The 72089-nt window shown below is 37.5% G+C and overlaps 1 protein-coding gene across 1 annotated transcript; it reads left to right on the top strand.

The window, feature by feature from the left end:
- The first annotated feature begins 29636 nt into the window (after positions 1-29636).
- Slc30a4 (solute carrier family 30 member 4) lies at positions 29637-60150 on the top strand. Its single transcript, XM_026392118.2, has 7 exons — positions 29637-30275; positions 37338-37484; positions 51240-51393; positions 52507-52705; positions 53964-54069; positions 55001-55135; positions 55788-60150. Exons 1-7 carry the CDS (start codon positions 29885-29887, stop codon positions 55940-55942), a joined length of 1287 nt encoding a protein of 428 aa, XP_026247903.1. The 5' UTR covers positions 29637-29884; the 3' UTR covers positions 55943-60150.
- The last annotated feature ends 11939 nt before the right edge of the window (positions 60151-72089 follow it).

The raw sequence follows: 72089 nt of genomic DNA, 5'->3' as shown, positions 1-72089 counted from the left end.
AAACAACTCAGAATTGTCACAGCCGATAATTACTCCAAGTAAACCGGTCTCTCACCTGTTTAGAGTTATCTGTCCTTCCCAAAATCCTCTAGAGTGGCCATTTTCCCTTCTATTTATGGGAGGAAAAGGCCATAAATGGGAAGATGTACCCACACAAGAACATAAGGAAAAACAGGTGTCCTTCTTGCTTATACCATATTCTCTGTATTAACCAAATTTTAGAGCTAGATTTATTAGTGGGACTAGGAGATCTTAAATGTCTCTTTAATAATTTATTCTCTCTCTCTATCCCTCCCTCTACCTCTGCTCTGCTATAAATAAACTGGTAGCCCTCACTGTTACAAAAGTTAAACATTTCCTAAAAGGAGGCATACTTCAAAACTAGAAACAACTCAAATATCCACTAAGAGGAGAACAAATAAACAAACTGAAGTCTAATGCTATAAAACATAAAGAGAATCAATTACTAGTATACAGAACATGGAAAATTTTTCAAATTCATTATGCTGAAACAAGAAAAGATAGGCAAAAGAGTACATTCTGTATGATTCTACTTACAAGAGCTCTAGACCTAGAAAAACTAATCTGTAGTGATAGAAAGCAAATCATTGCTCTCCTGGGCTTGGAGGGAGAGGATTGACTAGTCAGAGGTGCTAGGAAACTTAATTTATCATTACCCATGTTTTTTGACTATCTGCAGTCCTGTGAGACACCTTATGAATTTTAGGGTGAATTTTTCTAATTCTGAGAAAAATATTGTGGGATTTTGATGGAGATAATATGGGATCTGTAAATCACTTTGGTTAGTGTTAACATCTCTTTACATTTTTTTTTAAAAAAACAGTGTTGACATCTAGGGCTGGGGATGTGCCTCAGTGGTAGAGCACTTGCCTAGCACATGTGAGGCACTGGATTCCATCCTATGCACCACATAAAAAATCAATAAATAAAATAAAGTTGTTATGTTCATCTACAACAAAAAGTATATTATTTAAAAGCATTAATATCTTGCTGGGCACAGTGGCACATGCCTGTAATCCCAGTGGTCCAGGAGGCTGAGGCAGGAGGATCGTGAGTTCAAAGCCAGTCACAACATCTTAAGGAGGCCTTAGGCAACTCAGTGAGACCTTGTCTCTAAATAAAATACAAAAAGGGGTGGGGATGTGACTCAGTGGTTGAGTGCCCCCCAATTTCAATCCCTGGTACAAAGAAAAAAGAACATTAATATCCTTCGTAAAATTTTTATGACAGAAAAGTTCTATATCTTGTGCTTATAGTTTACATGATTGCATGTAGCTCTCAGAATTCATAGGATAGTATACTTGAAATAAGTATATTATATTGCATGCTAATTATACCTCAATAAATTGATTAAAATTTTTAAAAGATATCCTAGATTTTGTGCTGGAGAAGGCTGTGCCAATTAGGCTCAAATCAAATAATAGTAACAAAAGAATATATATAAGAAAAGCCTCTTTTCTCTAGCCAAAGGGCTTAAAAATATAACCTAAAAAGACAGAATGCTGAACACTAAGTCAAAAGCTATTAGGCCTCTCTTTGTGGAACCAACATAATTTATAATATCCTCCTACAATTTTTGGATATTGTGTCCTCTGATCTTCTTCCACCTTTTTGATGCTTTTTCTAAGTTCTGTCCAAAGTCTTATTCTCTTCTAAGGATAAGTAGTCTTCAGCCTCATTTAAATGTATCTGATAACCTGGTGCCTCAAATGTAACTGTATGACCATCTATATCTTACATCTAAACCCACAAGCAGGCTCTTAATTATTCCTTCATCTTCAAGACTCCTTGAATTTGCTCATCTAGTTCAATTCACCCATTCTTTTCCATCCATCAAAATCCTTCTTAGCCTTCAAGTCCAACTAAATCCTTCTTAGCCTTCAAGGGCTCTGTTAGCTTTCCCATATCCCCCAAGCAGAACACACTATCTCTCTGTGTATGTTTCATTCTGTCCCCTGCATTAGGAGCCAAGATATTTTTTTTTTTAATTTTTGGACTGGAGATTGAACTCAGGAGCATTTTACCACTGAGCTATATCTCCATCCCTTTTTTATTGTTTATTTTGAGAAGGGTCTCACTAAGTTGCTGAGGGTCTAATTTAGTTTCTGAGACTAGCCCCAAATTTGTGACCCTCCAGCCACAGCGTCCTAAGTGGCTGGCATTATAGGCACACACCACCATACCTGATAGAAGCCAAGATCTTTAGGAACTGAATCTGTTTATTTTTTATGTACCACCTGCCAATACCCAAGATGAATATTTGATAGATGAATAAATTAAAAACTTGACCTTTATTAAAAAACCTTATATGAGACAGATTAAACGTGTTCATAAATATATGCAGCAGGCTGAAGAAGATGAGGAAAGCCCAAAGGCAAATACATTAGGCATAGATCTCAAGGTGTGTTCATGGAAGGAAACCTGGGGTGCTGTGGGAAGGAGTTGGAGAGATATGTTGGTGGGGTAGTAGAGGAATATGTGGAGCTAAAATAAAAAACTAGGAATAATTGATATCCCAGGAGATCAAAAGGTCAGTGAGAAGGAACATCTATGACAGTGAGCAATGCTAGCCTTTTGAATAGGCAGTAGGTTTCAATCTCAACACCTAAGCTGCCTCAACTTACACATACCTTAGTTTATGTCATTATTACTTCACAGTTTAGTCTTAATTTTTTTTAATGGTGCTGGGGATTGAACCATGGGCCTTGTGCATGTGAGGCAAGCACTCTACCAACTGAGCTATATCCCCAGCCCTTAAAATTTTCTTCAGAAAATGAAAATACCCCTGGGAAGCATTCAGATCCCATCAGTTTTATGTCTTAGTTACCAATTAAACCAGTATGTCAAAGCAAAATCCTCTAGGAAATAGAGGGTGATGGTCAGTTTTACTATGTTAATTTGGCTAGACTACAGCTCCCATTTATTCAATCAAACACTAATTTGGGTGTTAGAGTAAAGGATTTTTGTAAATGTGAATTAAATCCATAATCAAATGTGAATTAAATACATTGATTTTAAGTAAGAAAGATTGTCCTGGATAATCTGGGGGGGACCTGACCCAGCCTGTTGAAATGAGTTAGAGCAGAACTGAGGCATCCCTGCAGAGGAAGTTCCTCTGAAGATGATAGCTTCAGCTAATGTCTAAGAATTCTAGCTTCCTCCTCCAGTGAGCCTTGCCAGTCACCAAAACAACATAAGCTGATTCCATGCAACATGCCTCCTAAACAGTATTGCCTACTCCTTCTGTTTCTCTGATTGAACTCTGAGAGTGGGTGGTTGGGTGGTTGAACCTGTTAAGTCTGTCACAAAGAAGAAATAAAGAGACTCAGGCAGCAAAGGAAGTGCTGGAAGGGGTATTGATTTGACAGTTTTGCCTAAGGCAGGCCTTATCTGAATGAAAAAAAAAAAAAGGACAGAAAAGACAGACGCAAAAAAAAAAAAAAAAACTGAGAGCACAGAATAACTGCAGAAAAGGTAGAGAGATGGGCATACCACAAACTTCACTCTTAGCAGCTTTAGTTATTGGCAGTAGGGATGAGGAGAAGGTTGATTTTCAAATGGTATTTGCAGATTGCATGAAAATTATTCTTTAGAATAGCACAAGTTCACTTTGACTTCTTAGCGCATTTCTATTCTTTCTCGTAGCCAGAGAAACAAATGCATATCTTGCAACCAATGCTTCCAGATTAATCTGCAAACTCAAATGCAGCAAATAAATAACAGAAGGAATGGTGTTCCTTTTGTATCTATAATGTTTCCCAAAATACTATGAATAATTTGGGCAGATTCTCCAGAAACTAATAGGTATTCTAACTGTGTATTTTAATTCTAAAACAGCAAGAATAAAATTTTAAAATGGAATAAATAGGGTGTTTGTATAAATATATACTCAAGCCAACTACTAAAAAGATGGCAATGTATATAAGCTTAGAAAGAAAGAAGACAGAGCTCCAGTGTTGCCATCAGTTAGCATGTATACTTACAAAAAAGGAAGAAAATGGTCTTTGATGCTGGTAAGTCTTCAAGGGTCTACAAGAAGAAACTTCAGGGGCATAATAAAAATCAGGAATAAGTAGTTTAAGATCCAAAACTGGACAGATCTAAAACCTTACAAAAATTAATCAGTCACTGGATGAGAAATGTAAACAATAGACTAGAATTTTCCACATAGTAATTACATGAAAAATAAGTTAGTTGAAATAAGTTAAAAGCATTCTGGTAAAAATTTCTTCTGAATGGAGATAAATAAACTAGAATGATATACTATAGTTGATACACTATGCACAGGCAAATTGCAAAAACATTATGTCAAGTTAAAGAAAAAATATATACACAAAAAGTGAATCTATGTGATTTCTTTTATATAAGGTTCTAGGGCAGGTAAAAATAATCTATACTGGAAAACCAATGAAACATGGGTAGTTTATGGGTAGGGAGGGAATGACTGGAATACCAAGAAGGAACCTTCCAAAACAATCATTAGTCACCAGGAAAAGAGAAATTAAAACCATGATGAATTGTTGCAGTAAAAACTATGCACAAGGATAGCTATGTAGATCAATAGGGTTTGAGAATCTAAAAATAAATGTATTCATTTGTGGTCAACTGATTTTCTACAGAAGGGCCATAACAATCCAATGAGGAAAGAATAATCTTTTCAACAAATAGTGCTCAGACCTCTGGATATCAACATGCAAAAGAATTGGCTTGGACCATTACCTCACTTCATACACAACAATTAATTAAAAGGTGATCATAGCCCTAAAGGTAAGAGCTGTAAAAACCCTCAGAAGAATATATTGGTATAAATCTTTATGACTTGGACTAGGCAATGATTTTAAGACATAATACCAAAAAACATAAGCAATAGAAGAAAAAATAGATAAACTGGACTTCATCAAAATTAAATGAAAAAAAATCTGACCATACATGCTATGGTTTGGTTATAGCTTGAGGGTGTCCCCCAAAGATTCGTGTGCGGAAACTTGATCTCCAGTAAGGCAGTGTTGAGGTGGTGAACTTGTTAAGAGATGGAACCCAGTGGAAGGTAATTAGGACACCAAAGTAGCTGCCCTTGGAAGGAATTAATTTAGCTTTCATGGGATCCCAGAGAGAGGGGGTTGTTGTAAAAAAGAGCAAGCCTAGTCCTTCGATCTCTCTGGCTTCCTGTCTTGCCATGAGATCTCTTCTGTATGTACTCCCACCATTATGATGCTGAAAGCCATGAGGCCCTCACCAGAAACCAAATAGAAAAGAGTCTCCCCTTCTTACACTTTCAGTTTCCAGAACTGTGAGTAAATCTTTTCTCTTTTTAATGAGTATATTATACATAGTAGTTGGGTTCATTTAGACAAAAAATCATCTTTTCTGTTTAAAGTACCCAACCTCCAGTATTTTGTTAAAGCAACAGAAAACAGACTAAAATAATACTAAATGTTGATGAGATGAGAAGTGATCTCTCATACTTTCCTAATGGAAATGTAAAAATGGTAAAAGCACTTGGAAAACTGGCAATTTTTGACAAATTAAATACATATCTGTTCTATAACCTGGCAATTTCACTCCTATGTATTTACTGAAGAGGAATGTTGAATACCTATGGATATTCTCATAAACTTCTTGTTTCAAAGAATATTGTTGACTGCTTTAGTCAGCTTTTTTTTGCGACTGTGACCAAAAGTCCTGATAAGAACAATTTTAGAAAAAGAAATACTTATTTGGGGCTCACAGTTTCAGAGGTCTCTGTCCTTAGACAGCCAATTCCACTGCTCTGGGCCTGAGGTAAAGCAGAACATCATGGCAGAAGAGTGTGGAGGAGGAAAGCAGCTCAGAACATGGAGATCAGGAAGCAGAAAGAGTGAGGTCTGCTCACCAGGGACCAAATAATATAAACCCTGAAGTCATATCTTCAGGGACCAACCTCCTCCAGCCACACTCCCTGCCTTTGGTTACTATCCAGTTAATTCCTATCAGGGAATTGATCCTTGGTTGGGTTCCAACTCTCACTATCTAATCATTTCACCTCTGAACCTTCTTCCATTGTCTCATATATGAGCTTTTGGGGGACACCTCATATCTAAACCATAACATTAATTCAGTAGCCCTGATACAAGGAATTTCCTCAGGCAAGATGACTGCATAGAAACTTTGGCGCTTCCTATTTGGGGAAAGAATTAAAGCTTAGATTCTGCCTTTGGAAATTTTTATCTTTAACCCAGCTACCAAGAATGAGAAGTAAAATATTTTTTAAAGGAAACATATTTATTGATTCTTAGTATAGGACAGGCAGTGTATTACATGGTTAATTTCATTTAGAACATACTAGAACCCTAGAAGTGAGTATAAAATAACATTATCCTCATTTTAAAGATGGAGACTAAAATTCACAGAGGGTAGTAGTTCTGTCATGGTCAGCCAATAATACATGACTGCAAATTTCATGGTTCAAAGAAGTAAATCAGCCTCATTTATCTTTTGGTTTTCAATGTCTAGCATATGTGGAATGCATATATGAGTGAATAAAGTAATTAATTGTAGAAATACTTGAACATCCAGTCTCAGAGGTCATACAAGTATCAATATCTATACTAACTTTAACTATTATTCCTATTTCTAAGATACAAATTTATAAGTCAAGGTTTGTTTGTTTTTTGGGGTTTTTTTTAGACCCCATAAAGCTTTAGCTTTAAAAGCTAGTGAATTCTTTAAAATTTTTTTAAATGCTTGCAGGATTCCTAAAGTTAATTTACTGAAAACAGAAACTAACAAAAATGTAGTAATCACTAGGGGTGCCAGTAGTAATTACTGCCCTACTCTTTCATCTGGGTAAATGCCCATGATGGTGGCAGAGGCATTCAAGATAATCTGTATTAGTTATGGTAAATAACAGATGCTGGAGGAACAGATGTACTATACAGTTTACCAAATAAATGCTTATTTATCTTTCACCATACTTTCCCACGGAGATCAGCAAGTTTTGGGAACTTTGCTCCACATTAAGTAACCTAGAATCCTTCTATTTTATCAGTGTGCCTTCCTCCATTTTTTCAGAGTGCTGGGCTGGAAAGAAAGGGAAGATTTATTTTATTTTATTTTATTTATTTATTTATTTATTTTTTGGTGTTTCTGGGGATTGAACTCTGGGCCTTATGCATGCGAGTCAAGCACTTTACCAACTGAGCTATAACCTCAGCCCTATTTGTACTTTTTAATGGAGCAGGCCTCATTCTAAAAAAAAAAAAAAAAAAAAAAAAAAAAAGGTGCACACATCATATTGATTATGTTTTGTTGGCAGAACTCAGCTAAAAGACCTTATCTAAGTGCAGGAAGAAGGCCCCAAGGAAGAAGAAAACATGGATATTGACAAGAATGAGCAGGGAGAGGAAATGTTAAAGCCCAAAGAAAGAAGTCTACTATGACATCTAGAATACAATATAGCTGTTTTTAAAAGTCTGGATAATTATTGGTATAATGAAAATTAAATTACAATGGAGAAGAAAATAATAGGTGTAAATGAACTAAAATTAGGTTAAAAAAGTGAGTACGTAATTAAAAGAACCAGAATTGTTTTCATATTTAAAGTTTAGTATAAAAAAAAGAAGATAAATTGATCCATAATTGTGCTAAATCTTCCCAAAAGTTGAGCTGAAATGGTGGTAGCAGGAGTCCCTGTTCTGGTTACCAATTGCTGTGCAACTACCCCAAAACAAATCTGTGGGGCATGTATTTAAGCAGGACTTGGCTTTATAATTCTGTTCCATGAGGCATTAGTAAAGGATACTTTGCATTTATCTGGCAGGTAAGGTGATACTGGGGGTACAAAACAGTTTCCCTCTTATTTCTGTTACCTTGGCTAGAAGAATAGGCTAAACAGGGATTGTTGGTCAGAGCATCTACATGAGGCCTCTCTCTAGCACAAAAACTCAGGATATCTTGTCTTCTCTATAGCAATAGGACTCCATGAGCAAATATCCTAGGGAACAGGCCGAGGCTACATGGTTTTCTGTGACTACCCTCAAAATTCACATAGCAACACTTTTGCCACACTGTGTTGGTCAAAGCAATCAAGAATGCACCCCACGAACTCTAGATAGAGCAAAGGGGAGTACACGTATGAAGACATGAATGGTGTAACTCTGCTTTGTGTACAACCAGAGATATGAAAATTGTGCTCTATATGTGTATTATGAATTGTAATGCATTCTGCTGTCATACATAACAAATTAGAATTAAAAAATTTTTAAAAAGGAGATGAATTTTCTTAAAAAGGACAACAGAATTTTGAAATGTTTAAAATATTTGTAAAATGTATATGTAATAAAGGACTGGTATTTAAAATTAAAAAAGAAAGAAAGAATGTACCCCAGATTAAAAGGGAAGAAATATAGACACCACTCTCATGAGAAGAATGTCAAGGAATTTTCAATAACCTTTTTAAATCTCTATAGTCCTATTGGAAGATCCTTTAATAAACACTATATGGTCAGTGGTTCCTAGCTCTAGTTGGAACCATACATAAAAGGAAGAAAGGGTACAAATGATCTGATGCTGCTGGGGATAAATCTGGGCTGGAAGTAGAAAAAGGAAATATTTTTGCTACAAGTTCCCAGACTTGCCTGTGAATTCTAGTACATCGCTCTGAAAACACAACAATCAAAATTGTCCTGCCAAGGAATTTTTTTTTTTTTTTTGAAGAGGGGTGGTAATGGTTTGCAAGGGATAGAAAGAGGAAGTAAGATTTTTTAACCTTAACACTAACCCTTTGTAGTCAGGAATAAGGCAGAGAGTCTCCATTTTCTAATCCTAATCAACCCTTTGTAGTCGGTGGGAATTACGTATATTTTTGTTACTGGGGCTGATAAAATAGCAATCTATATTTATTTATATAGTGCTTATAATTTCAAAAAGCTTTCATGTAAATTATCTCATTTGATCTTGATAATAACCCCATGGGAAAATTATGAGCATCCCCACCATACAAGTGAAGATATCCAGCCTCACAGTCAATAACTTAATTGCCAAGTTACAAAAGATATTCTAAAAAGTATCAGGGTTAATAAGATCCTAAATCTGCACACCTGTAATCCCAGCAACTCAAGAGGCTGAGGCTGGAGGATCACAAGTTCAAAGCAACTTAGCAAGGTCCTAAGCAACTTGGTGAGACACTGTCTTAAAATTAAAAAATTAGAAAAGCTGGGGGTATAGCTCAGTGGTAAAGTGCCCCTGATTTCAATCCCCAGTACAAAAACAAAACAAAACAACAATAACAACAACAACAAAAAAGTCCTGAACTCCAAAGTTGGAACAGATATTATTACAGTCATCGAATACTGGATTTTTGTATTTAAATCCCCTCCCCTTTTGGTATGTGAGCACATATGCTCAAACCAAGCAGAGAAAGAATATATAACAATTAAAAAAAAGAAACATGAATCACTTTTGGTCAGCTCTGTGGTCACATTAAGTCAGGAGAGCAGAGTGATTCCATTTACAAACTTCCTTTTTGCAACAATACCATGGAGCAGAGAATTAGGGAATTTCCTTACTAAAGTTGGTGTAAGATCCTGACTCATAATAAGACAATGCAGTCTCTTTCATGGCTAAAAACAAAAGGAAACAGAATCATTTTAACTTTGAACACACAGAACATTCCATATTTATACATTCAATGCATGCCTCTTTTAAAAATCAAGAAATATACAGATATGTACAAAGTAAATAAAGTCTTTCTCTCCTCCCCAGCCCTCATCTCTACACTTTGGTATATATCCTTCCAGTCTGGTGTACAAGCATACCTATCTATACACACACACACACTTGAAATAAATATTATTATCCCAACAATATCATTCCACAATTTTATGTTCTTAAAATTTGAACAATTGCATAGTATTACATATGAGTAGGCAATCATTCATTTATGAGACACTTATTTCATGAGATTTCTTTTTTCTATATTTAATTTTTAGAAGTAATACTAGCACGTTTTAAAAATTAAGACTATATAAGGATATCTAAATGAAAAACAAAAATCTCTTATCACTCATCTCCACCACCTTTACCACTTCCACATTTTTTTACCCAGATGTTTGTTATGTTGTTTTATTTTAGATTGTACCCAGGGCCTTGCTGATGCTAGGCAAATAGTCTACCACTGAGATATATCCCTAGACCTATCCAGGTTTTATTTATTTACTTATTTGTACCAAGGATTGAACCCAGTGACACTTAACCACTGAGCCACATCCCCAGCCCGGTTTTATTTTTTATTTTGAGACAGGATCTTACGAAGTTGCTGAAGGCCTCACTAAGTTGCTGAGGCTGGCTTTGAATTGTGATCCTCCTGCCTCAACTTTCTGAGCTGCTGGGATTACAGGCATGCACCACTGCACCCAGCCTACCCAAGTTTTATTAACAGTTTCTGTCTTCAAGTTCTACTGTTGATTACCATTCAATCTGTATATATATTTATAACTTTCTCTTGCTTTTTCCTGCTATTAATCATGAGTCATTTGTTGTGATAACACAATGTGGTTGCTAAAAATAATATTTTAATCATACAAATATAGTTCTTTAGTGATAACTTGAATTTAGTTGCAGATGGACTCCTCCAGGAGATGGAATACCTCAATTCACTTTGTGGCCCTGCTACCAAGTAACCATGACTCTGAACACCACTTAAGCTCTCTGTGCCCTGGCTTCTTATCTCTTCAAATAGAAATAACTCACAGATCTGAAAGTGGATCAAATTAAATCATGCCTCTGAAAACAATTTGCAAACCACAGAGGTGGTTTTAATTCAACCATCTGTCATCCAGGAGGCTGATAGTGGTTGAACAGGGTAAAGAGATTAGGACCCCAGCTCAGAAATCTTTGCAGGGCTCTGCTGTTTCTCAGATTTCAGCCCCTAAGAGATCTGTTGGAATGGAGGGGCCACAGGAGCAGAAGCTGAACCAGCAGTAGGGTTCACAGGCCCTCTCATGAATCCCATGAATGAGAGTCCCTAAAGTAAAAGTGGAAGTTGGAAGCAGGAAAAATGGATGCCTGATGCCATTGGTGGCATCGATAGAAGCACCACTCACTTGGCCTGCAGCAGGATGTAATTGCCTGATGTGGACCAGAGAATTTGATGGGAGAAGCCTATGTGTGGGGGCATCAGATACTTAAGTCTTGTGTGGCAATCCCTAGAATGAGATCCTGGGACAGAAGATGAACAGAAGGGGAGAGAGTAGTCCTTCTGGCTGCAGCTGGGAATCTCATGCCCCAGGATGGCTACCAAAGTCCAGAGTGCAGGAGTCCCGTGGGAGAGCTCAGACTCAACAAGCCTCTGTGTTGAGAGCATCTGTGGGCTGTGTGTGGACTGTGCTGCTCATTGTAGACGAATGAGGGGATAAGTCTGGTATTGGGAACTTCCTGTGGCACCCTCCACAATGATAGATCACCTGATGCAGGTGAACTTCCCCCTCAAGCTCTGCCAAGATGCCAATCAACTTGCTGACTGCAAGACATCAGGAAGCAAGGCTCCGCCCTTGAAACCTTATCCCTGCCTTTGATGTATCCCCTTAAATAAACCACTGGACCTATCTTTCCTTTGTCTAGTTCCATCACCCATGTGTACTAGATCTATCAGGGGCTCTGATTTTTGTAAATATATTTCTGACTCTGTGTTTTGTTCTTCACTAATTATCTTAGACTAAGTTTTCAAGTGGCTTACACCTGCCTTGGCAGGAAGAAGAACCCCCCACCCCAACAAGATGCTGGCCATTGCCCTGTTACCTCTCTTGCACTAATTCATTCCTAGACACACAAGGAAAGTTTGCTCCCTAACTAATCTAAACATTTCCATAAGAACACAGTTGCTAGAGGGCTCTTGTTGAGGGCAGCCTTTCACAGTTCTGGAGCAATCACTTGCTGCCAGTCAGTCTGTCAGACTGCAGGCTTGTTGTTGGTGGTCTTGGGCTGATTTGGTTTCAGATGTGCTCTATGCTGGACAATGTATAGTGCTATCTGACACATGGTTGGGGTAGGGAGGGAACAAATGTAAGGTACCCCTCAAGATTTGAAGATGAGAGAATAAGCCACTTTTCAGAGTTATTCTATGAAGAGTTAAATGCAAAAGAGGGAATCAGTTGTTTGTTGTTCCTAGTACACTAGGAAGCTATAGATGGAAAATTGAGGAATTGGGAGAGCACTTAAAGATGCTCTGGGAGTAGTCTTGGAGAGGGAGAACTGTTGTTTACTAAATTACAACAGTAAGATAGATCAAATTAATTATTTTGGGTGAACAATGAAATATGATGAAATGGTGAAAGATGAAAATTTGAGGGGAAATGAATGGTTAAGTCATTTTGTATGGTCAGTAGGTGCTATGTTTTGAATATGTCCTCTCCAAAATCCAGGTGTTACTGATGGGATGGGATTAAGAGGTGAGGCCTTTAATAGGAGACTAGACCATAAGGTCTCCTCCTTCATGCATGGAAATAAAATAAACCTGTTTATAAAAGAGGTTCAGGCAGTGTGAAGTTAGTAGAGCCCACATGGAATTAATCCCCTTATAGAAGAGATCCCAGAGATCTCCCTGGCCTTCTTCTACCATGTGAATATGGTAGATAGCAAGAAGATGGCCATGTATGAAAGAGGATGTGGATCCTCATCAGTCACAGAATAGACTAAACCTTGATCTTAGACTTCCTAGGGTCCAGAAGGGTCAGAAATAAATTTCTGTTGCTTGTAAGCCACCAAATCTATGGTATTTTGAAGTAGCAACCCACACAGACCAAGACATTCAAATTACCTCTGGTATGGGTCTCTAAAACATGGATTCTTCCTTAAATACCATTCTGCTTCGTATTTATTAGATTTTGTAAACCAGGGTAGTGGGGGATGAACGCATTCTCAGGGTATCAACAAAACTCATGTATCTGACTCTATACTCAATAAATTCGCCAAGGTAAAAGCCACTTTGTGAGGACTCTTCTAGTCACCAGGATTCCTCTATTTGAACATGTTTAAATGATTAAGCAACAATAATCCAGGTTCCCATTTTCCTCACATATAGAAGTCTGCAAATACTGTGTGCACATGCACACACACCAACACATGAACATTCAAAACTAAGGGAGAAATGAAGTAAGTGTATTCTGAACAGCAAAACAGTCCATTTATTTAAAAAATATAGCTTGAATCTGCCATAGCAATCCTGGTAGATAAGTGGGGATGGTAAACAGAAAACACAAGTAACAACTATTCTGGAAATTTTCTAAAATTGACCTTGAAAAAAGTAAATGAGAACAATAGAGAACCAGAAAAGTACCAGTTGTTAGAAAGGGAATTAAAAGTCACAGTGTAACAAAAAGAGAGATAGTATTTCATGCCAGGGGAAAATTCTGACCTTTCACCTATTTCACACATCTTAGTGTATAAGAATCTCTGTAACCTTTCCCCATCATACACAGGAGCCCAGGGGCAATGTCTTCACAGGAAGGCTTCACCCTTCACTCCCTTTGTCTTCATTTTCCCTATCCTAATCCTCCCCACCACACACACACACACACACACACACACACACAACTAACTCCCAAATGTCTTATTTTCAAAAACAAGGGATATATTTCTTTGGCCTCAAGCATGTTCCACACATAGCATAATGTTTGAATACAGACTCTTAAGGAATACAGGATGGATGGATGGATGGATGGATGGATAGATTGAATGAATGACAACTGATTTAAATATGAGGATAATAACTGAGGGGTTTTATTGTTGTTGTTGTTTCTGGTTTTGGTTTTTTTTTTTTTTTTTAGTCCAAGGAGATATTGAGAGACCATTGGCAAAGTGAGTAACCAGTAATAACAACTGACTGCTCATCCAGATTAGGAAAGAAAATATGACATGCATATTCTCCCCCCACCACCAAGCCTCAGAAATGAGGAAAATGTCAAATTGGAAAGATAACTTGCAAATCTTGATGCAGATATTTTCTAATTGCATGACTTGGAACAAATTATTTTTAAAATTTTATTTGTCCCATATACAAAATTTCAATAGTGTCTACTCTGCAGGATTTTTATAAGGTTTAAATTAAATAATGTATGCAAGGTTCTTAGCACAGTGAGTTCAAAATAATATTATGTGATAATTTTTATTATTTTTTAAATTAGCTAAAGGGAATCTGGGAAGTTATAGTTCACTTATGAAGTAGGTTAACCAATTAAATAAAATTAATTTCAGAGAAAGATGATACCTTTAATTCAAATTAATTTAATTTTTAAGACACAAGTAGTATGTAGATAAAGATGTACTTAACATTATTCTCCTAGAGACCCTAAAAAAGCCTTTGACAGGTTTCTAAAGGAGAGGCTGACAATAAAATGTTGCATGAGATTGGAATGCTTTGTGAAGCAATAAGGAACTAGCTCAGAAGCAAAAACAATGGGAGATGCCTACTGATTACAAGTAGTGTCACAGAGTTCTAGAGGACAAAAGTGACTGCTCCTAAGAAGGCAGCAGACTAAGAAGGCATGGTAGTCACATTTTTATTTCTGCATTTCTGAGTGAAAACAGGGCAATTCTCATCAGGAAGGTGGAGTCCTGTGCACTGGGGAATCTGAGCAAGTTTTACTTAGTTATCAAGCAACCATGACTTTAGCATCCATGAGAGGAAGTGGGAGGAAGGGGACTAACGTCAGTCTAGCAGGGTCTGGGCCAAGGCATGTACCAGGCATGTTACCTCATTTAAATAACCATGACCTAATGACATTGGTCATTATCTCCATTTTACATAGAAGGAAACTGAGACTTGAAGAGATCTTCTAATTCACCCAAGTTCATTGTGCTAGTAAAGGGAGAGACTGTCATGAGCAACAGTGCCCCAGCCAATAGGCTGAGGCCTGCTGGGTGCTTGTGAGCACCTGCCATGTGCCATGCACAATGCCAGATGAAGGAGCTAGAGTGGCAAGCAAACAGTTCTCTAACCCCATGGAGCTTAGAAATCAACCAGGGAGATGGAGGTAGCCATTAGTCAAACAATGCCACTTAAGAAGATAAAATTACAAAGTGAGACATGAGTGCATGTAACCAAGGGGATCATCGAGACTTGGGGTGTGATGAGTGCCGTGGGGGAAGAGCGGCTCTAGAGGGTACCTATAATTAAACAGATAATGGGAAGAGGAGCATTCCAAATAAATAAATTGCACATGAAGGCAGCAACAGTCAGGGCCCCAAGTTCAGTGTAGCTATAGCTCACAGGGCAGAGGCTGATGCCTGAAGAGGAGTGGAGGGTAGGGGAGAGGGAGACACAACCTACCCCATTCTGAAAATTCCAAGGTACTTTAACAGGAGGCACTCAGAGCTCAGGCAGCCAGAAGCTGAGCATTCTGGTGGGTTTGGGGGCCCAGCTACAATACCACCCAAGTGAAGACCTTGGTAGTCTAAGCACTGCTGACTTCATAGTATTTTGGGAAGTCTGGATTAATAGAACCAAATAAAAAGCCTGAATCTTCAGACATTTATGATAGGAAGGGGCTCAATGATACAGGTGTAAATGATCTTGAGGAGAGAGTAGCAGTAAGATCTCTACTGACACTTTTAAACAGTGATAAGTCTAGATCAGAGTCAGCAAACTTCACTGGAGCCAAATCCAGCCTCTGCCTGCTTTTTCTTTTTCTTTTCTTTCTTTCTTTTTTTTTAATTTTTTTTATATTTTTTTGTTACCAGGGATTTAACTCAGGGGCACTCAACCACTGAGCCACATCCCCAGCCCTATTTTATATTTTATTTAGAGACAGGGTTTCACTGAGTTGCTTAGCACCTCACCATTGCTGAGGCTGGCTTTGAACTTGGAATCCTCCTGTCTCAGTCTCCCGAGTAGCTGGGATTACAGGCATGTGCCACCACACCCGACCTCTGCCTGTTTTATACACCCTGAAAACCAAGAATGAATTTTACATTTTTAAATAGTTGGGAAAAATTAGAAAGCAAACTAAGAGTTTACAAGAAAAGTGAAAATTACATGAAATTTATATCCCCATTTCTATGAAAAAGATTTTATTTGAAACACAGGATCACCTACTGGTTTACTATCTCCAATAGCTCCTTTCATATTACAATGGCAGAGAAACTGTTACCAACCGTGGGTACTGCCACAAAACTAAAATTATTCATTATCTGTCGTCATTTTACAGAAAAAAGTTTGCCAATCCTTAGATAATCAGAAGAGCCTAGAGATTTGACTGTGTGATCAGACAACTGACAAATGAGCTTTCATGGGAACAAATGCCAAGTAATGCACTTTGGGACAAAAATATCTGAACTATTTATAAATGGAAGACAGAACTGTGAGCTTTGAGGTCACAATTCAGGACTAAACATGACTGTGGGACTAAAGACCATTAAAGTAGCATTAAGTGAATTTCCTGCCCTAGATCATAACAATTCGAATACAATGGAAGGGGTTGGTTATCTGCAGATGGTCATCTGATGAAGGATTGGAGGTAATTTTCCAGGAAGATTAGACTAAAATTCAACTGAGAATAAAGGATACATTATTTTCTACTTTCACTCTAAAAATTACATTTAAAAAGCCAGGCAATGGCAAGCACCTATAGTCCCAGCTATTGGAGAGCCTGAAGTAGGAAGATACCTTCAGTCCAGGATTTTAAGGGAAGCCTGGAGAACATAGCAAGACCCCATCTAAAAAAAAATACATATAGATAGCAACAGTCTGCATTTATTCTAGGAAAATTTTCATGATAAAGATTTAGAATTTGAGATATCTATGCAGAAACACTAGGGGGTAAAATGTCATCTATGCTTTCTCTTATTTGTTATAGCTTCAATGATAGGTTTAATGATTGACAGATTATTGTGAAAGCTCCATTCATGTCTTTCCAAAATGTCAGATTTGTTTAATACTTACAAATTTACAAGTTACATCCCTTTCATCAGCTTTAGGTCACTTAAATTTTCATAGTTTACTTAGTGTCTCGACCAAGACAATCATGAGTTCCTTTATTCTATTCCAATCTTAGTTACTTATACCTATAATACTCAAGTCACACATCATACATTAAAGAATATATAGAGGTGATAGAATGGTTATGGGTTAACAGTGATCACAAGGTTCCTAGAGGCTTCACTCAGGAGAAAGGCAGAAAGCAGATATAAATGCAAAAGTAGCACTGCAGATGATCAGATGAGATTAAGAACCAGTCTTGAAGAACTTGTTCAGGGCACAGAGCTGTTCAGGGCCAGAACTTGTTCTAAGAAAGTGTCCAGATAGTAGATAGGTTCAAAGTGGACCATGTCAAGCAGAGAGATTGAACTGAGCTGAAGAACAGATTTTGGTGTTTGTTACCTGTTGTCCTCAGATTCACCAGATGGTCTGATAAAAAGACAGGTTCCATCTGTATTGCTGTACCACCGTCTTGGGTGTCTCTCTTTTTACATTTCAGAAGAGGGGGTAGCATGATTTGGTGGTCTAATCTATCTGAAAGTTCACAGCCCCAGTTTCCCTGATGTGTTTTTTTTTTTTTGAGAGAGTGAGAGAGGGGAGAGAGAGAGAGAGAGAGAGAATTTTTAATATTTATTTTTTAGTTCTCGGCGGACACAACATCCTTGTTGGTATGTGGTGCTGAGGATCAAACCCGGGCCGCACGCATGCCAGGCGAGCACACTACCGCTTGAGCCACATCCCCAGCCCTCCCTGATGTGGTTTTGATATTCCCTTGAATCTATGTGCTTTGATTTAAGTTCACAGATGGTCATTTTTTATTAGCACAATTATTTACCAGTTTGTGCCTTATGATTGTTCCTTGGGGCTGTGGGTTATTCTTTTTGATAAACTCTGCCTATCCAATGTCTCTTGGTTATCTACTTGCCCAGACTCTTTATCAATTCATTCTGCCTTAGTACTTGTACTGAAAATGATGAAGCTCTGAGGAAACTGTTGCTTTATAAAATGGAGGAACTCAGGGCTACTCAGGCTTGAAAATTGTTGCTCTATACATCACAAACTGACAGAGCAGGGCACAGCCTGCTCTCCACCTGTATGAGAGGCATTAAAATAATATTTGTTGAAGAAAAGACGGAAGAGGAGAAGGGGGAGAGAGAGAAGGAAGGGAAGAAGAAAGGAGAAGGAAAGACAGAATGAGATAGGGAAGAGAGGACATGAAGACGGGGACTGAGTAGAATCCACAGTTGTTGGGGTTAAGACTTGAAGGCTGAACAGGAATTAGCCAGTTGCAGAAGGTGATGCTGAGTGTTCCTGCAGGGAAAATGGTGCAATCGGAATGCCCTTTAAAACTCCTTGTCACCTTTGTTTTAGCTCTAAGGTAATTTGGCTTCTCATATCACTTGTTCCTTGAAGGCAGCTTTCAGGGAAACAGGAAAATTATATCCCCCAGGACAAATAAGATGTTAGCTATAACAGCAGTTTACTGTTTAGCATGGATTGGTTTTCCCAGCCTGTCCACAAATGCTGATACCATACCTACCAGAATTGACCTGGAACCTTGATGGCTCTAACAGGACCCACTTGCCATGGGCATGCTACCTGAGCAGGCCTGGCCTCTGTCTTAGACACCTTTGACCTCCTCTATTTCAATGTAATGGGAGTCACGTCCAGTGTTCCCTGAGGACACCCAGCCCAGTGTGCTACAGGGCCCAAAAGAAACAAATTATCTTTCCTTGGTAACCTTTCTCCCCACCCAGCAAAAACTCAGCCAATATCAGTGTTCCAGAATTTATTCTCATTGCCAGGTAAATTCATCCCAGTAAACTGAAAATCACAAGTCCCTGGAAACCCTGTCAGCCCCAAGCAAACCCGGTTGGCCACCTGCCAGATAGGTTCCATTGTATAGACAATGGGCCTCTTATCCTACTGTTCCCCAGGCCTCACCTTGGCCTGCTCCAGAGTTTCTGCTGCCTCAAGCCTACTAAGAATATTGAGAGCTGCTTCTTTTGAGTGAAGGGAAGGTACAGCATTGTGTTGGGTGGGTTACTGGGGACAGGATGAAGATCAGAGGAGAGCATTAGACATAAGGAGAAGGTGTTCCCAAGGAACCTCACCTGTTGTATCTTCATTCTAACTTCCATCTTTAATCTAGTGTCTGTATGTGTTTCTTTGCATGCAGCAAGGATTACGCAGTACCTAGTACCAGGAAAATTTTTCAGCATTTCCACTGAATAGAGATAGAGAAACTACTAAAGGAAAAGCTACCTTAAACCCTATTTGTAAGTGAGCAGAATGTAAATTGGTAAAATATAAATAACAGAGGGAAACAAAACTTAATTGGTCACTATAAAATAGCTGTAATAATTACAGGAATTTATAACTAATTACAACCTGGAAAAGTGATTATGAGGCATTATTGTGTATTGTAAATCATACACTAAGATCTTTGTGATTAAGGTAGTAAATTCTGCTCAGTCATGTGTGTACCTATAGTCATCTCAAAACCATTAAAGGTAACTTAGGTTAGGTTTCAACTTAGGTTATTTTTGTTTTTGCTTTAGGAAACACAGGCAGTTAAATAGCTGCTGAACTTGTTACATTTAATTCTTAGAGGGCCAACATAAAGATACTTGTGTGAAAAAAAATTAATGCCACCTTTATTTATAAAGGAATTCTGGGAAAAGCTCAAAGTGTTTGGTGCAGGACAGGCTGAACTAAGTTGTCTGCAGGGCATGCTGAATGAATGTTAGCTGCAGGATAACCCAGGTACTCAAACCTCTGTCTGGTCCTTTATCACCTGTTTGTGTCAAGTGTGAACACTTAACCCCGCTTGTGCCAATAAGGCAACTTGCAAACCCAGAGACCCTGTTAGATTTAGGCAGCACAGTAGAAGGGCTATAAAAACCTTCCCCTGCGCCCCCCCCCCACTTTTTCTCCTCTGTTGTACTGCTTCAATAAAGATCAGGAGGTTATGTGGCCCAGAGTTGCAAAGCTCTTTAGAGAAGTTCCCTGTTCCCTAGATTCAGACTGACTCAGAGGGTAAGAGCCAAATATTGGTTTTCTTGGCCATTTTAATTTAAATTTAATTTTAAGTCTTGATCTTAAACATCTAGCAAACTCATTCTGACATGTAGTAAGATGGGAGGCAGAGCCTTATCTCAGGTAAGGTGGGGCTCTTATAATCTTAGATAAAGTGTTCTAGTATTGAAGCTGATCTTTGTTTTTAAATATCATTATATAAAGTTTACTTTATATAAAGTTTGCTTGATGTCACATGAATACTAGCTAACACAATAGGATATTACATTTAAATTGTACCCAGTGTATAGAACTTCATATTTATCTTATTGATAACAGGTCCAGTTATAGAAAATTAAATGATATAAATAAATCTCCAATATGTTATTTTTATAAGCCTAAAATTACCATGCAACCTTTTGGAGAACACCAGTTTGATATAATTTTTTTTAAGCTTTTATCTTAAAGACCTATATACCTGGAAAATGTGAACACATTTAATATACAAAAAAGAGTAATAGTACCACAATTACATTGATGTTTTTATATTAATCAAATTTAGCTCTTAAAGAAATAACATATTACAATATTGCAAAATAACAGTTGTTGTTTAACCACAGTTGTATAATGCTTAATTCCTTCAAGATTACTTGCTCAAAAAACTTACATATATAACCAACTTACACAGACCTTCTGTATCACTTGCTTAAACCCTCTTATTTACATAATCACATAGACTCTCTTATCCAGAAACACATTTTTCTTCTATTAAATCCATACTTAGAACCTTCTAATTTCTCTTTCCCATCTGTTAACTCCTTTTTTATTCACACTTTGAAACAATCCTTGTAAATTTCTGAATTTTGGCAAATTATTCCATTTTAATAAGAGATATTCTGTTATTTGCAGTACACAATTAATCACATCTGCTTACCATTTCATGAAAACATAAACAATGTTTAAGTATATAGAATTATACTGTTGTAGGGATGGACAAGGCAAGGAACCTAAGATAGCACCGAAGGTAGGGAAACAGTTTTATTTGGTTGCAGCCAGATTCAGAGGGCACGGCTTCTGCTGTAATCAATTAATCCCCTGAACTCCAAGTTTAGGTAGTTTCAGAATTTTGCACCCAGCATGTAAGGGGAGGGGCTCAGAAGTTCACAGTCTGCAGAAGTTTTTTGTTTTTTCTTTTCTCTGTTCTGGGCAAGTTAACCCTTCAAGGACACCTGGGAAGGGGAGAGCTTTTTCTCCCCTTTCTTTTTTCTCCCTGCCAGCTATTACCATGAAGCTTAATAACTTCCTTATCTTGAAAATGTAATCATCACTGTGAAGCCCCAGCTCAAGGCCAGAGGCCTTGTTTACATATTTTTGTGAAAAATAGTAAGGGGGTATCCAGCACCTGGAGTGCTGATTTTTCCCAGCCAGTGGCCAAGTAAAACAGGGCAACACAAAAAGTGGAAGTTTGTCTACATTAAACTTTTCTGTATGGACTCTTTGCTGACAGTCCTAAAATCAGCTAAGGTGAAGATTCTGGAGAAGGTCAGTTAAAACTTTTCTGTGGGATGGATAGGGAGGGGGGAAAACTAGAAGGCAGGACTGAGAGCAGCTCAAGTGTATCTGAGAATGAGGAAGAAGATGTAAAAGAATAATGGGAAAGGGGTTTGGGATTTTCCCTAGCAAGGAAAACTTGAGCAGTAGAACTGGTAGAGCAGAGGGGAAGATGGGAGCAAATACCCCAAAAAGCCTGTAAGGGACTTTAATTCTTAGTAACCTTGTTTTCAGTGATGACAAAGCAACTTTAAAGGCCATTTTCACCAGATCTCGGATAGGGGTCCGAGAGCTCTCCTCAGCTAGTTTGAGCTTTGAGTTAACTGGTAAGAGGATCTGGTGGGACCGGATGTGGGCACTGACAGGAGAAGAGAGGAGTGAATGGGTAGAGGGATACTTGCTACCTCAGCAAGGGGGCAACGGTTTGAGGAAGGGCGGTGGTTTGGGTTTTTGATCTAGTAATTGGAGGGGAGAAAGCAGGTTATTGAGGCAGGGAAGATGGTGGAGGGGCTGGGGCAGAAGGTTGAGGGTGAGGACCTATTCCAGCTGGGTGATAGGATGGAGGTTCATCAGCAGGGTCAAAAGTAGTGGATGAGTTGGAGGAGAAGATTGGGGATCGATGGTTGTGGAGGTTGGTTTGCAAGCTAGAAAAATTTGTAGAGGTTTGCAAGAGGTGCAGAGAGCACAAGCAAGAAGAAAGCTTGGACATAGCAGCTCTTTACCCATTTTTTTGACCGCTCACAGTAATTGTAGAGACCCCTTAGAATGGAGGGATTCAGAGACCCAAAAGGGGGCCATTTGCTTTTGTTGTCTAAGGGATAAGTGGGCCAATCCTAGGTGCTATATTTGATTTTTTGGGTTTGATGTCTGGAGTCAAGGAGAGGGTTTTGAGGTTATCCAAGAGGCATTGTAAGGGAGAGTCAACCAGCAGAGAGGACGCATTACCCATGTTGCAAACATAGTATAAGGGAGAGGGAAGGGAACGCAAATGTATTATAAGGGAAGGGGAGGAAACTGATTTATTGGCAAAAGGGGCATCCCCGCTAGAGCCAAAAATTAAGAGTGCCTAGTGGCAGGTTCGAGCTGCAGAGATTGGTCGTCACCGAGGTTCCCTGCCGCAAACTGCCCGGCCCCGGGCCGGCTGAGTCCCGCTCCTGCTGCCGAGCACTGCCTGCGGCACCCCTGCTGAGCGATTCCCTGCTGAGCTGTCAGTGCACGCGGGCTTGCAATCTTGCAACCCGGTTGGGCACAAAAACACAAGCCAGTCAAACTGAGACAAAGTTTTATTTAGAGAGAGGCCGTGTGCGTCCCCTAACAGGTGGGTCCGCCACGTGTGTGTTCTACCTGAGCCGGGCGGTTTCCCCTTCCCCCGGAACACCCTCCTACCATCCTTTCCCAACCAATGGGAACTCTCCCATTACAAGAGTGACATGAGTAACCTGAGTCCTGAAAATGGGCCCAGCTAGACAGCATGAGTCCAATTACCATATGAATGTGAATTGCTGGCTGGCAGTCATAAAATCCAAAGGTGCCTGTATCAATATTTTTGCTGTGGCTCCTAACAGTTCCCATCCTGGACGGGGCTGGTGCTGTGGAAGACCTTGGCCAAGGCTTTTCGGGACCCCTCCTGGAGAGGCTGGATACTCCCAGGGCCAGAAAGAGGGAGAGAGAGAGAGGAAGGGGAAGAGAGAGGAAGGGGAGAGTAAGCATCTCTCTAGCGGCAGAGTCTTAAAGGTGTGAGGACTAGGACTTTATGAGAGACAGTCATAGTGTAGAAAGAGGTTCCAGGGGATTAGGCTCCACAGGTGTAGATTGGGCTATGCTGTCTTTAAATTTAGATTCTTGCCCAATGCTAAAACTAAATATTCAAGGACATGAATTTAATGGGCTACTGGGCACAAAATCACGAGCCACTCACAGCCTTGTAGATTCAAACAGCAATTCTTTATTCCTTGAACTCTCATAGGCACTCTACACGCATGTTCTGGGAAAATACACTGCCTCCACCGGTCTCTGTGTACCCAGTACCTTCTGAATCCCGCGAGAACTCCACGGGAACTCAAGGAGTGGGCACCTGAGGCAGCAGGATATGCCCTATTCCCAGCAGGATCCACCCTAAACCCAGATCCACCCTAAACCCAGATCCGCCCTAACCCCTGAGCAAGGTCACCTTTCAAATCAAAACTCTCAAACATTCATGCAATGTCATTGCAAATGACCTGGGTCCAAGGCAAGCCCATTTCCACAATGGAGAGTCCTTCCTCTAAGCAACATTGGGTAGGCTGACAAGGAAATTGCCATGCGTCATTCCTACTTGGCTATGGCTCTCAGCAGACACCGAAACTGTGAAAGTCTGGGTGGGGTGTGATGTTTAGTTCTCTGTCATGTGTTCCTGGAGGTTACCCAGTCCTTCGAGGGAGACCTACAAAGCCTATGCTGGTAAACTACCAGCTGGGAAGGGGAAGGGAAATAATTTTTAACCCTAGAGTCGAATCTGCCCAAGGAAGGAGTCCCTGAGGGCCACCGTGGCCTTAAAGGCTGTGGTGGGGTGCTTTCCTCTCTGCAGGTGGGCGAAGAGGTTTGCTGGATGATCAATGGTCAAATTCTCCACCACCATTGGGTTTAGGACTCCAGGAAGGGGAAACTCACCAATCGAAGGCCGGTGGTGGATGGAGTTCTGGTGGTGGAGAAAATGGGTTCAGGTCATCTGGTGAATGGCACTTCTGAAGGAAGAGGGACCCAAAAGTGGGTTTTAACCCTCTTCCCGGGTTTTCGGCACCAATGAAAGGAAAGTGACCCCAACACTCAGAGCGACCAAGAGATCTGGGACCTCTGTTCCATCTAATTTCAGCCAGACTTGGTTAAAGAAAAATAGAGGAATATTTACTTTTAAAACTAAGGGTGTGTGGTGCAAAATATGAAAGCAATGAACTTTATTGAGAGTTTTCGCTTACAGATTGGTTTGCTTGACAAGGTTGATGGGCCCTTGAGCCAGATACTCTCTTATTTATCTCCTATCTTTCTTGGACAGGGGTTTTCTGTCCTTGGGCAATTTTCTTATCTTTTCTAGGTCCCTGCTGGCTCCTCACTTGAAGGATGGTTAAATTGAAACTCCAGCCACTTTGTTAACAGAGTAACCCATAAATACAGTCACCATAGTTATACATCACATCACTAACCCTTGTTCATACATGTCCAGCAGCTTCCATCCCCTCCTAGAAAGGATGGGTAGATATATCCCAAAACATCCTATAGATCCTCCTACAGCCACATACTCTTATTAAAAAAAGCAATTCTCGGGATAGAGAATATGCAGCATTTGAATTTATTAACCAAGGGGCACCATATTTCAATTTAAAAAAATTCTTCTACTTTTTTTTTCACTCATTTCCAAGGAGGATTTCATAGAATGACACTGAGATCTCCAATTGCTGGCAAATTCTTTATATATGAATCAGGGATTGCTCCTAATATGCTTGCTTGCTTCTAGGAGTCTAGATGCTTTTCTGCAGATTATTCCATTTATGTGCAAAAAGAAAGTGAAGGAACTGAACATACACTTCTCAGAAAAAGATACACAATTGATCAACAAATATATAAAAAACTTGTTCAACTTCTCTAGTAATTAGATAAATGCAAATCAAAACTAGTCCAAGATTTCCTCTCACTCCAGTCAGAATGGCAATTATCAAGAATACAAGCAATAAGTGTTGGCAAGTATGTGGAGAAAAGGGTACACTCATACATTTCTGGTGGTACTGCAAATTGGTGCAACCACTATGGAAAGCAGTATGGAGATTCCTTAGAAAACTTGGAATGGAACCACCATTTGACTGAGTTATCCCACTCCTTGGTCTATACCCAAAGAACTTAAAATCAGCATACTATAGTGACACAGCCTCATCAATGTTCATAGCAGCCCAATTAACAATAGCTAAACTGTGGAACCAACCTGGATGCCCTTCAAAAGATGAATGGAAAAAGAAATTGTGCTATATATACACAATGGAATTTTATTCAGCATTAAAAGAGAATAAAATTATGGCATTTGCAGGTAAATGGATGGCATTAGAGAAATATCATGCTAAGTGAAGTAAGACAATCCCAAAAAATCAAAGGCCAAATGTTTTCTCTGATATGTGGATGCTGATCCATCATGATGGGGTGGGGGCATGGGGAGGATGGAGGAACTTTGGGCAACAGGAGAGAGGGAAGGGGAGGGGAGATGAGAGCAGAAAAGATGGTGGGATGAGATGAATGGCATTACCCTAAGTTCATATATTACTGCTAATATGGTGCGACTCTACATAACGTACAACCAGAGAAATTAAAAGTTGTGCTCCATTTATATACAATGAATCGAAATGCATTCTGCTGTCATGATAACAAATTAGAACAAATAAAAATTATATATATATACATATAATTTATATATACATAAATGCCAAAAATAGTGAAGGAAACAGTGTAGAAAATTATTAAGTGTTTGAGCTCTGAAATCAAACTCATTTGGAATTGAGTTCTCACTCTGTCCTCCCTGAAACTATCTTCATCTATGGAACAGTAATAGCTGGCAGTGATTAAACACTTATTATGTGCTAGGAACTATGTGTCCTAACTTACATGCTTTACACATGTTATCTTATTTAGTCTTTTCTACAACACCATAAAGTAGGTACTATTGTCATTCCCATTTGGTATGTAAAAAAACCCTGAAACACAAAGAGATTTATTTACAGAGATCATATGACAGTGAAGGGTGAAGCCAGAATTCAAACACAAGCAGTGTGACTCCAAGACCTTCAAGTGCTTTTAATCACTAACTTCTTCCTAGTGATTTTGTAAGAACTAAATGAGCTCATGTAAGTCAGGTCCCCTGCATGTTGCCTGGTATGTAAATAAGCCTTAAGTAAATATTAGCTGTGGTATTGTGTTTAGCAATGTCTTTTTTTTTCCCCCCAAGAGACATCTGGGCCAGAAAACAGATTTTGACATAGGATATTTTATTTATTCCCAGTTAACTGCCCCAAGGTATACCTTTCAACTGAACTCATAGGCCTCTACTATTACTTACAATCTGAAGATTATGGATCACCTGGTAAAGAGATGTACTAAATGGTTGGCAAATTTTTATATCTTCCATGCAAAAAGTTCTTCAGACTGTGAAGAAGTATGAAGTCTTTTATTTAAAAAAAAATGCATACTGAGCATTAGCTAGCAGAATTGCAGGCAGTACTGAGATTACAAGTGGGTCATGTTTAAGAAATTCATTTGTCTATTGTTACAAACTCTGAATGCATAGAAATAAGGTTGCAAATGGTGATTACCTTCCAAACCTATTCACAGGAGACTGTTTAGCCTTTTTTAAAGCTCAAGGATAAAAATCATGTCATTAGTCTCAGGGTAGGGCTAGAAACAAGAGCCCATGTAATTACATAATAAGAGTATTCTTGCTGTAGAGTAAGATTGATATATAGCATTATTAGTTATCTACTACATAATGACAAACTACTACAAAACTTTTCATTTTAAAACAATAAACATTTTATTTTATTATGTCAGAAAGTTTCTGTGGGTCATCTGAGAATAGCTTAACTGGGTGGTTCTGGCCTAGGATCTCACATGAGGTTTCAGTCAACATTGCCCATGGTGAAGTCTTCTATAAACCTTGCTGGGACTGAAGGGTTCACCTCCAATATGGTTCACTCACATGGCTCTTGGCAGGAGGCCTCAGTTCCCCCTTACATGGGCCTTTCCATGGTGCTGCTTGAGTTTTCCTGAAGACATGGTAGCCAGCTCTTCCAGTACAAATGATTCAAAAATGAGAATAAGGAGGCAGTTGCAATGTCTTTGATGACCTAGTTTCATAAATCACAGTCACTTTTACCATATTCTGTTCTTTATAGGTCATATGCTATCATGAAGTGAACCACACAAACAAGAGGAAGGGAATTAAGCTCCACTTCTTAAGAGATAGAGCTATCATAGAATTTATGGATCTACCTTAACAATCACCAAATAGAGTTTTGTTGTCCTCCCAAAACTCTCTCCAGGATCCAGTGGACAAAATAGTAAAAACACAGTGGGATGCAGAACTGCAGCCCTCCTCGACGAAGCTTACTGTAAATGCACAAAACAACCCATGTTCTTGCCTCATCTTTTCCTGAAATCATCCATCCTCTTTTCTTACATGAAATATCATTTGAAGAAATTATTCTAAAGATAGTATGACACTCCTGAAATCTTCACTTTGTTCATCTCTATCTCTCATTAATAAAACTTCAGACATAAAACAAAGCGAAATTTTAAAAACCCTATTCCCAAAATTGGGTGGATTAAGATATTTGGGGCTAGGAAAGCAATCCCCAAGAAGCTCTCTTCCTTCAGCTGATTAAGACCAGAGGGTCCTGGTTAGTGAAATTTTGGAAAACATTTTTTCTTTCATGATTTTAGAATCATGGAGTCTCTGTTCAGGTTTCATAACTTAATTCCACCACCATAACTCTGCTGGAATGTAGTGAGCATTCAAAAAGTGAGGGATTGCTATGGAGTTCAGAAGCAGTTACTGCTCTTGCTCTCCAGTATACAAGATTCTGAGGTGTCATCTGACTGACCCTTCAGAGGAAAATGTTTCATGTGACTTTATTTTTTCTGACTTGTAACTTGGAAAGATGCATAGACTGTTGTAAAAACATAACATGCATAAACACAGGAGTTTGCCTCACAATTCCACTCCAAGTAGAAGCTAGGGGTTTGACCTATAAATGAATTCTCCTGGCAGTGTTTTTAAACTTGAGTCTTAGCACCATTTGAGAATGGATTAAAGCTAAGGAAAACTGGGCCTGGGTGGCAAATGCCTGTAATCTCAGTGGCTCGGGAGGCTGAGGCAGAAGAATCAGAGTTCAAAGCCAGCCTCTGCAATTTAGCCAGGCCCTAAGCAATTCAAGGAGACCCTGTCTCCAAATAAAATATTAAAAGGGCTGGGGGTGTGGCTCAGTAGTTCAGCGCCCCTGGTTTCAATCCCCAGTACCAAAACCAAAAAAAAAAAAAAAAAAAAAAAAAAAAAAAATCAAAACTCTAAGGAAAATACACTAAAAAATTTTTACATTTAAAGATCTACTGAACCCCCTAGAATCCACACAGAAAATCTAGATTATGAATCTTTGAGACTTTGTGGGGGAAAGAGGAGATCACTCTGCCTTTCCATTTTGCCATTCAAACTTAGGTTTAAATCAGAAACTACTATTCAGAACTTACTATGTTATTTGTCAAACAGAACCAAAGGCCAAACAGCTACTAGACTTTCTGTGCTTGGGATTAGTACATATTGTAATACCTCAACGGCAAAAGGAACGTGGCAGAAATTACACAGGAGGACAACACATATTTGATGGAAAAAAAATCATAATAAACATAGGGCAGGAAACAGAACCGATCATATAGGATTGACCTGTCTGTGCAGCAAATTTTGCCAATTTGCCAGAAAGGTAGCAACTCCGGGAGAGAAAAGCTGCTTGGCTTCCCACCCAGTACAAGAGCACTAAATTTGTTTTCTGCGGAGCATCCACGACCAAGATCGGTCCTGAGATTCTGAGTGGATGACCCCCAGGTAGGTACGCCCAGCTCTGGGCTGGACCATTCGAACCCATCCACTTGGCCCGCGAACCCCAGCTCCGCGCGCACACGCCTCCGGGGTAGGTGGAAGGGCGGCCCAAGCCCCGCCCTCTCCGGGCACAGCCGCGGGGCTCTGGCCGCGCGAAGGACCAGGAGGCCGTCAGCTCCAGCACTGAGACGCCAGGGGCTCGGCGCGCGCGCCCGTCCCGCCCCGCCCCCGCGGGCGCCCAGCGCTGTACGGCGGGCCTGCGTGTCCCCGCGCCGACCCCTCCCTCGCGCGCCTTGCCCGGCGCACGCGCGGCCTCGCGCAGGGCGGAGAGAGGCGGCGCCGGGCCCCGAGCCTGTCGGACCCGGGAGCTGGTCTTGAGCGGCGGGCGCGGCAGGCTCGAGCACGGCCCCGCTCCCCCGAGGCCCCTGGCGGAACAGCGCGAGCCGGCCCCGCCGAGCCGGCCGGGGGCGGGGAGATGAGCAGTGGCCCCGCGGCGGCGCCCCAGGTAGGTGCGCCGCCCCCTGGCAGATCCCCGGCCGCGCCTTGGGGCCGGCCCTGCTCCCCGCAGTCCGCGCCTTCGGAACTTGTGGGCAGTGTTGGGGCGCCTTTAATTGGTAACGTGTTTCGTTTTCCACACGATGGGGAGGGACGCGCGGCACTGCCCTCGGGAACCGGCGCGCCCGTGAAGTAGGGGCCGCCGGCCGGCCGCCTGCACCCAGCGGTTCCGCTGAACCTCTGCCATGGCCGGCTCCGGCGCGTGGAAGCGCCTCAAATCTCTGCTGAGGAAGGACGACGCGCCGCTGTTCTTAAATGACACCAGCGCCTTTGACTTCTCGGACGAGGTGGGCGACCAGGGGCTTTCTCGGTTTAATAAACTTCGAGTCGTGGTGGCCGACGATGACTCTGAAGTCCCAGAAAGGCCTATCAACGGGGCGCACCCGGCCCTCCAGACCGACGATGATTCCTTATTGGACCAGGACTTACCTTTGACCAACAGTCAGCTGAGTTTGAAGGTGGACCCCTGTGACAGCTGCAGCAAACGGAGAGAGTTAGTGAAGCAGAGAAAGGTGAAAACCAGGTTGACCATTGCCGCCGTCCTTTACTTGCTTTTCATGATTGGAGAACTTGTAGGTGAGTTGTGTTGCCAACTCACTTTCTGTTTACTTTGCCTTGAGAGTCTTTGTCAGGCTGTAGTTAGTGACACATGATTTGAGATTTAAGCTTTCTTTTCAGGAAGTTTGTTATGTATCAAGATACTCATCTTAGGAAGTGAAAAAGCCACAGGATTCCAAAGGGCATCAGCCGTAAGTAGTAAGTACAACCGAAACCTCCTGAGATAACTGTGCCTTTATCTTCTAGTTCTTCAAACGCCGTGTCATTTACTGTAAAGTTGATATTATCTTCGTTGTATATCGTGTAACTTCCTCTTTTAAAAAACAATCATGATAAAACAACAGATTAATTTTTGCAATGTTAAAAGTAGCAAATGAGTCTAAAGTAGAACCATAGAATTTTACAGTATTAAGAGATGTTATTGAACACCTGCTGTACCTTTTTAATCACACATAAGAATTCTGAAAGCCTAAATGGGTTGCATAAACTGTGAGGCTACTTTGGTGGCTAATGGAAGAGCCACGTCCACAGTCCCAGACTTCTGATTTTTTTTCTTACTTTTGACTTACTCAGTATCTTTATTACCATTTCCTTTTGAATTTATAGTCAATGGATTTGTAAAAGTCAACACTACCAACTAACTTGAAAGTTTTTCATTGTAAGGATACTCTGAAATGAACCAGAGGGCTCCACCAGTTCTATGAATTTGATTTTCTTTTTCATTTTTTAATTATTGAAAATAATACATTTTCAGTATAAGATAAATTCTTAGAGGTTACTTTCACTGTTAGGGTAGTGCATAGTCACCCTTCTTTATCCAAGGGCGATTGGTTCCAGGACCTCCCTCTCACCTAAATCTGAAGATGCTCAGTGCCTTATATAAAATGATGCAGTTATTTGCATATAACCTACGTACATTTTCCAATAAACTTTAAGTCATCTCACCTAAATCTGAAGATGCTCAGTGCCTTATATAAAATGATGCAGTTATTTGCATATAACCTACGTACATTTTCCAATAAACTTTAAGTCATCTCCAAATTATAGTACTAAATACAATGTAAATGCTATATAAATTGTATTGTTTAGGGAATAATTAACAAAAAAGAAAAAGTCTGTGCATGTTGAGTACAGATGCAGTGTTGGGTTTGCTTTTTTGTTTTTGTTTTGTTTTTTCCAGATGTTTTCCATTCATGAATGGTTGAATCCAAGGATAGAGAACCTGCAGATATGGAGGGCCAAGTATAATTGTCAACTTCTCCTAATAACAGTTTTTACAAAGTGACATTAAAGCAAGGAGCTGATCCTCTCATGTTATCTCTTTGATGAACCATGATGAGAACCAATTGGTAGTCTAGATTTTAAATGCTTGACTGAAAGCTTTACATAGAAAAATTATACCCATTTCCTACCTCATTGCATATCATTCCTCCTAAGTGTTAACTTAAGCCATACTGATCTTTGTCTTCTCAGGATTCACATAGCTTTTCCTTACCCTAATGCCTTCAAACTGGTTGGATTCTCTACATCAGTGATTTTTTTTTCTGACCTCTCAATAGTGAGAAATGCACTTAACATTGTGACTTGTGTAGACATTCATGCGTACATATGTATGTATGTACATGTACACATATGCATGTGTGTAAACACATGTATAATTAAAATAAAAATTAGCTGATGTGTCCTAATATTTGTTCATTTATGCCTTAGAATGCTAATTTCATGGTCTACTAATAGGTCAGGGTTTTATGTGGATTTCCTTTTCCCATATCTTTTCTTGGCTAATTTCTTGTATTCTTTTTTTAATATTTATTTTTTAGTTGGACACAATACCTTTATTTTATTTAGTTATTTTTATGTGGTGCTGAGGATCAAACCCAGGGCCTCGCACATGCTAGGCAAGCACTCTACCCTGAGCCACAAGCCCAGCCCTAATTTCTTGAATTCTTGACTCAGAAAACACCTGAGAGACCTTTTTCTGATAGACTAAAGGAAATTACCCTTTGTCTTCTTTACCATCTCTAACTTTCAAAGCCCTCAGCACCTGAAATTATCTTATTTGTGTATTTATTTGTTTAGTATCTCTTCCTGCACTGAAATATAGGCTGAATTCCCAGAACCTTAAACAGAGATGGGCACAAAGCAGACATTCAATAAATAAATTTTTTATTGAATTAATTTTTCTCTGTTAGACAATTATAAATATTTAAGCTATAAAGAAATTCAAAGATAGGGGCAAACTGTGTCCAGATGGGGCACAATCTCAGCAGATTAAAATTTGGTAATTTGCCCAAATTCATACAACAAGAATATTGAAACATTCAGACTTTGTGATGTTTGAAGTTCAAGTAATTAACCACAATTTTCCCCCTTACTTTAGAGTTTATTTCACCTAAGTGAAAGTCATTAAGATATAATTGGCCTGACTTCCCATTTTGAGAATCTCTAATTTGGTAATTATTATTTAGTGAAAACCATAATAAGTATTTCCTTTTAAACACTGACTTTATTTTCAAATATGAAACTCTTATTAAATAATACAGAGATGATAATACTTAGTATAGACATTAACAATTCAGAATGTTGTTTAGAAGTTTTTATAATAGGGTATTAAAGTATGTTCAAAGGACTTAGAAATAAAGCATCTCATGTAGGAAGTATGTAGTAATGAAACATGAAGTAATTTGAAGATCTGAAAGAGAAGACTTGGTTTTAAATCTTAGCTTTGCTACTAACTTGCTCTAGGACATTGGGCAACATCCATTTTTTCTTCCTTCATTCAGCAAGTATTTTTTAAATATATACTATATGCCACTACATGTTCTAGATATATAATGGACCAAAAAAACCTAGTAGGATTCCTACTATCTGAAGCATTTCATCTAAAGAAAAAGGGTATTAAATGAATAGACATGATTGTTTTAAGTATTATGAAGAAAAAGAACAATGTACTATAAGACATAGAAACCAGTGGGACATAGTTTGTGCATGAGCTAAGTACATTTAAACCAAAAGAGAATAATAGAAGTTATCCAGGCAAAGAGAACAGCATGTACAAAGGTTCTAAAGTCTTCAATTCTTTAAAGGAAACTTAAAAAGAGGGCCAGTATGGCAGGAATGTAGTGAGCATGTGGGAAAGAGGCAGCAGGACCAGATAAGCAGGTCCTGATAGGCCACATTGAGTGAGATTAGTATAGTTCTTCTTCTAAATACAATGGGAAGCCAGTGAAGGGCTTGAGTAGGAGAGCAACATGATGGCATTTGTCTTTTCAAAAGATTACTCTGGCTATTATGTGGAAAATGGATTGGAGGGTACAAGAATGGGTGAAAGTAAACTGTTACAGAGGTCCAGATAAGCAGTTTTGGCTTAGACTATAGAGTAGATGTAGAAAAATGAACTGATTGAGAACAGTCTAGATGGAACATTGATAAAACTGGCTGATGATTTGGATGTGGGGATTAATGAGAAAGAAATGTCAGGAAGTGATTCTGAAGTTTCTTACCTAAGCAGTTCAGTGTGTGGAAAGGCATCATTTATGAAGCAGGAATAGAATGCAGAGCAGGATTTGGGCAAGGGTTCAAGAGTTGTTTTCATATGTATGGAATAGTCAAGTGGAGATGTCTAGTGGGCTATTAAATATGAGTCTGTGGTTCAGAAGAGAGGTCAAAGTAGAGAGAGATGCAGTATGTGATGCCACAGGAATGAGTAAAATTACCTAGAAGGCTTCAGTCTTGAGGAACTCTAACTTAGAAGTCAGACAAGGCAAACAAGTATCCCAAAAATCAAAAAAAAGAGAACACTGGAGTCACCCCTTATCCTCAATTTCACTTTCTGTGGTTTTGCTCTCCTTGGTTTTAGTTAACCACAATCACAGCCCAAAAATATTAAATGGAAAGTTCCAGAAATAAACAATTCATAAGTTTTAAAATGCTCATTGTTCTGGGTATTGTGATGAAATCTCACACCGTCCTGCTTTGTCCTGCCCAGAATGTGAATCATCCCTTTGTCTAGCATATCCACACATAACTTTTGATTATACTACATTGCTATCATTGTTCTATTTTTTTATGGACTCTTGTTAAAATCTCTTCTCAGTTATAAACTTTTATCATAGGTATATGTTTAAAAAAATAGTATATGTCAGATTAGGTACTATCCAAAGTTTCAGGCATCCACTAAGGAATTTAAATGTACCCCTTGAGAGGATAACGGTGGACCACTATAAATCATAGTGAAAATAAATAGATTGAAATTGTCCAATTAGATGAGGACTAAGATATTCCATAGGATTTAGTAAGAGCGTTATCAGTTTGTTTGCTTTTTTTTTAAAGAGAGAGAGAGGAGAGAGAGTGAGAGAGAATTTTTTTTTTTAATATTTACTTTTTAGTTCTCGGAGGACACAACATCTTTGTTGGTATGTGGTGCTGAGGATCCAACCCGGGCTGCACGCATGCCAGGCGAGCGCGCTACCTCTTGAGCCACATCCCCAGCCCCTATTTTTACAACATTTTTATTAGAAACAAAAACACTTGAGTGAACACAAAAGATGGCAAATTGAACTCATTCTTCTAATTTTGCTTCATCCCAAAGCCTCTCTTAAACTGCAATAAAGGGATTTTGGGGCAAAACAGTATAAATCCACACAGAGGGGAAATACTGGAAAGGAGAAAATGGTAATAAAAAATTTGAAAACTGGGAAGGAAACAGATTAAAGAGGTAATTGACTTAAGAGACCCAAGAAATCCAGCAGTGGGGAAGGCTGAGAACCAGCCCAGTTTACTCTAGGGTTAATGGTTTCTCAAATTTTACTACATCAGAATCACACAGAGAACTTGGGACACGAAGTTCTGGGCCCCATCTTCAAAGATTCTAAATTAAATAGACCTGGGAGGGAACTGAGCATTTGATTTCTAATAAATCCCAGGGAGTATGCCTCCTATTATCCAGAGACCATTTTATTTGAGAACTATTACACTAGAGAAACCTAAGTAGGCCCAGAATTGGTTGTACTTAGCTGTCTGGAAATGTGTTTAAAGGTGGGTAAAATAAGGAGAGCCAATTAAAATCTTTTCAAGAACCATTCATTTATAATTGTATAATAAATGTAATTAGTATCCTCAAAGATATCAGAAGCACATGTATCCAAGAAACAAGAACAGCCTGTCTTAAAAAAGAAATTAAGGGTAAAGAAAAGAGCTTTTGAACAATAAAAATATAATAGAACTTTTTAAACTTCACAGAAGAGTTAGCAGATGATTAAGGTACTCTGTCAGAGTAAAATAAAAATGATAGATATTAGGAGAGAAAAGTTAAAAAAATTAAAATGTAGTATAAACTCCAATATAGTAGTCTCCCCTTATCCATGAGGGATATATTTCAGAGTCCCCAGGGACTACGTACCAAACCCTATGATCAGGGTTTTAATTCATTTTCTGTTGCTATAACTGAAACCACAGGCTAATTTATAAAGAATAAAGGTTCACTTGTTGAAGTCTGGGAAATCAATACCAGATGACCACATCTGGTAATGTCCTTCTTTTCAGAGTTCCAGCGCAATGCCAGGCATCACATTGTGAGACATAGGGTCCTCATATTTCTCCTCTTATAAAATCCAGGGTCGCTTTGAAATAGAGACCCACCTCTGAATTCATTTAACTGTAATAACCTTCCAAAGGTCAAATTAAGTTCCCCATCTCTTAATACCTCCCAATGGGAAATAAATTTCAACCTAAGTTTTGGTGGGGATATTCAAACCATAGCATGTGGAAACAATGTTTTTCCTGTACATTGCCATCAATCAGAATATGTTTTCTAAATACTACCTTTTCTTCCTCTGTTTTGAGACATTGCTATTCATATTCAAGGGAATCAGTTCATTTGGCAGGGCTGGAGGATCCTGGGGGTTTAGGAGTACATAACCACTGAACTATACCGTAGCCCTTTCTTTTTTCTTTATTTTATTTTGTTTTTTGATATGTTGATAAGTTATTGAGGAGGCTGATCTCAAACTTGAGATCTTTCTACCACAGCCTCTTAAATTGCTGGGGTTACAAGCATATACCACCATGCCTGGAAGGAATCAATTAATTTTTATCTTTTATGTTGTATATCTTGTGGGTTTCTTCAGTTTCATTTACTGTTCAACCTCTTCAACAAGGGAACAGATTTTCTTCAGCTTTGTTGTAATATTTATACATTACAGTTATTAATTCACTAATAGTAGAATTTGTAGGATGAGCAAAAGCTGCATTGCTAAAATACATTTTTCTTTATATGTTTGGCACAAATTTAGTGGTTCTTAACTTTTTTAAGGTCTTTGACTCATTGGAGAATCTATTAATAGAACTGGACTTTATCAACAACTCTGTATAGTGGGTGCTCCATATCTGTGGGTTCCCTTGGATTCAACCAATTATGGATTAAAAGTATTATTTTGATTGCATCTGTACTTAATGCACTTTTTTTCCTGTCATTGCTTTGTAAATAATACAGTGTAACTATTTTTTTTGTTTTGTCTTTGGTGCTAGGAATTGAACCTAGAGGCACTTTACCCCTGAGCTACATCTGAACTCCCTTTCAATTATTTTTTTTTGAGACAAGGTCTTACTAAGTTGCTCAGGACTTCACTAAATTGCTGAGGCTGGCCTCAAACTTGTGATCCTTGTGAGCCTTGGCCTCCCACATTGCTGGGTTTACAGATTTGGGCCACCATGCCCAGCTACAGTATAATTACTTAGCTTTTATATTGTATTATGTGTCATAAGTAATTTAGAGATGAATTAAAGTATACAGAAGAATATGCATAAGTCATATGCAAAGCTACATCATTTTATATAAGACCTTGAACATGCACAGATTTTTATAAACAAGGGGGTCCTGAAACCAATCCTCTGTGGATACCTAAAAACAACTATATATGTATTTAATGTTTTGTATAAAATTGAGGATACTTTAATTTAATTGTACAGGATAGAGATTTTAGTTCACAGTTTGTGTTGTAGGATGTTAAATAATTCAGGTTTGTCTGCTTACATTTTTTAATTAATTTGTTTCTTCTTCCATCTCTCCCTTATTCTAAGGTGGATACATTGCAAATAGCCTAGCAATTATGACAGATGCACTTCATATGTTAACTGATCTAAGTGCTATCATACTTACTCTGCTTGCTTTGTGGCTGTCTTCAAAGTCACCAACCAGAAGATTCACCTTTGGATTTCATCGCTTAGGTAGGAAATTGAGGTTTCTTTTGGTATAATATTTTATGGTAAAACCACAACTGTAACCCTGTTTAACCAAAATCTTTATAGTGATATCTTGTTTGAACAAAGCAAATGAAAATAGTTAAGTGGTATTTATTCAAAATCTTATCTTCCTGGTGCACGCCAGTGGCTGCAGAGGCTGAGGCAGGAGGATCATGAGTTCAAAACCAGCCTCAGCAAAGCCAAGGCGCTAAGCAACTCGGTGAGACCCTGTCTCTAAATAAAATACAAAGTAGGACTGGGGATGTGGCTCAGTGATCCAGTGCCCCTGAGTTGGATTCCCAGTACCAAAAAAAAAAAAAAAAAAACTTCCAACGTACATTTAGCCCAGTCAGCTACACACATTTAAAATTATATGGTGAGCATTAATCCTCAAATGTTGTTCCTTCTGGGCTGGGGATGTGGCTCAAGCAGTAGCGCGCTCGCCTGGCATGCATGCGACCCGTGTTCGATCCTCAGCACCACATACCAACAAAGATCTTGTGTCTGCCGAGAACTAAAAAATAAATATTAAAAAGAAAATTCTCTCTCTCTCTCCTCTCTCACTCTCTCTTTAAAAAAAAAAAAAAATGTTGTTCCTTCTGTCCTAAAGATGTTGGTAAAAAGTTTACTTTTATTGTATTGAGCCAAGCAAAACCATATGGGTTTAAAAAGAAAATGATGATTTAGTTTTAACTCACTAATGAGCATTAGCTTTTACTTTCACTTTAGAAATTTTAGCCAAAGCTACTAAGCCTAGATTTTGAGCACTATTATAACAGTGCAACATATACTGTGTTCCTGACCTTCATTTCATCCATGTGTCAACATAATTCCAAAAATGCACTCATTTTTATTGCCAATTTGAATAGATATTAATGTTTAAGAGGGGTCAGTATCATACATTGTTATCTGTACAGCTCTGCCTCTTACTTTGCTTTTCTATTTTTTTTACTTATTTTGAAAATATGTATAAAATTATTACCTGAACTATTGTAAAAAGTGCCATATACCCAGATAGTATTTGCATAGAATCCAGAAGTTGCCATTAACTTTATATTCAGCAGAAACTATCTCAAAGAACCAGAGTTAATATCTGGAAGTTTTATTTTGTAGGGACTCTCTACTCTTGGTTATAAATCAATCAGTTCATCATCTTCTTTGTTACTCTTTAGCCTAATCTTAACACAGCATCTAGTTCTTGTTTAGTCATTGTGTTTTCTAGTGCAAAACTGGATATCTAGGTCTTCATGTTGGGAAGTCACCTGGCATCCCTACCCTCAGAACTATCAGATACTGTACAAAATTATCTTATTAACATATTCAGGATGTTTTTAAAAGAAACATAAGAGGGCTGGGATTGTGGCTCAGTGATAGAGCCTTGCCTAGCATGTTGAGGCACTGGGTTCAATTCTCAGCACCACATATAAATAAATAAATAAAATAAAGATCCATTGACAACTAAAAAATATTTTTTAAAAAAGAAACATAAGAGCTATATCTGAAATTAAAAGTATTATTGCTGAAATTTTTAAAAATACTTTTTCAGTAGAAGGACTAAAAAAGAAAGTCTCCCAGAATATAGATATTGTGGAAACAGGAAAAAATGTTTAAAATTATAAGAGAATAATCTGCAAGGTCCACAAGGCCTGCTATTAAGAATCTCATAAATAGAACTTCAAAAATAAAAGGTTACTGTGGTACACACCTGTAATCCCAGCTACTCTGGAGGCTGACAGGAGGATTACAGATTTAAGGCTAGCTCAGGCAATTTAGTGAAACCTTATCCCCAAAAAAAAAGGGCTGGGGGTGTTTTTCAGTGGTAGAGCACTTCTTGCCTAGCATGTGTAAGGCCCTGGGCTCAATCCCCAGGGTTGGAGGGAAGTGGTGCATAAATAAATAAAAGGGAGTAACTATGGAATGGATTTCTTATACGGGTTATGAGCATGTTCTAGAATTAGATAATGGTGATGTTGTTGCACAGCCTCATACAGGTATTAAAAACTATTGAAATGTACATTTTAAAATAGTGAATTTTTATCTCAATTTTTCAAAGTCATCTAAAAATAATTAAAGAATTATTAAAGATACAGATAGGTGAGTATTTTTTAGAGGCAGGAAGGTATTCAAGCTTCACACTAAAAGAGTACTTTGGGGGTCTTCCTTTTGTATTTGTATTACAAAAGCTTATGGGGCTGTATCTACATATAGACCTTATTTCACTTATTCTTTTCTATGAAGTAATAGTGGAAATAATGGAAGAAAATAAGTATGTTGATTTTGGGGAGCTCAGAAGACACAGAGATATACAGAATTTGGTGAAAAGAGCTGTAAACAAAAGCAGTTGGTGTTTTGAGTTTCACAAAATATCATGAATAATCTGAAGCTCTGGGAAGAAGGGTATGCTTCCATTGTACACAGTTAAACAATGCAGCTCTTGTGACCTCTAATTCCATCGCTTTGAGATTCAGGTCCAGAAGAACACTGCAGAAGTACCCCTGAGAAACTTCTGGTGTGTTGTTATTGTGACTAAATTTTGTTTTGTTTTGATAACATGAAGGGTTGGAAAGAGTTTGGGGGTTTTGTTGTTCATTAATTTAGTTAAATATGTAAACCATACAAAGTTTACTGAGGGAAGACTTGACATTATTCTGTTCCCTCCACCTTATCCTCCTGTCCTACTCCATGGTAATAAGCCATTTGGATTAGTTTTTGGGCTATCCTTTCAGCATTTCTTTGGGGAAATATAAATAGATACTTATATGTGTTCATATTCTGTTCTTCAGTGTTCCTTCTTATTAAAATTTTTCTAAAAAAAGCAACATGCTCTATACCCAGTTCTAGACCTGAGGCAGCAAGTATGCACAGTTCTATCTCTTGAAGATCACTTTATACTCAGAAATGCATAGAAACTCTGACTTAAAAGTTCCAAACTTAAAGAATGACCACTTAGCTATTCAGATAAAAATAGTATTCTTTTGCTTCTTTTTGACTAAGAATCAAATACAAGATATTACCTTGGGATTCCACATGGGGAAGCAGAAAATTAAACTAGATTTTTTAGAAATTTCTATTTGTGTTGAAGAACCAAATGCACTCTTGACATTAGTAATTATCAAGCCATAGTTTAATTATAATAGTAATTTTAATTCTGTTATGGGTGTCTTTTCCACTTTAAAAAATCACATTCTCTTATGTCCAGGTACTAGCAGTTAAACCCAGTCACTAACTAAATCCCAGCCCTTTTTATTTTTTATTTTGAGACAGGGTTTCAATAAATTGCAGAGGCTGGCTTCAAATTTACAATCCTCTTGCTTCAGCCTACTGAATTGCTGGGATTACTGGCAAACACCACTGTGCCCAGTTGATTATATCCTTTTGATTAGTGTTTACAAGTACCCATGAAAGGCAACAAAGAATCCACTGGTTTGACTTAAGTCTTGGCTCCCTTGCTTCCTACCAGTGTAACTTTGGGGTTGTTACTTAACATCATTGTGTCTCTATTTCCTGTTTGTAAGAGTATAGTAATAATTGTGCCTATCTCTTAGAGTCATTAAGAATATTTAATGAGGGCTGGGGCAGTAGCTCAGTGGCAGAGTGCTTGCCTAGCATGCATGAGGCACTGGGTTTGATCTGCAGCACCACATACAAATAAACAAATAAAATAAAGGCATTCTGTCCATCTACAACTACAAAAAAAATTAAAAACAAAAAAGAATATTTAATGAGTTGAAGTTTGTAAAGTGCTTAGAACACTGTCTAGCACTTCAAAACAGCCTTCATTTATTCTTTAATTAGCTTCATTTATTCTTTGGGAGAAAATAAAGTTAATCCAAGGCTTATATGTAGCTTATACGTATATATCTAGAAAGACTATTAAAAACTACGGATTATCTGATCTTTAAAATTTTGGGTCAAATTTCATCATAATATGGTACAAATCATTTTCACTAGTTTTAGGTGCTAGAGATAAAATGGAGTTTAGATTTTTTTTCCTTAACTCATTAAATCCCAAGTTTTCAATTTTGTGAATATTTCAACAAAATTAACACAAGTGCATTAAAATAGGTTAGAAACAAAATGTAGAGCTTATATGTCCTTTATATATATTTGTATATCCTTAATATATTTGTTATATATAAATGTTTTTTATATATATGAAATTTATTTTTCTAATCATTCACCTGTTACTTTTCTCAAGAGTAGACTTCTAAAAACATAATAATCATTTCAAATTACCGTAAATGGTATATTTTTTGCTCAATTTAAGTTTTTTATAGGTGTTCCACATCTGGGATAATGGGACAAAATGGGTTAAGAGAACAGAAATGCTGTGAGCCCAATGGAAGCAAGCAAGAAGACTTCCTATTGCCTTCTACTCTTACCTTTGGTTTCTTTTAGGTTCCTAAATATTTTTGATACTGATTTATGCCTATGAATAGTTTTTAAGTACAAAAGATAATGGGTTCTCACCCATATGAGAATGATTAGAATGTTTCTTAAGAAAGTAGAAATAAAGGAAATTGAAGAGACAGTTCTACTTGGTAGTAAAATAGTGACAATGACACATGCTATTACATTTGTTTTCTCTCTTCTACATCAGTTCCTTGAGCAGTTCAGAGACTGAATCTGGAATTTCCTTTATAGAGAATTAGCTTCATAGTATTAAGTACTGTCTACAGTGAACTTCCAGCTTCTTCAAATGGTCTGGTGTAAGGAAGAAGAAAGATTCTGTTTCTTTAGAAATCCAAAGATTAGCTTTTACTGAATAAAATACTGAAATGAGGAAATTATGATCCAATTTCTGGTCTTCTTTTGTTTAGCTGATATAGAGTAACTAGTTTTACTATGCCTTTGGTTCTCCTTCTGTAATAAGGGAAGGGTTGGTCTGTTTGGTTGGTTGATTGGTTTTGATACTGGGGATTGAACCCAGAAGTACTTTACCACTGACTTATATTCTAAGCCCTTTTTTATTTTTGTACTTTAAGTCAGATTCCCACTGAGTTGCATAGGGCTCACTGTGTTGCTGAGGCTGACCTTGAACTTGCACTCCTCCTGTCTCACCCTCCAAGCCATGGGATTATAGAGATGCACCCCCATGCCTAGCTAGGAGTTTTTAATATTCACTTATGATACTGTCAAATTACAGCTGATACATCTAATTCACACTAGCTAGTGACATTCATTAAAAACATAGTATACATGTAAAGTTGTATAGAAACTGTGATGGATACATATATTTCCTGAAATTTGTGTTTAAATTATCAACAAATGAAGTCTTATAAAGCAACTAATATATTAATATATAATGATGAATTGGTTTTATAATGAAATTGCCCCTATTTTATTTACTGATTTTAGATTTATACAAAGAAGAGTTTGGGTCTGTGAATGGTAGATATGGTAGTATCATTCTCTCAGTTTGTTTCCTTTTTGTGTTATCATAACAGTTTATACATGCCTAACAGCATTTCTCACATCTTTTCTCTTTTTATGAAACTGTCTCCTTCGAGACCACGAGTTAAGCAGGGACAGAAACTGGTAATAATACTGTTGAGTCTGGTAATAATAAGTTCTGTGTAAGAGATTATTAATCAAACCATTGCATATTTAAGCTGAGTAAATAAGGTCATGAAAGCTATGGAACAAATAATTTAATATAGTTTCTGATCCTCAAAAATCATTTGTGTTGATGTAAATTAAATCCCTAATTCTAAAACTGGCCATGGTCATAAACTAAACTATAAAATTTTATTTAATTGTTGGCATAAATAAATTAGCTTCATTTATTCTTTGGGAGAAAATAAAGTTAATTCAAGGCATATATGTAGCTTATACGTATATATCTAATTATTAATTTTTGGCATACCATATCTAGATGGCACAACTTGATTATAGGTCATTTTGGGTACAGGAAGGAATTAATCAGAAAGGAAATTCTGCCTTATCTCAGTAAGGTGCTGGTCCTATTTATTTGCTTTAGTACTTATCACTTTTGAACTTTGTAGCCATGTCTTTGGTTTTGAATCTGAAATCTATATGAACTGTTGGAGAGAAGTTAATCTGAGTAGGAATTTTATTCTGTAAAATAGTGATAATAATGCCCATATTGCAGAATTGTGAATAATAAATGGTAAGGTTTATAAAGTAGCTAACATGTCAACGACCCAGTAAATTCCCAATAAAATTTCCAGCCGCCTTCTTTTCTTTTCCTCTTTTGCCTGCCAAACTTTTCATATCTCAAAATGTTCCATGTTCCAAAGGGCCTCCTCTCCGTTCTCCTTATCAGAGTGCTTACTGTCTCCACATAACTGTCTCAGCAAGGTGGTAGGAGAAAAGTAAGATGATTCACTCTGATGATTAAATAACAGTTTTTAAGGATGTGCTTTTATACTCTTACGTCTTTGAACTTTTTTGGCAATATAATAAAGTTCATTTTTTTGAGAGAGAGAGAGAGAGAATTTTAATATTTATTTTTTAGTTCTCGGCAGACACAACATCTTTGTTTGTATGTGGTGCTGAGGATCGATCCCGGGTCGCACGCATGCCAGGCGAGCGCGCTACCGCATGAGCCACATCCCCAGCCCAATAACAAAGTTCATTTTAACAAAAATCATTCATTCAAGGTGGAGAGATATTTTTAGATTTCTGGGATAAACACAAGTGGTTGCTCTAGGAGTCAGTTTTATTTCATTGCTTCTCTTTTTTCCCTTCATGTGAGTCACAGATAATGTAAAATTCTTTTTTCTTTATTTCTTTTCAGTGAACTGCAATAGCAGTTTTTTATGGTTTAGAAGCCAGGATAGGAGCCCAATGTGGGTTATTTTTAAGTGTCTGGATTTATTTGATCCAATTTATTTTATGTCACCTTATTCTGGGAGCTAATAAAACTTAGAACGTAAAGAAATCACAATAGAAGAAATCTCACAAATCCTCAGGAGGAATAGGAATAGGAGAAGTGGCATTCTGAAGAGAATAGCCCATTCCCTTGCTTACTTTCTTGCTTTCTGCTTCTTTCCTTTGGATTGTGAAAGTAATTTGACTTAATTTATGTGGCTTTTTTCCCAGATCTTGGGCTGAAGAGATTGTGCTGATTAAAGATTATGATCATGTGAGGACTGTAGTAAGCAGAGTTGCTTTGTATTTGGAATAGAATGCAATTTCTGTGCTGTGGTAATGCAGATCATCAACCTAGGTTAATGGCAAAGTGACAATATAGAAGTCTTTTATAGCTGTATGTACTGTGCAAAGACCTTGGGCATATCTGGCTAGATTACAGGTCATCCTGGAGCAAGTTTATGGTTGCATTCCTAGTCCCACATAATTTGTTATTTCATCCTCTGATGTTAAAGGAACAGAAAATATTCAGCTAAAAAATCTTCTCATATCCACAGCCAAAAAAAATCATAATCTCTTCTCCTAGTTGTGATTCATTTTAACCGCTTCATCCTACCCATGACAAGAGTTATGTCTAGTAATTATTCATATCTTATTGGGACTTTAACCACATCACATGAACTTTTATAAGAAAAGAGTAGAGTCTAGAACTTCTTAGATATGGGAATTTTTATTGAAGCAGAAGGAAGACATAAGTAAGGAGGTCAACATTGGATAGCCATCATAACTTGAGAATAGTTGGCACCATGTATATGATGAGGGGGAGTGGTAAGAAGGCAGTAGGAGATACTATTTAGAATAAAAGGTGAGCGAATCCAAAGACAAACCCTGGTGTTTAGCTTGGCCTTCTGATAGTGACAGTGGGCCACCAAAAATCCGGTATGTCTTCAGTCTGAGGGTAGGAAGGACCTCTGTGGCTGAGCTGAAATACAAATGCTAGTTTGGAATTCTTAGGCAAATCCAATATAGTCCACTCTTTTCCCTTCTGTTTTCTTCCTGTCTTCCATTGAAAGGTAGAAAAGAGAAATATCATAAAAGGAAGTGGAAAAGAGGATGCATCTCTACTCTCTATTCATTTTTATAGACCTCTGAAACACAACTTTAGATTTTTGCTATACTGTATATAGTTCTTTGAGACAACAGAAAGACAATTGTTCGTGTAATTGAAGTAAAATATACTCATTACTGGCATCATAGCATTAGAGAAGCTAACAGTTGTGGTAGTCCAATACATTTATGCCTCACCCATGAAAACATGTTTTAATTGTATGCGGTTTACACAGCTGAGGCAAATTATTATTCATTCACTGAATGGTTGCCCAACAGTTACTTGTTGAATAAATGAATAATAGGGTGGAGAGACAAACAGTATTAAATATACATAAACAAATATAGTCATAAGTTATAGGAAATGCTATGGAAAGATTATTATGGAAAATAATGAAGAAGGACTTCAGTGTTTTTCTTATGAACTTGAAAACCTCTAGTTTTGGTATTTTTTTACTATTGTTTTTAAATGTGCAATAAGCAGTTTTCATGTTTTGTATTACTATCAAAACTTGACAATCATTTATTTTCTTCCATTCTCTTCTTTTTCTTTTAGCATTTATTAGCCATTAAAACAAAAACTCTTTATCCTCTGTATGTGAAATTCAGAATGTATTCTAATCTTTATTAGATCTTTGGCCATAAATATTTGTTTATATTTCCAATGAATGAGAAGATCTAAGTGATCTTGTAGCAAAAACACATACTCATCCTACTCCCTTCTCTAAATGCCACAGTTTAGCCAGATGTAACGATTTTAATTATATATGTATAAAGTGGCAAATATAACTACTGTATAAAATCTTTTTCCATAGTTTTAAATTTATGTTAAATTTCCATTTAGATTGAAATTAATCTTTCAGATTTATCTAAAGGTAACGGAGTAGTAACTTTACAAAATCTAGTGTTCAATTGTGAGATTTGCTAGGTCTCATTTAAGAAAACAAAAAAATCCATCTGATAGGCATTCCTTTTGTCCTGGAAAGCTTAATTGCAAGTTATGTGTCTAGGTACCAACCAAGAACGAGAAAATTGAAACAGGTCATAATTTGGTTGTTGATTGAAAGTTTCCTTTTCTTAAATGCTGCTAGGGAAAAGGGAATTGCGTACCCTTATCTGTATTCTATCTCATTAAATATACTATAAAACACAATTTTTAAACCCTAATTAGCCCTGTTCATAGTTTTAACCAACGTTTAATTTATTTGTAGTGAAAGAGCTTTTTGTTTGTTTTATCAGAATGAACAATCGCATTACTACTATTAGCATTTTTAGCTAGATCACTACACTTCTCAATTGTAAATCTCAGTAGTAGGATGTGACTCTGTAGTGGTTAAGTGCCCCTGGGTTCAATCTCCAGTACAGAAAAAAAAAAAAAAAAAACACCCTGACTGTGTGTTTGTATCAGTGAAGGAACCCATTCTAAGTTAGAATTGACTTGCTCTTTGAAGGGGGTGGGCAAGGACTCCACACACAAAAGTCATCAATGGTGAGATTATTGACAGCATCTTATCATCTTCCATCTGAAATTTATTTATATATCAGTGGGAGATTTAAAAATAAATTTAAGGGAACATTGACTACTGTTAACCTCTTAGCCAGGGAGTACAGGTGAGAAGCCGTATAGTGCCTAAAATTTCTTTACACAGGTTTACAAAAGAATCCTGAAAATAAGATTTATGGTTGGAAAAAAATTGCTCTTTAGAGGAGATCTCCATTTTATGATGTTTGGACACATTTTCTCATGCAGGATAGTTTTCTTTGAGGGAAGAATATTTTGGGTTTTGTTACTTTGTTTTATTTTTTGTTTTCTTCAATATTAGTTTTCTTCAGTTTTAATTTGTTAAATTTCTCCATTTTAGACAAGTCTGGCTTATCAATCCTCTTAACTGAAAGTAAGATGTAAACTTTAAGTCTAGAATAAGGCAGTCCCTGGACTGATGCCACTTTCACTGTGAACCAGATTGTCATTCCTATCCAGAACCAGGCACTCATAAGTTCTGTAGCAGGCCCCCACCCTAGATCCTGCCCTAGCCCACTCTGATTGGATGAGGGATCCATGCTGGCCTCTCACCCTTCCTTCCACTTTAGCCCTGCAGGGCTGCATCCACTGTCTTTCTTAAAACCTGTTATTATCCAAAGTACAGGTATGAAGACGCGAATTGGTGTGAATATACTATGTATACGATCAGAGATATGAAAAATTGTGCTTTATATATGTAATAAGAATTGTAATGCATTCTGCTGTCATATATAAAGAAAAAAAACATAAAATAATATTTCACTAAAATGTTAAAAAAAAACTATGGTGGCCTAGTTGCTAACTTGAGCCTTGCTACGTGATTGAGGTTCTCTTACTAGTAGGAGATTATCACTAGCACATGGAATTTTGACATTTGGGTTTATTAAATTGTCTTCTTTCTTCATATTATTTATACAGATGTATTTTACCATAAGCAGTTATAACTTGACAAGAAAGTTCATGTGTTTTCCACCTTTTATTTGGCTTACAACTTCTTTTAACCTGTTTACTCCTTGTTTGAAAGGATTTAGTATATAACCTATTGTGTGTATTTAGCTTAAACTTATAAACTGGATAGACTTTTATCATCTGCTCTTTGTCAGCCTTTGACTACCTTCTTTCTACAAATTCATCTGTAAACATTTGAGTACCTGCTACATGCAAATCTCTCTGTATCCTTAAAGAGTTTACTGCCTGTACTTAATATGAAATTCTCTTCAAAACTTTATATATTTCTTGGGGGGGGGAGAGATATTACTGGGTGTTGAAACCAGGGGCACTTTACCACTTAGCTACATCCTCAGCCTTATTATTTTTTTTTAAAGACAGATTTTACTAAGTTGCTTAGGACCTTGCTAAGTAAGTTTCTGAGGCTGTCCTCTCACTTGCAATCCTCCTACCTCAGCCTCCCAAGCAACCAGGATTATAGGAATGCACTGCACTAGCTTTATATTTTAGTTGACTTTTTCCTGTCTTCTACAGCTCTTATATCCCATTCAAAGTATGAATATCAGTATGTCGGAAATAGGTAGACTACAATTTTGAATAGGATTTGTATGAGATTTTCTTTGTCTTATTGCAACATCTGTTCTGTTGATACACAGGATTTTATAAGAAGTTTTGGCTACTAATTAATTATTTGTCTTTGGGGAAAAGTCTCTTAACACTAGGTAATTTCACAGCATTGTAATTTATAAATTGGGATGAAAGTATATCAAAGTCCAACATACTTGAACTACCTGGAACCTTTGAACAATGAGTCATCCAAGATAACAGTTTTTTAGATTGTTATTCTTTTTAATACTTAATAGGATTAATGTCCTGTTTTCTTGACAGGAAAAGTTTTCTTTAAAAGTATTTTCCTGAAATGGAAGAAATTAGAGACCATCATGTTAAGTGAAATAAATCAAACTCAGAAGGTCAAGGGCTGTATGTTTTCTTCATATATGGAAGCTAGAGAGGAAAAAGGAAAAGAAAGGTGGGGTGGATCTCCTAAAAATCAAAGGGAAATCAGTAGAGAAAAGGGACCAAGGGATGGAAGTTGGGTAGGGAGAGGGGGAAGTCCTGGGAAGTGACATTGGCCAAATTATATTGTTATATTGTGTACATGTATGAATATGTAACAACAAATTCTATCAATATGTACAACTATAATGCACCAATAAAAATGTAGGAGAAAGAAAAGTATTTTCTTGGCCAGGCACAAAATAAAAAAAGAAAAAGGACTAGGAACCAGATATGGTGGCACAAACTTGTAATCCCAGCAGCCCAGGAGGCTGAGTCAGGAGGATCACAAGTTCAAAACCAGCCTCAGCAATTTAGCAAGGCCCTAAGCAACTCATCAAGACCTTGTCTCAAAATAAAAAGGGCTGGGAAATGTGGCTCAGTGGTTAAGCACTCCTGGGTTCAATACCTCATACTAGCACCCCCCAAAAAGTATTTTCCTAGCCAAGTGTGGTGGTACACACTTGTAATCCCTACCACCTAAGCGGCTGAGGCAGGGGAATCAGAAGTTCAAGACCAGCCTTCGCAACTTAGCAAGACCCTGTCTCAAAATATATAAAAAGGACTGGAGATGTAGCTCAGTAGTAGAAAGCCCTGGGTTCAATCCCAGGTACCCCCCCACAAAAAAAAGTTAAAATATTTTCCTGCTTTTATTATTTTGCAATCAGCATTTATTTGATATAGTATTAGTTATTTTAAAATGTACTTCACATTGCCATATTTTGTTATTTTGAAAAGATGGAATTTTTACTTCATATTCACATGGCAGAAAATTCAAATGGTACAAAAGCATATATAGTATAAAGTCATCCAAGTCTCCCAGCCAGTTCTCCTCACCCAAGGAAACCAGTGTTTTTTATAATCCTTACAGAGATCGAATTTTCAGATGATTATATTTTCTGTGTTATACAAATGGTAACATATTGTACATACTTTGTATACTTTGCTATTTTACATATAACACTGTGTCTTGGACATCAGAATAAGATTTCTTACTCTTTTTTTTCTTTCTTTGCTGTGCTGGGGATGAGACTAAGGGCCTTGTGCACAATAGGCAAGTGCTATACCATTGAGCTGCATCTCCAACCTGCTTTCTTATTATTTCCACAACTACATAGTATTGTGTTAAGGCTCCTACTAATCATTTGCTATTATGTACAATGTTTAATGAATAGACCCAGAGCATACCTTATTTTGCACATGTGCAACTCAGTTGGCATGTGTATATCATTCTAGAGGAGAAAGCCTGCATATGAATACTGCATATTTTAAAATTCTGTTTTTCTTTAGTCTGTTAACATGTGTTTATGGTAAATCCTTAAAACATTTCAAACACTACCAAAAAGAATATAAAGTAAATCCCCTAAGCTTCAGGTTCCATTTCCCATATGTAATACTTTCTTGTCTGTCTTACGACTATCAATTTTCCTGATTTTTATTTTTTCTTGAATAAATGATTCTCTGGTATCCCCACTGTCTGTGTCTGTATCAAAATTTATTCATTAAATTTCTCTTTGGTGGGCATTTAACATGTCCAGTTTTTTTTATAATAAGACAATCCTATAGTGAAAAAAAACTGTAGATATTTTTTTAAAGATGGAAGTGTACACAATATGCTGGTACACTAGTAGATTCTTAGAAGTAGAATTGCCAAATCAAGGAATATATGCATTTTAAATTTTGATTAGTTTTGCTAATTGACCTTCAGAAAAGGTAAAACCACACAATGTTTCCTCCAGTATAGGTTTGCTACCTCTGGATACTATCAAACTTTTTAATTTTTGCCAATTCAGTTGAAAGGGAGAAAAGGGATCAATTTTTTAATTTTAATTTCTTTTTTTATGACTGATTTTGAGAATTTTGACATTTCTGTTTGCTGTGAATTACTGTTTGTATTCCTTACTGGTTTTTCTTCTGGCTTACTTAGTTACTCATTTTTAAGTATACTTTCTTAATGTTAGGGAATTTGTCTGTAATTACAAATATTTTTCCCACTTTGTCATTTTTTTACCTTGTGTATAGTCTATAAATATTTGTCTACAAAATTTGACACTGAAGAGATAATGAATAGAGAGTAGGAAGTGGAGAGGTGGTAAATTAGTAGAGGATTCAGATCATTCAAATGGTAAATATTTTTTAAAAAAGAAATATTTTGTGACAAAAATTACAAAGTGCTCTTACCTTCCTAGAGAAAATAAAAATGTACAATATTTAATTAGTTGAAGTGTAATAAATGCTGAGTATATATTTGTTTTATATATTTTTCCTTCTAGAGGTTTTGTCAGCTATGATTAGTGTGCTGTTGATATATATACTTATGGGATTCCTCTTATATGAAGCTGTGCAAAGAACTATCCATATGAACTATGAAATAAATGGAGATATAATGCTCATCACTGCTGCTGTTGGAGTTGCAATTAATATAATGTAAGCTTGGCATTTTTTCACATTAATATTTTCAGATACTATGAACTTAGAGACTACTAGATGTGCATTCATATGGTGAAGTGATATTTTCACATATTTAAAATTATGTAGCATATTAATTTTTCTTATTAATTTTAATAAACTTTGAATATTACAAAGTCCTCTAGCTTGCTCAGGTGTACTGGGGTTTGGCTAAAAATCAGGAATTTAAGCAGGACAAAGTATTTTGTTATTTAACTTTTAGGATACTTAGGTGTTAAACTAGTTTTGGGGTTTTTTTTTAACTGCCAGTTTTTTTCCTTACAAGCCGCAAGATTATAAGTTGTACACTTAATCATTTATACCAGAGGTCAGGAAGTTTTCTCTGTAAAGGCAAGACAGTAAATATTTTAAACTTTGAGAGCTATGCAGCTTCTCTTTAGAAGCTGCAGCCCTGTGGTTTCAAAACAATAGCAATCATGTTCATTGTGTCAACAAATGAACATCGCTGTTATATGGTAAAACAGTATTTACAACAACAGTCAAACAAGATGGTCTTCTAATCATAGTTTACCAGAGGCTGTGTAGTGGCTTCTAGTCATACTTAAAATAAAATCAAAAGACCCTACCCTGTGTATAGCTCTCCAACTCATCTCCTAGCAGATTTGCTCACTTTATTCTGGTCACAATGACCATCTTTTTTCAAGTATATGGAGCACATTTTTATGTTACTATTCTTCCACCTAGAGCACTTTTCAACCATTTACTCTCTAACTTCCTTCAGGTCTCTGCTTAAATGAAATTTGAAAGAGGCCTTCTCTGACCACTTCCCCCACCCATTTTTCCATCCCCTTACAATGCTCTATATTTCTTCAAAGCATTTCACATCACCAGCTGTACATTATGTGTTTGCTTGCTTCTCTGCCTTCTCTACTAGAACATAAGCTCCGTGTGGGGATAGATATGTCTGATTCACTGTTTTGACTTAAGCACTTATTTACCTGATATAAAATAGGTTCTCAAATATTTATTAAATGAATGAGTTCCATGTTGCCTCATTTGTATCTGACAGTAACAAATATTTTTATCAATAATTGTTGAGAAAATAATAATATTTTCTTTTATTTTTAACAGAATGGGGTTTCTGTTGAACCAGTCTGGTCACCATCACTCCCATTCCCACTCCCTGCCTTCAAATTCTCCTACCACAGGTTCTGGTGGACATAGCCATGGGCAGGATAGCCTGGCAGTAAGAGCTGCATTTGTGCATGCCTTAGGAGATTTGGTACAGAGTGTTGGTGTGCTAATAGCTGCATACATCATACGATTCAAGGTAATATGATTTCTGATTTTCCTATTTTGAATTGTATTTAGTTTCAGCATTAAAACTAAAGATGATTTTTTTTTTTTATCAGTGTGCTGGACACCAGTGCCAGTTCTATTCATTTTGTATTGGTGTAAGTTTAATGGGCTATCAATAAGTATGGTTCCTTTTTTGGGGGAGGGGGGAACTGGGGATTGAACTTGGGGGCACTGGACCACTGAGCCACATCCACAGCCCTATTTTGTATTATTATTTTTTTTTAAGAGACAGGGTCTCACTGAGTTGCTTAGCATTTCGCTTTTGCTAGGGCTGGCTTTGAACTCATGATCTTCCTATCTCAGCCTCCTGAGCTACTGGGATTACAGGAGTACACCGCAGCACCCTACTTAGTTTCCTGTTTTTAATTGATGCATTATAATTATACACAGTAGTGGGATTCATTTTGCTATATTCATATGTGTATATAACAATTTGATCAATCTCATTCCTCAGTAATTCTGCTTACCTTCTCTCCCTTTGATCTTCTTGCCTTTACTCTACTTGTATCCCATATATAATTAGTGCATTATAATTGTATATGAAAGTGGGATCATTATGGTATGTTTATACATAGACATAGCATAATTTAGTTGATTTTTTTCCCCAGTACTTTCCCATGTCTATCCCCATCTCTTCTCAGTCCCCTTCCTGTTGCTCCCTTTGCTCTATTCTATTATCATGAGATCCCTTTTTATTCCTCCCTCTTATTTCCACATATGAGAGAAAACATTCAATCCTTGACTTTCTGGGTCTGGCTTATTTCACTTAGCATGATGTAATACATTTCTTTTTATTAGTAGTAAACACAATGGTACCACCTCACCAGGTTCAATGTTTTATGATTCTGGATAGAAGATTTAGAGAAGGCACAGAGAAGAATAATAGAACAAGTGATTAAACTTCTGGAAATAGTTTTACAATATCCAAGTTTTAATGTATTTTCTACCCAAGCTTTGGTACACCCATGTAATTCTAGTAATTTTGGAGGCCAAGGTAGAAGGATTGCAAATTTGAGGCCAACCTTGGCAACTGAGCAAAACCCTGTCTCAAAATAAAAAATATAAAGGATTGATAGAGTGCCCTGGGTTCAAGCCCCAGTTACAAACAAAATGGTATTCTTTAATCCTGTTAAAGAAAGCCAAAGAACAGGACATACACCTTGCTTTGCTTTACAGTATTTTATGTCTGTCCATATTTAATCTTATAACTTTGATCTTTTACCTTTTAGCCAGAATACAAGATTGCTGATCCCATCTGTACATATGTGTTTTCATTACTTGTGGCTTTCACAACATTTCGCATCATCTGGGATACAGTAGTTATAATACTGGAAGGTAAGATCTTACTAAAATCTTCACTGTGGGTTTATTCCTTCCCTAACAGAGATTGGGAATCAGAGGGACACTCTGGGTTAGAGGTATGACTTTTGCACATTACTGATACTTATTAGACTACATACATCAGCTTTTGTGTATAGCATATAAGGATCAATGCATTCTCCCATCTGTTACCCATTTTACCCTTATAATATCCAAGCAAAGTTGGTAAGGCATACTGTGGAGTAAGTTATCCCCATTTGCAATCAAGAAAATTGAGATTTAGAGGAATAACTTAACATAGTTAAGGTTATGCTGCTAATAAACTGTAGATTAGGACAAGAATGTAACTTTTGATTCTTTAATATTTTTAGTTGTCAAGGGACCTTTTTTTTTTTTAAATACAGTGCTGAGAATCAAACCTAGTGCCTCACACATGCTAGGCAAGCGCTTGACCACTGAGCCACAACCCCAGCCCTGACTTTTGATTCTTGATGTGATTATGGATAGTAATTTAGTTAATTCTTTAATTTCCATTTAACTAATGACTGACTTTGTTGGGTTTATAATATTCTTGCCTTACTGAGAATGTATAATCATGAAACTAAAAGTTCTCATCAGTATGCTTATCATTATCAAATATTCAACCTCCCTTTCTTTGTCTATCCTAGCTTACCTATTAAACTAAGTATTCTGGTTTGATTGGCATTCTTTTTTAGTGAGAATGAGCATTTTTAAAGTAATGTTAACCTCTCGTGTATTTCCTTTATCTTTTGTAAAATGTATATATAGTTTATCTTAAAGCATTAACATATTAAAATACATTTTAATACTTTAAAAGATATTTGTTTAAATTGATTTGGCAAGCCATTTTTTAATATAATGTAAAAGTTGTTTTTTTCTTTCCAAAGTAAATTTTACTATTAAATTATATATTCTGAATTTATAGGGGTACCAAGCCATTTGAATGTAGATTATATCAAAGAAGCCTTGATGAAAATAGAAGATGTATATTCTGTGGAAGATTTGAATATCTGGTCTCTGACTTCAGGAAAATCCACTGCCATCGTTCACATGCAGCTAAGTATGTTGCTAATGTAAATGTGGGTCTGCCTGAGGTTAATGGACTTCTATCTTTGGAATTAAACATCTGAGCTTATAATTAAGAAGATTTTTCTGATGAAAAGATTGAAGGGAGGAGTGAGTCTCTTCAAATGGTTAAGTTGCAGGTCAATATTGATGGCGGAAAAAGAATTTTTCTCTCCTTTTTTTCCCCCAGTTCTGATTCCTCTTATAAATTTTTTTTTCCTTTAAGATAAGACATCATATATTGGTCTTTACCTTCAGATCATAGGTGTTAAGTATATTTACCATGCTTTTTTCTTTTTTCTAGAAAAGCTAGGTTCTTGTGTTTTTTATTTGTCTTTTCACAGTTGATGCTTTTAATTTTGTATCAAAATAATACATGCATGTGGTTTATTTTTTTAAGTATATTTTAATGTCAAGCTTATAACTGATATCTGATATTCTTTCTCTACCTGAGAATGGACTGAAGAGATTGGAATAATAAGAAGCCATTCAGGATATGCAAACTGACTTAATTCTTTAACAGAATAATTTAGAGTGGTAACACTAAAACTAGTAAAAATTTGTTAATGTTGTTTTTTCCCCATATATTATTCATTAATGTGTAACTATGTACAATGAATAGTAATAATATTTTCTTGACATTGCAGTTCCTGGAAGTTCATCTAAATGGGAGGAAGTACAATCCAAAGCAAAGCATTTATTATTGAACACATTTGGCATGTATAAATGTACTATTCAGCTTCAGAGTTACAGACAAGAAGTAAACAGAACTTGTGCAGATTGTCAGAATTCCAGTCCCTGATTTTTTGTGTTTTGGGGTTTACTGCCTTATTTATCCTTCAGTCACAGACTTGAGAGCAATAAATGCAAACCTAAATGAGAAAATGGAATCCCTAACAGCTGTGTCCATATCAACCACCAGTCTCTCAAAACAATCACTCCAGCCTGACAATGGGAGTCTCTGTTTAATGGTAAAATGAGACTTCGCCATGATTTTAGGATGAAGATGTTTCCCATATACTGTTTACAGAATGAGATGTAATTCTACAGATACCTCATAGAAGACAATCCAAGACCATACTTCATTAATTTGACAAAGTACACATCTTAAAGGAAGCATCAGAATCAGTATTTGCATTTAAAAATACTTTTTAAAGGCCACTTTATATCAAGCCAGTGCTAGCAAACTAAGTTGTTGTTTTGTTTGTTTTGTTTTTTATTATGTAATCTTGACATCCAGCTTCTGGAATTGCTGCTCTCTTTATACAGAAATTATTTCTCAACAGATTTCAGAAAGTACTACTAATTGTCCAGAATGGAATAAGCATGTATTCCTAAGTGTTTCAGAAACATTTTATTTCACAAATAAGTCTTAATGTTATTGTTATACTTTATAAACAACTTTTTCCAGATATTACCAGGCTTTGAATCTCAAAGTTAACATTTTTGATTATTTGTAATCTTATCAGAACCAAATCTTTACATATTGTGATCACTGTCATTAAATTACTTAGGAAATATTTTCAGTAGAATTCTGAATGGCAGAAATTAGTCTTAAACTCAGATTACCATATGATTATTTAAAACAAAGAAGCAAGAATGGGGTGTGGAGTTTCAGATTTACATCTTCCCAAAATCACTTTTTGGTTTTAGAATTGATATAAGGACAGCAAAAGACTGCAAAATCTAAGTAATGATTCTCTGCCTGTTTAAGGACTGTCAACATTTTATACAGTTTGCTTGGTAGCTTGGTTTCTGCCCTCATTCCAGGTTATCTGTATTGTCCTTTCAGGGTAACTGTAGAGGGCTGAAGTTCAGTTTGTGATGCCCTCTATGTAGATTAACTACTACTCCAGAGAGAATGTCTGCTTTATGACAGAGGTTAGAGATTCTCAATGGAATCCAGAAATTCCAAGATATAATTTTGAAGTTTTCTAATATCATACCAGAAAGGTTCAGAGGTTCAGGAGGAAATACTACTTTAGGAAAACAAAAAGTAAAAGGTTTTTGACCTTATGTGTGTCTGTGTTTATTAAAACACTGGGATAGGGATGGGCGCTGAATCTGTGTTGTAAAGAGACAGCATAAACATTTCCAAACTGAAGACAATGTAACTGGCAACAGATGTATTAAAGTGGCAGCTATGAATATTCATGTTTCATTTTGTAGCCATTGGTTTTGAGATTATCTTTACTTACATTTGAAGTCCTTTTTCAAGGGGGACACTTTCTTATACTATAACCAAGTATAAGTATAATACTTATACTTGGTTATCTTATAACCAAAATAGTTATACTTCTTGGCTCCCCAGAAAATCAAAGTAACAATGTACTAGGCAAGTTGTGAAGTAAAACTTTAAATAGGTGTACAGATGACTTATACTATAAATGAAGAACAGGAAATAGAGTTCATTTTCATTAAACCTAAAATAAGACAACCTGTATTTACCTTAAAGATTGTTGGGAATTTATGGTATCATAAAAGGGTTGGTGATACCTAATAAAATTCAGTAGGTCTTGTTGAATTGAACTGTTATGGCAATCCATTAGAAAACTTATTTGAGCTTCAAAAATTTTAGAAGAATATAAACTTTAAGTCAAAATACTCTCACATATAGAAGTAACAATAAATGAGAGCCATTTCAGTGGACACCTGGGAATTTATGGGATTTAGGTATCTAGAAGAGAAAAGAAACCATACACATTATATACTAATAATTTTCCCATATCTGCAGAGCTTGTTTTTTGTAAATTTTCCTTTATCTTATATGGCTTTTCATATCAGTCTGTTCCCTAAAACATTATTTGATAAAACAGTCTAAAAATCCATTTGAGTATTGAAAAGGACCCTTTTGTAAAATGCAGACTTTTGTAAATTTTAATTACTGTGTTTTGCTTAAAGTAAGGTACACATGAAGTTTCCTGTGCTTTGTCTTTGTAAAAACTTTATTGGTTTCCTGTGCTTTGTCTTTGTACAGACTTTGTATTGTACTTTACTTAGTCTGCAAGATTTGAGAATTGATAGATTTCACTTTTTCTAAGTTGACAAAACCCACAGTAGAGGACATTAACTTAGCTGTTGTGACCAAGGACTGCACAGCTTCTAACAAAGAGCTTTGGTTTGGTCTCTCCTTCACCTATTGAACTACAACCACACTGGTGGTTATGCTTCTCAGCTAAACTCTCAAAGAGCTTTCTGTTGCCCTGTGAAACACGGGCTGAGTTGAACAGACACATAGCATTAGTAATTTTGTATTGGAAAAACGAATTACAAGGCATAACAGATCACAATGTAATAACTTGGCAGTTCTTCACAGTTACATGTTCTAATTAATATTTGCAAATAATCTGAGTTACTTGTGTATGCTGTGTATGTTAACCTGTGTTTCACAACTCTGGCCAGATGCAACCCTTTGATTTGTTTTAGGAAAAGACCTTTTGCTTCTCTAATGATCTTGCTGTTTTAAGAAATATAATGGGAGTGCAGTTGAAGAAGTCATATTTTAGAGGACTTTGATATGCAGAACTAGAAGCTGATGTAATTTCTTATGTAATATGAGCACAGATTTTTCACTACTATAGCACCTGTCAGTATTGTATGCCAAATCACTGGATTTCTTATTTTACTGTTTGTTTTCAACTTTGGGTGCTTTATTTCCATTCTCTACAACTAAGTTTCTTGCTCTTATGAGTCTCAGTGTTCTCTCTCTGGAACCCAGGTGTATTTATCTTTCGTAAAATCTTCTCAGACATGGTCAAGATCCAGTACGTGAGCTTCTCTCTCATTATAGTGTGATGAAAAACATTTTTTAGAGACAAGGCACTACTTAGACATGTGTTTCTAGGTGGGAAGGAATCTTTTTTTTTTTTTTTTTAGTAGCTGATTTTTACTGATTCATAGAGCAAGTGTTATGGACAGACTACACCATACAACCAGCTGTGAAGATAATTGCCAACAAGACTCTGGGTTGTGTTTCTCAACCACCCACTCTCAACATAGAGATAATAATTTGATTCTGAAACAAGCACAGTTCTTTTGTATTAGTTTATCATAATGAATGAGATGTTCTTACAGAATTGAATCCCTTTGAAATAAAGTTTTAGGCAATTTGCTCTTGATTGTCTTATATATAGTAAATTTAAAGTTACAGGATGTGTCCCTAGGTATAAGATTGGTTCATTTGGTTCAGTTTGTCTTTGAACCAAGCATAGTCATAAACGAACAGTAACAGCTCACTATATGCTTGTATGAAGGGGATGCTCAGAATAACTAAGGAAGCTTAATATCACTATAGCCAAAATACTGTTTCCAGACCCTAATTCCAGATCTATCATGTGAATCCTATCAAGCCAGGGCTTCAAATTGATTTACAGATTGCCAGTCAGGTATATTGTTTTTTGTTGTTAGTGGGAGCATGCAAATTTGAAGAAATTGGGTGGGAGTTTTTCAGTGTTTAATTGTGTGAGTGCACTTAGACCAGCCAGTTTGAGTTCTCATCTGCCTACAAAGGGTTTTAGCTGCTCTTCCAGTCACATTGTCAGGACCAACAAACATTTTCTAACTTTTGTTAAGGCTGCAAAACATTTATGAAGACTTTCCCAGGTAAATCTAAGACAGTGTCCATTTAAATAGTGCAATTCAGAATATTTTGAAATACAACACAAAATTGAAATTTGCCAGTATATCAGCTTTCCACCTGAAAGATACTGTACATTTGGAAAGTTTATGCTTCTCAAATCAATGTTATTTAATAAGCCATATCACGTTTTAAGAAATTGTATATACTTTTCCATACGCCCCTTCAGAAACCAGGTATTTTGCATATGATTGATTTTAGAAAGATTTTGAAGCTGGGGTTTATTCATGTAATTAAGATCAAAGTATATGTATATGTATATGTATATGTATTGTATTTGGAATTTTCAAATTGGAATTTCTTATACATTTATTAAATAAAGTGTTGTTTTGCCATGTGGTTTATTAAAAACTGAAAATATCCAGTCCCTTAAATTTTTGTTCTTTTCGTTAATTAATGTTTGTGGGCCTTAAAACATATTCTTAAAATGTATTTTCCAATGTTTTTTCTTTTATCTAATTTTATAATCTCAGAGTGCATTGCCCTCTTAAATTTTTAAGAAATAACCAACTAGAGAAGTGATGGGAGGGGAGGGGAGGGGAGGGGAGGAGGGATAGGAAGGGCAGCAGAATACAACAGACACTAGTATGGCTGTAGGTATAAACGTGGCTGTTTAACCAATGTGATCCTGCAATCTGTACACGTGGAAAAATAAGAATTCATACCCCATTTGAATCAAATGTACGATAGGTCAAGATCATTGTATTTTCTTGAGCAACTAATAAAAAAAGAAAAGAAAATTTAAGAAATAAACCCCCCAAAAAAGTCTTCCAGAGGATAAAAAGAGATTTTAAAAGAATCTTTTGCTTGCTGTTAGTCACTCGTAATGCCCTTCCAATCCCAGAAACATTGGCAGAAAGGAAGGGCAGAAGCCGCTGTGAAAATCCAAGTGGTTGAGGGCCTTCAAGAAGTCTGATCAGAGTAACAGTGTGGTCCAGGGGTGAGCAAACTCCCTCACAAGCCAAATCTTGTATGCAGCTTGTTTTGTGTGACCCAAAAGCTAAAAATGCTTTTTACATTTTTAAACTCTTTTGTAATGTAGAGTAATATGTGAAAATTGTGTGAATTTTAAATAAATAATAACTCTAAGTCATAAAGTGTCATTGGAAATCAGCAAACTTGTCCAATTACATATAGTCCATGGCAGCTTTCATGTGACTGTGGCATAGTTGAGTAGTTGTGACAATATAAAATATTTACTATTTGGAACTTTGTAGGGGAAAGTATGCTATCCCTTGTGTAGTGTGTTTTGTAACATTTTAAGGCTAAAACACTACTTATGGATGCAGTAAACTCTTCTGGAACCCACTTGGAATTTTCTGTGACTGGTGAATATGAGGCCAGTTAAGTTACCAGAGGGTCTTTTCTTTCCTTGACCTTTTTTATTTTTTATCTCCCTGTGGGTTTGGGCAGAAATCATAGCAGATAAGTTGCATTGATAAATACATATTACAAATTATTTGATTATCTACTTCACTATTTCAATTTTGATGTGTCATTTTTTGGTCTGTGTCAGATGTTAAATTCTAATTTGGGGTAACAGTTTTAGAAGTTATTATTTATGCTAGACTTTCAGCTTTAATATACTAGCAGACTATATAGAAGTCATTTTAACTATGTTTCCATTATAAATGCTATAAGCTGTGAAATAAGACTAAGCATAAATAGGAAGTGTGAAGCCTTATGACTAAATATAATCTCTATATGAGTCATGTGTTTTACGATTAGGAGGTTAAAAATCTAGCCTCAGTGAAATATCACCAAAGATATAACTTTCAAGCAACATTCTGGCTTAACAAGCAGATTCACGTGACTTTTACAGAACATTATAAACGGCAGAGTTTTGCCCATGGGTATTACCCAATAAACACAAAAATGATACTTTAGTTACCAAATAGTTTTCCTGTCTCCTGTCCTAGATTTTGCAGGCATTAGTTCTGATTTAATTTTTAAATTCTTGTTATCCGTGTTTCACTTGCCAGATTCTACATACTGTTTTTTTTTTTTTTCCTCCAAAATATATTGAGTTGTTTTTTGGTAAGACTGTGTGTGTGTGTGTGTGTGTGTGTGTGTGTGTGTGTGTGTGTATTTTTTTAAGTAGGAAGTATTTAGAGACCTGTTAAAAGCAAGGGTAGCCCTAGAGAAAGGCAGACCACCTCTGCTCTCCCAACTTTTCTAGGATTTGCAGATCTGACCCCAGCCTATTCTTCCATCTTTCCTGTATTCCCTTTCTGGAAGAAACCTGCTAACAGCTTAATTGATGACAGGGATAATGGGCTCTGAACAGTAATAGAGTGAATGTTTGGCCTCAGGGCATGAAGAAGGGCCTGGGTGAAGAAGGGCCTGAACTCCTATTCACTTATCTATAGTGTTCACCTATGAAGGCTGCAGCACTAGTTCCAACAGGACCTTATTTGGTTTACAGCTTGAATTGAATTTCAGCATTATTAGAACACAAGCCCATTTCATCCTGCCTTTGTTTCTTTATGTAAGAATATTTTCCAAAGCCCAGGATATTTTTTAAACCTAAAATAAAGTGTTATATAACATACAGTGCATTGACCATTGATATATATATTTGGTTCTAGAAGCATTTCTCTAAGATATCATGATACTAAAATTGGGATATCTCAAAAAGCAGGTTCACTTGGTTGGAAATGTTATTTTCTAAAGTGGATGGGGACTATTTCCAGATGTAATCCATTTTACAATCATTCAACTAACACTTAGTCTTTGAAGGCCACCTCCCTGCCACTGAACATACTATTAAATAGAACACAAAATAGCATGGGTTTTTAGAGTTAAACAGGAAATAACACTATGTCTTTGGAGGCATTTGGGGCCATACCCTCAACCCTATAGATAAAAGATTACATTTTCTCCCATTAGGGATGACTTCAGAAACTGTAACTTGTAGGAAAAAGAGTCCATTCTCTTGATAATGATGTATAAGGTCCTAATCTCGTCTCTGCTTGCCCTACCACCCAGAGGCTACATTCTCTCTCCATCACAATATCCTGTCTCCCATGTGTCATCCATGCAAAACTATAATGAGCTTTTGGAAATCATTGTTAGCATTTATTAAGCCTTTTCTGTATTCTAGACTCTGCTGTATACATTTTTTTTAACCCTCATGACAGTACTGCAAAGAACATTATAATCCTCACTAGGAGATGTTAGATGAATTTCCAAAGTCATATAAATAGAATTGTAATGCAGGAACAGAAGGCCACATGTAACTTTTATTTTTTTTTATTTTTTTTTAATATTTATTTATTTTTTTTAGTTCTCGGCAGACACAATATCTTTGTTGGTATGTGGTGCTGAGGATCGAACCCGGGCCGCACGCATGCCAGGCGAGCGCGCTACCGCTTGAGCCACATCCCCAGCCCCCACATGTAACTTTTAAATATAATTAGTAATGTAATTTGGGGCCCAGTAGAGACTCATATAGTTAAAATCACAACCAAGTTTTAGAAAACATGTATAAAAGTAATGGAAGGTAGTAATTTAGGAGCACTCAACTTTACAGAATTACATGCATGTTTAGGGGGGAAAAAAAGGAAAGAGGAAACAAAAGTTTACTGTTTCTTGAGTTTTAGGGAGGGGCCACCAGAATAGTATTAAGTCAGGTCCTAGTGTCCCTTTCTCTCTTCATTCAGCCCTCACAACAACCTAACTACAGGGGTGGGCTCCCCCAAGCCTTTCCTCTGAAGCTGCCTGCCCACTGCAGGCTGCCCAGATGTTGCAACCACACTGGTCTTGTCTGTGATGAGGAGGAGCAGTTTGATGTTACAAATGCACTCACTGGTTATAGCAGTCCCCCAAATCTTAAATCAATGCACACATAGTTTTGGGAAAGGGAAGGGAAGATATCAAGAAGATGGGGCTGTACCTAAAATTGGGCCATCCCCTAGACAGGGTAGAGACAAAAAGAAACAACTCAGAAATGCTGCATAGAGAATGTGAACCCATAGGAAACAAAGCAAAAAAAGCATAATCCTCTGGTAATTCACAGAAATGTCCAGGAAGGTATCACACTTCCCACGAGTCACAGAATTAGAGGTTAAAGTTGATCTCATCTTGGTTGGGGAGTGGGTAAGATCCACTTGATATCTGTGTTAGTTATAAGATAGCTCCAAACCACATAGATGTTTTCCTTATGAGATAGCACACAATGGTACAGACTTGGAAAAAGCCTTGGTTCCACCCTGACACTCTTCCCCAGTGAGACTTTAAAAATGTTACTGAACTTCCCTGTGCTTCAGTTTCTCCACCTAAAAATGGGAACAATAATTGTCCCTTCCTAATATAACTTTTAAAAGGATTAAAATTTACTATAAAAGGTAAAGTGCTGAGAATACACAAAACTCAAATGTCATTACTACAAATTTTTTTTTTCTGAAAAGCACTCAGTATTTTTTCACTTGACTATTTGAGCATTGCCAGACGTGCAGCTCCCAGAACAAGACAAATATTTTTATCCTGTTTCTTTGCCCCCTTCTTTACCTGGAGGATCCTCCCCTATATTCTTTAGCTCACTAAAAGCAACTCCTTCTTAAGGACTCTACTCCAAAAGCATCATCTCCAAGAAAGTTTTCTTGTTCTCTCTGTGTGAATCAGGAGACCCTGCTCTGTGCCTACCTCTATTGGTTGATCACCATGGAGTGCCACCAGTTTGATTACCCAGAAGCCCCTAGGTAGAGCCTTGATCTTGTCTTAGAATCTCCAGTATGGGAATCACAAGAGGGCTGGGTGAATATTCTTGCAATAGAAAACTAAACATTCATTAAATATCTATACACAGGAATTTTTTTTAAGAACCCTAAGAGTTCACCACTATCACTGTCCTAACCTCTTTCCCATCATGTAACTTATTTTATAACTACTCTCTTATGAAAACATTCTAGGTTGACTATCTCACAATTGCAAAAAAACTGGCATTTATATTTAAGGTATGTGTAGTTGTACTATACCTTTATGGTTGTCTTCTTTCTTTCTTTTAGAATACCACAAAAATTAGACACTTTGCTGAAACATCCCAGACAATTACATACTGAATTGCAATTAAATTGGTATTAATGCCCAGCAGTTGTTACCACTTAAAAGAAAGTGATCACCTCTTTCTGAGCCCAGTGGTAGCACTGAGCTGGTTCTTGACAATTTTAAGCTTGCTGATGACATCATGTTTGTTTTGTATTTACAAAAGACTCTTTTTTAAAAGAGGAACTAATAAAGTGACTATTTTTGGCTTGAAAATGAAAAACACACTATTTTCAAAATACTGATGGAATTTAAAATCATTAATCTTCACTCTCATTGTTGAAACATTTTGCCCAGTATATACAAATATTGAAATAAGAAGCAGAAGGACTGGGTTCTGGTCCCAGTTTTGCTAGGTGTGTCTCATTGTACAAGTTACTCTGCTTTGCAAGGCCAAGCCTGTCTGTTTAGCAACAACAATAATCACACTGGTCTTGTCGCACATGCTAAGCAGTGTTTTAAGAGCTTCTTGGGTATTAACTTAGTGAATCCTTCCAAACAGTCCTATGAGTTATTATTATACCAGTTATACAGATGAGGGAACAGAAGCAAAGAAAGGTTAACTAACTCACCCAGCGTTAGCTAATAAGTAGCAGAGCTAGGATTCCATTCCAAATGGTCTGGCTTCAGCATCCACACTCAGACCGGATTAGAGCCAGGACTGACCTTATCAATTATCTAGTGCAGTGTTGCATGAGGTTCTCAGAGGGCCACCAGCATGCGGGGGGCCACTCCGGGTCTCAGTAAGAAGCCTGCCTAGCCAGCTGTGTGGGTGGGGACAGATGAGAAGGAGGAGGGGCATGGCATGAATGTGCCTACTTTACCAATGACTGCTCTGCTGGATGTACTAGAACTGCCAGAGCCTTTGTCACTTTTTTTTTTTCAAACAAAGACCCCAAGGGAGTTATGGTCCTATTACCTCCTCTCCGAACACTTTGTTGGTGAGACAATCAGGAGAGAGAGCCTGGTGCAATGCAAAGGAGAGGGTTTGGATTCAGCATTCGGGGGTTCAATTTTATCTCTGCTTTCTTAATAGCAGTGTGATCTTGGCAAGGCGGGCAAGGATCTAAACCTCTCTAAGCCCCTTTCTTGAATCGTGCAAGAGAATAGAACCCTACATCTCACAGGTTGCTTTAGAAATTCACTAAAATAACAAGCATAAAACATTTAACAGTGCTTGATACTCTTTTATCTCTTTCTTCCATTCTTTACACCATGATTGAGAAATTGTGAGTGTTCCTATTAGACACATCTAATTAACTTAGTCTAATTCAGGTAGATTCCCTCAGTAGGCATTAATCTAAGGAAGAAAATAAACAACTGGTATCATGAGTCATTTCATACTTATCAGTTTCTCCTAGGTGGAGAAGAACTGGCCCTGGGTTTGAATCCAGGTTTAGCGAGTTGTAACCTTGAGTAAGTTACTCAATCTCTTTGAGTTCAGCTTTTTCACTGGTAAAGTGGGGGTTATGATATTGTCTGACCTCACCAACTTATGAGAATGGAATGAGATGGTGCATGCAGAATGCATAGCATCCGTTAGGTATTCAACAAATGGTGGCTGCAGCTGTCATTATTCTCATTTTGGTTTCTTGAGCTTCACTGGCCTCACTAGAAGTTTTCCAGATAGCCTACAAACAGGTTCAAAGTCACAGACTTGAATATGCAAGTAGGATGCAAGATCTGTTTCACAAGTGAGTCATTCATAATTATCCCAGCACAGAACATGCTGTCAGCTCAGGAATGACGTACCATCACAGCCCCTTCCTTGTCCTCCTACCTAAAAGCCTGTGACTGGGGCACTTCTGGGGAATGTGTCCCAGAGCAGAATTCAATCTGTCACCAAAAGAAGGACCTAAAATTCTTAAGAAGCCTCTTGGTTCAATACACCCACATCCATAAGTCATGACCTAAAAATAGTTTTTCTCTAGAGAGAGAGATATAATTAGAGATGTGTCTATGTCATGTCACCGTGACAGAATGAGAGCTCCAATTGCTTCAAGTTCCAATGAGTTGAATCTTCCCCTTTGTGCCCCTACCATGTCCCCAGGACAGGCACAACTAGTACTAGCACAGCACGTGTCCTTGCTCTCCTGTCCCTTTCATGGTAAGTGTCCCCCACCCACTTACACTGAGTTCACCCCAGCCTCCAAACCCACCACTGCCTCCCTGGACCTGGTTCTCATTCTTGCAGGGTGTCTCCATAGAAAAAGTAGAGTCTTTTTTTACAATATGTTTTTCACTGATTTTTTTAAAAAATAAGTGACAGCAGAATGCATTACAATTCTTATTACACATATACAGCACAATTTTTCATATCTCTGGTTGTAAACAAAGTATGTTGACACCAATTCGTGTCTTCATACATGTACTTTGGATAATGATGTCCATCGCATTCCACCATCCTTGCTATTCCCCTGCCCCCTCCCTTTCCCTCCTACCCCCTGCCCTATCTAGAGTTCATCTATTCCTCCCATGCTCCCCCTCCCTACCCCACTATGAATCAACCTCCTTATATCAGAGAAAACATTCAGCATTTGTTTTGTGGGGGATTGCCTAATTTCACTTAACCTTATCTTCTCCAACACCATCCTTTTACCTGCAAATGCCATGATTTTATTCTCTTTTATTGCTGAGTAAAATTACATTGTATATATGCCACATTTTTTTATCCATTCATCTACTGAAGGGCATCTAGATTGGTTCCACGATTTAGCTATTGCAAATTGTGCTGCTATAAACATTGATGTGGCTGTGTCCCTGTAGTATGCTGTTTTTAAGTCCTTTGGCTATAGACCGAGGAGAGGGATAGCTGGGTCAAATGGTGGTTCCATTCCCAGATTTCCAAGGAATCTCCATACTGCTTTCCATATTGGCTGCACCAATATGCAGTCCCCACCAGCAATGTATGAGTGTGCCTTTTACCCCACATCTTCATCAACACTTATTGTTGTTTGTCTTCATAATAGCTGCCATTCTGACTGGAGTGAGATGATATCTTAGAGAAGTTTTGATTTGCATTTCTCTAATTGCTAGAGATGATGCATGTTTTTTTTCATATTTTGTTGATTGATAGTATATCCTCTTCTGAAAAGTATCTGTTCAGGTCCTTGGCCCATTTATTGATTGAGTTATTTGGTTGTTTTCTGTTTTGTTTTGTTTTTGTTTGTTTGTTTGTTTGTTTTTGGTGCTTAGCTAAGATTAGTGCTCTATCTGATGTGTGAGGGTTAAAAATTTGCCCCCAGTATGTGGGCCCTCTGTTCACCTCACAGATTGTTTCTTTTGCTGAGAAGAAACTTTCTAGTTTCTTGTGCTTTAGGAGTCTTATTAAGGACGTTGGGGCCTAATCCCACATGATGAAGATTAGGGTTAATGAAAAAGTAGAATCTTTAATCCATGCCCCAACCCATCCCCAGACAACTACAGACCCACTTTCAGGCATAATAGCTTAGATTGCATTTTAACAATTTTATATAAGTGAAAACAGACAGTATTTACTCTTTTTGATCCCTCACCCAGTCCCAAACCCTTTCTGGGGCTATCTCAACTGCCTAAACAGAGGTGAACTACTGCACTTTATAGACACATTGGCTTCATCTTCCCATTTCTCAGTGGACTTCAGCATTGAGTACACCCATGGCCCAACAAAGTGAGTCCAGTAGAATACAAGCACTTTAAGGATGAGGTGCATGTCCATCTTGCCCCATCCCATCCTTAATGTCTAACACAACACATGGTACAAAGTTGGCCTCAATCTTTGCTCAATTTGATGAGTGAAAAAATTCAGATTTTAGAAAAGAAGTGGAAGTCTCTCCTTGGTACAGAATCATTGGAGTAATAGCATTTGCAGGTAAATGGATGGCGTTGGAGAAGATAATGCTAAGTGAAGTTATCCAATCCCAAAAAAACAAATGCCAAATGTTTTTTCTGATATAAGGAGGCTGATTCATAGTGGGGTAGGGAACGGGGAGCATGGGAGGATTAGACAAACTCTAGATAGGGCAGAGGGGTGGGGGGGGAAAGGGAAGGGCAGAGGGTTAGAAATGATGGTGGAATGTGATGAACATCATTATCCAATGTACATATATGAAGACACGAATTGGTATGAATATACTTTATATACAACTAGATATATGAAAAATGTGCTCTATTAAGTGTAATATGAATTGTAATGCATTCCACTATCATATATTTAAAAAATCAATAAATATACTTTAGAATTCTGCTGTCCACTATGGCAGCCACTAGCTACATTTTTCCTTTTAAGTTAAAATTAAGTAAAATCTAATTTTACTCTATGATTCAGCTATTGCATTCTCAGTTATGTACTCAAGGAAAGTGAAAGCATATGTCCACACAAAAACTAGTATAATAATGTTCACAGCAACTTTATTTACAATGATTAAAAACTGGGGGGAAAAACACATATTCATCCACAAACAAATGAATAAACAGTGGTATTTCCACAAGATGGAATACTACAGGACAAAATAAAGGGATGAACTATTGATACATACAATATAGATAAATCTTAGAATAATTGTTCTGGGCAAAAATAGCAGACCAAAAAGGGTAAATACTGTCTGTTTCCACTTAAATAAATTTGTTAAAATTCAATCTAATCTATTATGCCTGAAAGTGGGTCTATAGTTGTCTGGGGATGGGTCAGGGCATGGATTACAAAGATGCAGGAGGGAATTACTTTTGAGGGTCACGAATATGTTCATTGTCTTGATTGTGGTGGGAGTTTATAGTTATATATGTATCTACAAAGACTTATCAAGTTGTGCCCTTTAAATATCTGTAGGGTCTTATATGTCAATTAAAAACAAGAGCAAAAAAACCAATAAATTTTAAAATTTCAGTTCTTCAGTTGCCTGAGTTACATTTCAAACCCTCAAGAGCCCCGTGTGGCTGGTGGCTGCTATATTGGACAACAGGGACAGAGAACATTTACATCACTGTAGAAAGTTCTGTTTGGTAGTGTTGATCTAGAATCATAGAATATCAGCCACAAAGACCTCAGAAGACATCTGCACCACCCTCCTTCCAAGCATAAATCTTCCCAAATCCCAAGCTATGACCTTGTATCTGAATAAGCCCTGGGCCACAGCATGCTCAGCCCCAGGGGCTCTCCTGGCTGCCTGGCCTTGAAGTTCTGCCCTCTGAACTCATCCACATTCTCCTCTATATTCCATCTTCTCTCTTCTGAGATTCCTTCCTTTTCACATCAAAATACCTTAAGTCTCATCCATGCTAAGAGAAGAGCAAACTAAGCCAACTTACCCCTGACTTTACCTCTGACTACTGCCCGTCTTCCATCCTGCTCTGCATGGGCAAAGCCCCTTTCACCCCTAAATTTATTACACTTTGGATTTCACTGCTTCCCCTGGATCAAAAAGTTACTCTTCTAAATAACAAAACTATTAGACATGATTCTGTCCTTTAAGTTACCAGATATTTCTATATTTTTTGTCCTATTAAGTTACTAGATTCTTCTACATTTTCAATAGATAAACCTTCATGTGGTTCAACAATCAAAGCAATATAAAAATTCAGCAAGTCCGCTCCAACTGTCCCCACTGTCTCTCCCCAATAAGTAAGCATATGTATTAGCTTCTTAGATGTCTTCTCCCAGAATTTATCTGCCCTGTCCACCCTCACCCCACCCCCACACATACACAAATAAGTAATAGACACACCACCTGCCCAGGTGTATGGCTCTGTCCACCCTGAAACATTGTCTTGGGATTTTCCACATTGGGTCTAGCAAAGCCTCGTCAGGCTTCTGTCTCCTGAGTTCTTAGAGATCTGCCAGTTTTGACGCATTGCCCAATGCCTCCTGAGATTCCCCTGCTATCTGGGCTATCTCCTGGTTCTCCTCTGGCCTCTCTGACCACTTCCTCTGGCTCTCTCACCTCCTCTTGCTCCTAAAATATTGGAGCCCTCCAGAGCCCTGCCTTACCCTCCCATGCCCCCTGCGCAGCTTGGGAAAGCTCAGATAGTCCAGAGGAAGTTCTTAAGAAGCAGGGGCAGAAGGGATGCAGCTCCCACGATGTACAAGCTGCTATGAGTTGACGTGGCATCTACCTTCACAGATGTCACTGTGGTCATTTTTGCAGCCACCAGAAAGAGAACCGAGAAGGGAGAACCACAGCACAAGCTCACACCTCCTCCTTTTATGGGCATTATTAGGTGTCCATACATCCCCCATGTTTGGGGAAGCACAGCCTTTGCTTTTCTGCTGGTCTGAACTATGACAGCAATTAATTATAGCAAAAGAGTCACAGTAGAGAAAAGAGAAACAGTCCCACAGACATGGTTGGTGACAATGGCTACGGTGGTGGTAGCAGTAGAGGAGGAGGACAAGAACAACAATGACACAAGGAGTGTAGGGCAACAGCAGCAGTTATGACCTGGCAGGATGTGGCTCAGCCCCTGTGCTAACCTGGGCTGGCTCCTCCATTTCCACATTTGCACACCAGGCTTCTGAGTATTATCCAAGGTCATACAGCGCATGACTGGCACCTAGAAGATTCTCAATAATTGCCAGTCTCCCTCCCACTCCTCACCCACCCCAATTCCCAAATACTCCTCCCCCAACTAAGGCTTAGTTGTGGTAGAAGCTCAGTATTTCCGGTGACCTCACACACTTTACTCTCAAGCCTGTGCCTCTTGCCAGCAGGCAACAGGGAAATGCATTTGGCTCCGGGGTACCACTTCTCAAAGTGAGGAAAGTGAGAGGTTCTTCTTCCTGTTGCCCGGTGAGGCGCAGTTCACCCATTACAAAAATTCAGCTCAGAAATATAACCTAGGAAAGCAAAATAATGATGCTGGAAATCCACAAATTCTAGAAAAATTTCGTGTTCAATGAATGAAAGTCAACAAAACCACACAAAAAGAGTCACATTTAACAAATTCTCTCCCCCCGCCCAAAAATGTGAATGAATTGATGAGGACTAATGAACATTAATTTATACCTTTCACTTCATTCTGCAACAAATTCTAAACTAGGATATTCTGTGCATAAGGATGCATACAGAAGAGTTTTGCTCAAATTCTTTGAGGAAAATCTATACACCACGTCCCTCTCCAGAAAACACACAACAGGCATTTGTCTTCTTTCTTTACTGCTTTATTTCCAGCCCCTAGAGAACCTCATACTGGATGCTCAATAAATATTTTGTTCAATGAATAAATTACCATATTTGAAGTCTAATAAGTACTGTAATAAAGGATGCCACTTAGCTTCATCTAATGCATTTTCCCC

Source organism: Urocitellus parryii, chromosome 6, assembly GCF_045843805.1.
Source record: "Urocitellus parryii isolate mUroPar1 chromosome 6, mUroPar1.hap1, whole genome shotgun sequence".
NCBI classification, from domain to species: domain Eukaryota; kingdom Metazoa; phylum Chordata; class Mammalia; order Rodentia; family Sciuridae; genus Urocitellus; species Urocitellus parryii.
The sequence above is the reverse complement of the archived record's forward strand: the minus strand, read 5'-3'. Positions and strand labels throughout refer to the sequence as shown.

Excerpts from the sequence above, each read along its gene's own strand:
- Slc30a4 (XM_026392118.2), top strand. The coding sequence starts at position 29,885 with ATGGCCGGCTCCGGCGCGTGGAAGCGCCTCAAATCTCTGCTGAGGAAG. Across the intron at positions 51,394-52,506 it reads GGAGTTGCAATTAATATAAT|AATGGGGTTTCTGTTGAACC; the intron begins GTAAGCTTGGCA and ends TATTTTTAACAG. Across the intron at positions 52,706-53,963 it reads CATACATCATACGATTCAAG|CCAGAATACAAGATTGCTGA; the intron begins GTAATATGATTT and ends TTTACCTTTTAG.